Source organism: Carya illinoinensis, chromosome 4, assembly GCF_018687715.1.
Source record: "Carya illinoinensis cultivar Pawnee chromosome 4, C.illinoinensisPawnee_v1, whole genome shotgun sequence".
NCBI lineage: Eukaryota > Viridiplantae > Streptophyta > Magnoliopsida > Fagales > Juglandaceae > Carya > Carya illinoinensis.
Genome location: NC_056755.1, coordinates 20,318,851 through 20,390,939, shown reverse-complemented (window position 1 = coordinate 20,390,939; position 72,089 = coordinate 20,318,851). Strand labels below are relative to the sequence as shown.

The 72,089-nt window shown below is 37.2% G+C and overlaps 1 protein-coding gene, 2 long non-coding RNA genes and 1 other non-coding gene across 7 annotated transcripts; 2 read left to right on the top strand and 2 right to left on the bottom strand.

Moving 5' to 3' along the window:
- The first annotated feature begins 31,111 nt into the window (after positions 1–31,111).
- Positions 31,112–31,215, top strand: LOC122308633. Its single transcript, XR_006242152.1, has one exon. It is a non-coding gene; the product is annotated as a small nucleolar RNA R71 (small nucleolar RNA).
- Positions 31,216–47,960: 16,745 nt separating this feature from the next.
- LOC122306744 lies at positions 47,961–51,768 on the bottom strand. The gene is made up of 2 exons (XR_006241503.1): positions 51,406–51,768; positions 47,961–48,253 (listed from the first exon to the last, which is right to left on the bottom strand). It is a non-coding gene; the product is annotated as an uncharacterized LOC122306744 (long non-coding RNA).
- Positions 51,769–51,934: 166 nt separating this feature from the next.
- LOC122306745 lies at positions 51,935–65,665 on the top strand. Of its 4 annotated transcripts, none has more exons than XR_006241506.1 (3): positions 51,950–52,620; positions 55,578–55,733; positions 55,855–56,192. It is a non-coding gene; the product is annotated as an uncharacterized LOC122306745 (long non-coding RNA). The 4 variants fall into 4 exon arrangements; XR_006241507.1 differs by lacking the exon at positions 55,855–56,192 and adding an exon at positions 65,604–65,665 and having other exon boundaries at positions 51,953–52,620; XR_006241505.1 differs by having other exon boundaries at positions 51,954–52,620; positions 55,997–56,192.
- Positions 65,666–68,189: 2,524 nt separating this feature from the next.
- LOC122307145 (signaling peptide TAXIMIN 2-like) lies at positions 68,190–68,940 on the bottom strand. Its single transcript, XM_043119824.1, has 2 exons — positions 68,843–68,940; positions 68,190–68,414 (listed from the first exon to the last, which is right to left on the bottom strand). The coding sequence occupies exons 1-2, from the start codon at positions 68,938–68,940 to the stop codon at positions 68,291–68,293; spliced, it is 222 nt and encodes a 73-aa protein (XP_042975758.1). The 3' UTR covers positions 68,190–68,290.
- Positions 68,941–72,089: the final 3,149 nt, after the last annotated feature.

Sequence of the window (72,089 nt, the reverse complement as noted above, 5' to 3'; positions counted from 1 at the left end):
AGTAAACCCAAACGCTACCAGATAAAAACACATAGGACTCAAACAATATGCATGAAACATGCCCAATGCACAGAGCCCATAAAACATAATTTTTTCCACACACGCCAAAAATCCCATTTGGCCCAAAAACATATCCTTTCCGAAAAACACACCAAAAGTCACATTTGGCCGCCAAAAGTCCATTTGGCCCAATATCTCGCCAGAAGTCCATCTGGCCCACGCCAAAAGTCCCATTTGGCCTCACAAACCATTATCCAATTTTAACCGTATGCACCATGACCTCCCCTAGGGGTCATCCGCACACCCTGGCTCCAGTGCCACACCGCAGAGTACCACTACGCATGTGACACCTAACGAGCGATGCCCAGTTCCACGCTCCGCGCGTTCGTAGCCAAGCATCCTCTAGCCCTCGCCAGCAAAGGGCCACGGAGTCGGTGAGTAGGGCGATGCCCGGTTCCGCGCCCGGCGCGTTCGTAGCCAAGCATCCCCTAGCCCCGCTCCCGTCATCGCTCTCGACAACTCAGGGGACATCACTCAGTTTATTCCGCTCCCGAGTGACCAGAGGAGCTCCACCGAGATAATAACCCATCCCGGCTTGGGCTCGTGATACACACGCACCCGCAATACACTTACGCCAATACACAGGCTTTTCACATAAATCCACAAACACGCGTGCATGCACCATGTAATGCCATAACAATGCATAATAAAATAATCCAACAACATAAAACAAATAAACAGGCAACTCCGTCCTCCATCCATCCGACTCCCGAAACTCCTCAGACTCAGTCCGGAATCAACAACCAACAACAATAAATAAATTGAATGAGCGATATATATTTAAATCTGAAAATAGGGTTTGGAAAATACTTACAACGCTATATGGTATTTTTAGAAAGCTTGCGGCGTTGCAAACGGCGGAAGAAAAGCAACGTAACAGTGTATTTTACACTGTGTCCGTGGGTAATAAATTACCCACTTTTGAACGGGGACAAACTAGAGCTTAGGATTGATAGGGAATGGTCTAGGGATGATTGTGAAGCTATTGGAAGTGGTGGTTGGCCGTGGGTGGCGGCGAAAACGCCGGAAATAGGCTGGAAAACTCAAATCGGAAAGCAAGCTCGTAGGAGCTGTTCCGGTGGTCGTTGGAGGCCAGAAATAGGTGGGTTAGGACGGCAAGGAGTCGGTGATGAAGTGGTGAAGAAATGGTGGCCGGAGGTGGAGCGACGGCGGCGGATCCAGCCAAAAACCGTGGGGCTTCAAATGGCTTTTCCGGCCAAACGGCCGGCCGGATGGGGGAGATATTTGGTGGGAAGGTGCGCCGGAGGGAGGGGGTTCGAACAAGACCGGCGGCGAGCCAAACGGTGGCCGAACGGCGGCTGTCTGGGCTGAAGAAGATTCCGGCGACAGGGGTGAAAACAGAGCAGGTGCAGCAACTTCCGGCGGCTCTCGAAAGCTAACGGCTGGTCCGATGGCTCTGAAAATTGGTGGGGATGATCTATGGTGGAAGGGGAAGAGAATGGTGGTGACGGCGCACCAAACGGTGGCCGGACGGCGGAGAACCGGCCGGTCAAATTGGAGGCAACGGGAATGAGAAAAAGAGGGAGGACGCACGGGGAGAGGGAAACCGGAAAGGAAAAGAGAAAGAAAAAGAAGAAAAGAAGAAAAAGAAAAAGGAAAAAGGGAAAAGAAAAAGAGAAAAGAAAAGAAATGAGGTCCAGTCCTCACTCCGGAAACCAAAACTGATCCGCCGAAAACGATTTTAAAAACCGTAAAACGACTAAATAAAATAAACACCACATCAAATAAATTAAAAACCAATTTAAAACACATTAATTTAAAATAAATAAACTAATATATTAATTAAATTAAAAACAACCCTTCAGTGAAAATACACGCAAAAGCGGGTCATCACATCATATCTTGTAATTTTATATTTTGTAATGTAATGTAATATATAGTGGATTGTATGCATTTTAGTTTTTCATTTTTTATATATTTTATTATTCTGGACAATGTTATGCTTTTTAACATTACCTCTTAGAAAAATTTTCACAAAATATAGGCTTTTAAAAAAAAAAAAGTATGATTTTAAACATTTTTCTTAAAATTTCTATAATAAATATAGGTTTTTACATCAAAGAGAATTATGCATTTCAACATTGATTTTTCTTAAAGAAATCTTTAATATAATATAGGTTTTTATTTTTAAAAAAATTATGCTTTTAAATTCTTAGAGTGAAAAAAAAAAAAAAAACCCGGGTTTAATCCGGAACCTGGAATCTGGGTTTTGCAAAACCCAGGTTCATCCGGTTTCCGGCCCGGATGTGACCCGGGCTAACCCAGTCCGGGTTTCGGTTTGGGTATACCCGAAATTTCGGATCGGAACTCGGATGAACAGCCCTACATACATGTGAGAATTCTAGAATCCACATCCAATTTTGATTGAAATACTTTTCCGACGACATATATGTGTCCGGAATTAGAATTTGTTTGCACCAATTTTTAGTTTTTGCGATACCAAAACTTGGTCGGAAATAGTAAAATCTTCCTACCATATTCCACGTCATTTGCATTGATCCTATCCCTCTTCAGCGGTGACAAATGACGCCGCAAATGTCCAATTTTTTGTTGATGGTGTTTCATTTCGATGTGAATTTTTTTTTTTTTTTTTTTCGTCTTGAGATGCAATAGTACCGTCCAATTTGCGGCACTGTGAAAATCAGACTTTTTACGGCAATTCTAGGCGTTGCAAAAAGCAATTTCCGATTTTAGTGATATACCGAACAATAAAGATGTTGGGACTGTGACCCTCAATCACTTCTAGATTTTCAATCTCCGATTTCAGTTAGTTTTTTATCAACTCATTTTTTGACCATTTTATCCCCCGCCTTAATTTATAATTTACATGATCATTAACAAATGTTGCCATGCGTGCATTTAACTTTCTTATAATTTGGTGATATTTTTTTGTGAAGGTTTCAGTGTTCATAGTTATTGCAGCATGAAATCGCCGGGGGGGTTGTTTAATTTTAATAGAATACATTGGCTTTGCAACTTGATTGGGGCGTATTCTATATATAATTACAACGCGCGTGCATCATGACTTGAAATCCCACAGACAACTCGTGGAGCCCAGGTTATGTACTTTCAGGACTTTTTAAGTAGTCAGCTTTTCTTTTTCCCTTATAACATTAAAATTCATTAAATTCATCTTTAAAATTTAATAAAAATATAAATTTTTCATAAATTTAAAACTTTTATATCTATAATTTTATATTAAATTAACCATTAGATTCATCAAAATAATAATATAACATTATTTTTTAATAATAATATTTTTAATTTTTTTTTCATATTTTATAATTAACTAACTATATAGACATTAATAGTTTAATTTAGTATTTAAATAATTGATTTACAAATAATTTAGAATAAAATAAAATAAAAATATTTTCTATTAAAATTAAAATAAAATATTAATTTAAAAGTGGAATAGTAAATCTTCAAATTTGAAGAAAGAGTAACAAATATTGTGACTCAAAACTTCCTAAATATCTCTCTGATAAATCCAATACAAGTTTATTTTAAATAAATTTAAAGATGTATTGGTTTTTGATGAAATCAATATTAATATTCAAGTAAGAAGATTTCGTTCAAAATAACAAGAGAAGATTTAAATATACACACATAGACACGACAAGGTGGTAGGTATAATTACGCACATTGCGAAGCATGGGGATCTACATATATAGAAAGGAGGGATACAATGACACTGTTCGTAATACGTTGCTTTATATAATCATTTGTTAGGCCACGAATAGATGAAATTACGTACGTATATGTATATGTATTGGGAACATGGGTACTTCAACTGTATTTTAACATCAGGTGCATTGGATGTGGATCTCTGTTGTTCTATGTTGGGCCCTTGGACCTGTATTGTGGTCTTGGGCCTTCGCATTCTTTTAACTGTTACATGTTTGGTCGCACTTTTAAGTATTTTCCATCAGATTGGTACTTCCTTTTACGGTGTGTCAGTCTTCTGCTACCATTGTTTCGGGCCCGTGGGCCCATGTTTATTCATGTTGGAGTCAATTTATTTATCTATGGGCTTGATTCTTAACCTTGTACTAAGGTTTAATTTTTGGCTGTCTTACTTTATACCCAATATATGTACGTTATAGCAGCAAGCCTTTCTTTAGAAATGATGTTATTATCATTGTCCAGCTACCTATAATCCTTTTATTTTATATTTTTATAATTGCAAAAACTCTCATGCTAGTTTGGTTACACCAAATTACCTTATCTCATTTCATATAATTTTATAATTTTTTTAATCTATTACACAAAATATAATAAATAATTTAACTTTTTCAAATCTTAAGACAAAAATAATATTAAAAATTAGATTATAACAATATTTTATTTAATTTAAAAAAAAATCATTGCAAAAATACATTTGAAGTTGAGACAGATAAAAATAGGGGAAAAGATAATTGAAAAGAGTAATGTTGCATTGCCATTTTATGTGTACCATTTATTACTATTAGATGATAAATAATTATTTAATAAAAACTAATTAATAATAATAAATGTATGAAATATTATATAATAAATATATATAATTTCAAAATGCCTAGCAGTTGCTTGCTGCTGTAGACTGCAAAGGCATTGACTAGATCTGCACAACCTTTAGGTATGGTTTGGTTACCCAATACAAATGAGAAAATCTCATCTCATCTATATCATACGGTAGTTTTTCCTATCCAAACACACTATATTTCATCTTTAAATTTTAAAAAAATCCGCTTAAATAAACAGTATGAATACTTATCAAAAAATTAACAGTAATGAACAATAAACATTGACAGTGAATAGTACGTGAACATTGCAAAGCTGACATGAACAATGCGCAATTTGGCTTTCAATAAAATAGTAGAGCCTAAGGGGTGAAAACCGACCTCATCAGCGCAGTTTGGTAAAATCGATGCCGATCGACAAGATGAAATATGTCAGAGCAACTGATCGTAACCGGTCGATAGGAAGGAGGAAAACCATCTGTATCAACTATGGAGGTTCTTTGGCAATTCAAGTTCGGTTCTTGGTTCCCCTAGTGGTGCTGGTTCTTTGAGAGAGTAGAGAGAAAGAGTGAGTTATGGAGGAGAGAGAGGATGAGAAATGGATGTGAATCGCGGGGAAGAATAAGAGAATTAAGAAGAAAATATAATAGTCAAATGACACCGTTTGGTTTTAAATCCAACAACATCATTCTACTTTTTTTTTTTTTTTTTTCGTTTCTCATAGATAAAAAGACACTATTTGGTTTAATACCAAACATCGTCATTTAGATGTGTTTAAAACACAACTACAGTCATAAAACAATGCCGCTCCCCTTAAACTAAAAAATAAGTATAAATTAAATAGGTATAAATTAAAAAAAAATAAGAGTATATGTGGTCGGTCAATTCAGCGGTTTGAGCTAGCTCAAACCGCGACCAAACCGACACCTATCGGTTTTGTTAAAATTCTGCTACTCGCCGACTTGTTCCTTGGCAGTTCCAGCCTCCGGCGGTTGTTCTGTGTCGGTCACGACCGGTTTTTCGATTTCTTGTACACCTCTAGTGGAACCCACACCTTTTTCAAATTTCAAAAATTAAAAACTATCTCATCTTATTTCACTATCTAAATATACATTTTGCTTTACAAAATATTTCATGTCATATTAACTTAAAAATTTTACTATTATTCAAAATATCTCTCATCTCATCTGAACTATGTATCTAAACGAGCCCTGATTCACTTTGGTTAATGGTAATTTATAAGAGAGTAGTGCTAATTTACTACTTGAGTAGTACTGCTCATTGTTACTGATAGGTACTTTTAAACTTTTTTTTTTCATTTTTCATTTTATATTTTTTAATATATTTAAATAGTTTTAAAAAATAAAAATAAAAAATCTATACCAATACACTTAAAATCATAAAATAAAAAATAAAAAATAAAAAATAAAAAGGATTTACCGAACAATCAATAACATTAAGTCTTGACTCTTGAGCGGTAAAATAGGTTTTTTCTTTATAAGATGTCGAAAATGTGCCAATCTAATCAGTCAGCAGGCAACTGACCTGGAGTACCATCAAGACGTGCCAAATAAATCTTGTACTACTTGGATCACTCTTATTGGATTAGCTAAATATTAAATCTATCTCATATTTAGTCAATAGATCTTTAAATAACATCACATTAAATTAGTTAAAGTCTAAATATTTAGAATTTAACTACAGTAAATTTTAAAAATATTTCTAGAAAATGGTAAAATATGATAAAATAATAATTAAAATAAATAAAATTTTTTAATTATTAATTATTTTATTACTATATAATAAATAAATAGATAATTTATTATGAGAATTTGATGTGAATAGTAAAAGTCAAATCTATCCCATATTATTTTATTATTATATAATAAAAAAATAACTAATCTAATGTGAAAGTTAATTAAAAAAAATAGTTAAAAGTTAAACTTATTTCACATTTATTAAAAATGTCTTTTAACTTAAATAATCCAATGAGTGTTCTCAAGAAAGAGATTCCTTATGGACATCAACGTACGATGAGTTCATATCAACGTCCTTTAAAACCGAGCATGCCCTCGGCCCAATTATAAACTTCAACGTCGTTTAGTAGACTTGAATCCCGGGCTCGGAATGACCAACGATGCTGCTTGGCACTATTGTTCGAAAAAACCGAGCATGCGATTAGGGTGAGTTCTGTCAGGTTCGGTTTGGTTTGGAGAGGTTTTGTAGATCAGATCGGATCTATTCAGTCTAAGGTTTTTCCACCTTGGACCGGACCGAATTCCCTCAGGACCGGTTCAGTCCGGTCCTATTCGGTCTGGTCTGACCCGGTCGGTCCATTCGGTCTATGGTTGACTTTTTTTTTTTTACTACTTATGTAATTATATAGTGATATATTTAATATATATACATATAATATACTATTATATATATTAGTAATACGCTAATACTAGTAGTCTATTAGTAATAATACTATAACTAATAACTATATGTAATAATAATTATATTATAACTAATAACTATACTAGTACTAATACTATAACTAATAACTATATGTAATGATAGTAATACTATATGTAATACTATATTAAATAATAGTAATACTCTTATTACTAATACTCTATCTAGTTATATTGATTTAATACTAACATATTACATATTAAGCTAGCTATACTAATACTATTATAAATTTACAAAAATATGATATATTATAATTTATACTATAACTTTTATAATATGTTAATATATTAATATATATATTGTATTATATATATTTTTTTGATCGGTTATACTAATACTATATATTATAGTTAATAGTTATACATTAAAGATTATAGTAATACATTGATACTAAATATATATAGTTATAGACTTATAATGATTTAGTTATTATGAATTTATGATTAGTATAACTATATAATTGTATTAGTATTAAACTATTAGTAATTCAATTTGGCTATATTATATTAGTAATATTAGTTATGTTGAATCAATTAGTTAGTACAACTATATTCTACATTATTAGTATTAATATAAATATTAGTATTAGTTATAACTATATAGCCTATATTAGAATTGAGTCTTAGACTATATAATAAACTAATAGTATTAGTATAACTATATAAGTATATTGTATAGCTATATATTAGTTTTAATTATAGTGATTAGTATAACTATATAATAGTAGACTATTAGTATAACTATATATTAGTATTAGTTATACTGTTATGGTGATTTAGTATATTATAATTTATATATTATATTTATACTATAACTCTTATAATATATTAATATATATTAGTACTATATATTATAGTTATATATTAAATAATATAATAATACTTTTATACTAAATATATATAGTTATATTTCTAAAGATTTAGTTATTAACTTATTATGATTAATATAACTATATAAATTATAATAGTATTAGACCATTAATATAGCTATATATTAGTAATATTAGTTATGGTGAATCAATGCTTTAGTATAACTATAATGATTTATATATATTAATTAAATATAAGTATAGTGATAATTAAATTATATTAATTAAAGTGATAAATATACTATATAGCTATACATAGTATTAATTATAGTGATTAGTATAACTATATAAATTATATAATAGTATATTAATATTAATAGTAGACTATTAGTATAGGTCACTATAGCTATTGTTGAAGTATTAGTTATAGTGATTTAGTATAACTATATTAGTATAAGTATAACTATAATCTATATTAGACTATTAATATTTTTTATACCATATATAATTATATAATTAATTATATACAACTATTATATAAATAATATTTTTTTTTAATTTTCTATTTGGTTCGGTCCGGGGTGAAAAACCCCCGGACCGGGACCGGACCCAACCCTTTCGGTCCCTTAAAAATTGGACCGGATCGGACCAGTCCGGTCCGGTCCGGTCCAAACAGGATTGGTTCGGTCGGTTTATCCAGTCTGGACCGTCCGATTCTTAGCCCTACATGCGACTCGGCCCAATTGTTCGTTATACCCGAGCATGTGCTTGGCACAATTACTGGTTATTAAAGAGCATGCTGCTCGGAGTGGATGCTCGATGTATCACTTGGAATGTTGCTCAGAATGCGTGTATTGCTCGAAAAGCTTACTTGGCATATTGCTAGAAATTCTCGCTCGACATCTTTGCTCGAGATGGCTGAGCATAGTGCTCGGCACACTTGCACAGTAGTGCTGAGCGTATGAGCAACTTGATCGGAAAGGCCATCTGAGCGAGTTGCGTGAAAAGGGCCTTCCAGCAAATTCCTCAAAAAATGCCCTCCAAGCATAAGGTTGCAACTGACTGTGTGATGTCAGAATTACAGAGCTGAGATTCCATTCCAGGCTGTCATAATAGACCTAGGTATGGTAACATGGTTTTAAATTTAACCGAATTGAGCTTTTACTTTAGTCGTAAGACTTCATCATGGCTATAAGAGCATTAGTAGTAGGCTCAACAAATTTTAGCTAAAATTTAGTTAGAAAGTTCACTTTTATAAATTTTAACCAGCCACTTTTTACCATACTAAATAATATGCTCAACAAATCTTTCATTATTATATTAAAATATTGATTTTGAACTCCAATTTCTGTAATTTTATATGTTTGGTTTCAATATAATACACCACCAGAAATTCTCAACCTCCACAACAAAGAAACACACTCAAAGTGGTTCATCATCTTTGATTTTATCAAATTCTATACACCAAAATCACATCCAGAAATTCAATCAAAGGTTGAGAATTAAAAACAAAAAATGGAGTTCAAACAGAAATGAATCCAGAAAAATTCCGTCTGGTACCAAAACTGATTCCAAAAATCGCATAAAAAATAATATTTTACTGCAGCTGGGAAGTAATAAGAAAGCGCATAAGAAATCGCATCCAGAGAGACTCCGTCTGGTGTGTGGGAGTTGATCTCGTTCGGTACTGCAGGTGGGAAGTAAAATTTTACTCAAAAAATAATATTTAGCTAGTCTCTTTGCCTCAATAAATTTGGCCAGCCAAATGGTTGATGGCCAAATTTACTGTACATTTCTTGGGCCCATTGTAGCACTTTATTTTACATTTTAATTATTCTTTAATTATAATTTAACTTTGTTGAGCTCACTACTTGTGCTCGTAGGAGGAATGGTGTAATAACCCGTTTTTATATGTATTTTCACTGAATGAGTATTTTTAATTTAATTAATATATTAGTTATTTTATTTTAAATTATTGTATTTTAAATTGGTTTTTATTTTATTTGATGTAGTGTTTAATTTATTTTAGTCAGTTTATGGTTTTTAAAATCGTTTTCGGCGGATCAGTTTTTGAATTCCGAAAGTGAGGATTGGACCTCACTTTCTTTCTCCATCTTTTCTTTTCTTTTTCTTTTTTCTTTTCCTTTTTTTCTTTTCCTTTTCTTTTTCTTTTCCTTTGTTTCTTTTCTTCTTCTTTTCTTTCTTCTTCCTCCTTCCTCCCGCGCATGAGCTCTCTCTCCTCTCCCCTTCGCCGTTCAGCTCAGTCACCTAGTACCACCACCGCATGCCGGCGTGGCTGACACCAGCCCCACCAAAAAACTCTCCTCCGGTCGGTGAACACCCCCACCAATTTCAAGCTCCATCCATGCCGCCGATCACCTCCTACAGCCCCTTCTTTCTGCACAGTTTTGAGCCGTTTCCGACGCCATTGCTCCACCTCCAGCCACCATCTCTTCACAACTTCTTCCCCTACCTCTTGCCATCCTAACCCACCCAATTCTGGCCCTGATCCGTTGTTGGAGCAGCTCCCACGAGCTCAACTCCGATTTGGCATTTTTCCACTTCCACTGCCGTTTCCACCGCCACCCACGGACAAAGCTCACTTCCTTTAGCTTCATAAACATCTCTAGGCCATTCCCTATCAATTTCGTGTCTTGGTTTGCCCCCGTTTGAAAGTGGGTAATTTATTATCCAGGACCACATTGTAAAATACACTATTACGTTGTTTTTTATCCGCCGTTTGCAACACCGCGAGCTTTCAAAAAATACCTTATAGCGCTGTTGGTTGGTTGGTTGATTCCGAACTGAGTTCGAGGAGTTCGAGGGTTGGATGGATTGAGGACGAAATTGTTTGGTTTGTTGATTTGTGATTGGTTGGTTGTTTTGTACCTTGATGTTGCATTTACATGGTGCATGCACGTACATTTTATTTAATTGAGAAAAATCATGTTTTGTTGGCGTAATATGGATTTTCGGGTGCGTGTGTCTCACGACCCCAAGTTGAGATGGGTTATTATCTCGGTGGAGCTCCTCTGGTCACTCGAGAGTGGATAATACTGAGTGACATCCCTTAGGTTATCGCTGGGCGATGACCGGATCGCACGATACGGTAACGTTGTCGTGTCGACTCCGTGGTCCCTAGAGTGGCGGGGACTAGAAGATGGCCTAGTCCAAGGACGCACTGGGCGCAAGTATTGGGCATCGCTTGTTTACGTGTCGCATGCGTAGACGTTACCTGCGGTGTGGCACAGGAGCCAGAGTGTGCGGATGATCCCTAGGGGAGATCATGGTGCATTGGGTTGTCCTTTAAATTTTGATGGAAGGTTTTTGGATGCTGATTTGGTTGTGTTTAAGCTGCTGGGTTTTGATATCATTCTTGGGATGGATTAGCTATATCGATATTCTACGAGTATTAATTGCAGAAGTCAGGTAATTGGCTTTCAGTTTCCAGATGGGGATTATTTGGAATTTGCGGGGGGTAAGCTAAAAGAAAAGCCGTTAATTATATCGGCAATTCAAGCGAGAAGAGAGATTGCATGTGGAGCGGATGCCTTCTTAGTCCAGATGGTGTCTACGCCGCCTGAGAAGAAATCATTGGTAGATATTCCCGTTGTGGAAGAATTCCCTGACGTGTTTGTGTACGACTTGCCTAGGCTACCCCCTGTTCGTGATATGGAGTTTGTTATTGACTTGGAACCTGGAGCGGCCCCTGTACATAAAGCTCCTTACCAGATGGCACCGGCTGAATTAAAAGAGTTGAAGACTCAGTTGCAAGAGCTGGTAGATATGGGGTTTATTCACCCAAGTACTTTGCCGTGGGGTGTTCCAGTGCTATTTCTTAAAAAGAAAGATGGAACCCTTGATCAGCTTCAAGGGGCAACTGTGTTCTCGAAGATCGATTTGAGGTGAGGATATTACCAGTTGAGGATAAGAGACAAGGATGCACCCAAAACTGCTTTCAGGTCGAGATGTGGGCATTATGAATTTAAGGTTTGGGTTAGCCAGTTTGGGTTAGCCAATGCCCCTGTTGCTTTTATGAATTTAATGAATCGGGTATTTAGGCCTTATTTGGATTCCTTTATAGTAGTATTCATTGATGATATTCTGATTTATTACCGAGATGTTGAAGAGCATGTTTATCATCTTCGTCTAGTTCTTGGGAAATTAAGAGAACACCAGTTGTATGTCAAGCTCAGCGAGTGTGAATTCTGGTTGGAGGAAGTCAGATTTCTTGGGCATGTGATTTCCCAAGACGGAGTGGTTGTTGATCCTAGTAAGGTGGAAGCCATTTTGTCATGGCAGCTTCGACGACTATGCACGAGATTCAGAGTTTCTTGGGGCTTGTTGGGTATTACTGAAGATTTGTGGAGGGATTTTCTTGCCTATCCGGATCTCTCACAGCTTTGACCAGAAAGAATGCAAAATTTTTTTGATCAGATAAGTGTGAGAGAAGCTTCCAAGAATTGACGAACAGGTTGACAACTGCACCAGTGTTGGCACTTCCAGAATCGCACAAGCTATTCGTAGTTTTCAGTGATGCGTCTAAATTTGGATTGGGTTGTGTCCTTATGCAGGAAGGACGGGTTGTTGCTTATGCATCCCGTCAGCTAAAGGATCATGAGAAGAATTATCCAACGCATGATTTGGAATAGGCTGCGATTGTTCTTGCTCTCAAGATCGGGCACTTTTTGTATGGGGAAGCTTGCAAAGTACACACCGATCACAAGAGCTTGAAGCACTTGTTTTCCCAGAAGAATCTGAACATGAGGCAGAGGCGATGGCTAGAGTTAATTAGTGACTACCAGTGCAAGATCAAGTATCATCCGGAGAAGGCAAATATAGTTGCTGATGCTTTGAGTCAAAAATCGCACTTGGAAGATGAGGCCGATTCGTCAGGATTATTGGATTCTTTGCTTTGCGGGATGAGAAGACTCCTCATTGAAAGTTCACAGCAAGAGGAAATATTATCTTCGATTCTTGATATTCGAGTAGCTAATTTTGAGGAATTGACGACTCTTCAAAGGAAGGATCCGAAGCTGTTGGATATCAGAAAAAGTGTCAGAAAATCTCGAGTGCCATTGCATTATAGTATGGATAAAGATGGAATTCTTCGGTTCTGAGATCATAGAGTGGTCCCCAAAGATTTAGAATTCAAGGAGCGGATCATGGCAGAAGCTCATGCGGCCCCTTATTCAGTTCATCCTGGCAGTACGAAGATGTACCGGGACTTAAAGAAAAATTATTGGTGGGATGGAATGAAGAAGGATATTGCCTTGTATATTGAAAGATGCTACACATGCCATCAAGTCAAGGCCGAGCATCAAAGACCCACTGGTATGCTCCAACCCCTCTCTATTCCTGAGTGGAAGTGGGACAAATCACAATGGATTTTGTAGTGAGCTTACCGAGGATTCCTAGTGGGAAGAACTCGGTTTCGGTGATTATTGACCAGTTAACGAAGAGTGCTCATTTCTTGCCTGTTAATAACACTGATTCCTTGGGTAAGTTTACACGCTTGTACGTGAAAGAGATAGTGTGGCTGCACGGTATACCGAAGAGTATTGTGTCCTCTGGTCACTTTGGAGTAGATAATACTGAGTGACATCCCTTGGGTTGTCATTGGGCGACGACCGGATTGCACGATACAGTAACGCTGTCATGTCGACTCCATGGTCCCTAGATTGACGGGGACTAGAGGATGGCCTGGTCCAGGGACGCGCTGGGCGCGAGTACTGGGTTTCGCTCGTTTAGGTGTCACACACGTAGACGTTACCTGCGATGTGGCACATGAGCCAGAGTGTGCGGATGATCCCTAGGGGAGATCATGGTGCATGCATAATTGGATCGATTTTATGGTTTTGGTTATAGGCCATTTTTTGGGAAAATGACGAGGTTTGGTTTGAGGCTATGTGATCCATTTTCTGGGAAAATGGTGTTTATGTTTTTGGGCCAAATGGGTTTTTGGCGTGCGTGGAAAATGTGGTTTTTATGGGATATGTGCATTTGCATTCTTTCATGCATATTGTTGAGTTTAATATGTTTTTATCTTGTGGCGTTTGGATCTTACTTACCTGCGGCACCATTTTTAGTACTGTAGATTTTGGTGCAGAGATCGAGGAGGAGGAGGAGGCTGAGCCCGAGGAGGCGGCTCTGCCAGAGTATTGAGTTGGAGTTATGCTTTGTTGTTGGATTTGAAACTCTATTTGTGGTTTGTAATATTTTATTATGTATGTTTTGAACAGGTTTATATTAAACTAAGAAAAAATTCTGGTCCTTAGTTATGAGACTTTCGTTATCTGCTGCATGTTTCTTTTTACACATTTGTTACTTGTACACGCACTTGGCACTTGGCGATAGGGTGGTGACCCGTGATGTCACCATCCGAACGTCTCGATTTTCCCGTATCCGTACGTGGGGATTTGGGGGCATTACAAATGGGGAACCATAGTAGCAGGTGTAAAAGTGAAAAAGAAAGAAAAGACCAACGTGTGACGAGTAAAAAGTAAGGGAGAAAGAAAGTGAAACCATGAGGCAAGAATGAAGTGCACACACAAGGCAAAATTCAAAAGGCAAGAACGGCGTGAGTGCTAGGCGGGCTAGGCAAGGTTCATAAGGGAACCATGGGGGAGAAGGGTAAAAGGGAAGTCAAAACCACCCAAACTACTAAAATGTTTACCGATCAAGTGGTGGGAACTGTGTCAGTCCTAAGAACAAGTTGTGGATTATTTATTTATTATATGTTATATTATTGTAGTTCTAACTAGCCACTTGCTGCTGATTCTTTCTTTCTTTCTTTCTTTCTTTTTTATTATTATTCAGGACTAAATGTGGAAATTTTAATTTTTCTATGATATTAATTGTTTTTGACATTACTACTTATGTTTGCTAAAATCTTGAATGATTGAAAAATAGTTAAATTGACAAAGTTATGTCCCTTTGTACGTTACTGATTATTTCGCCTACCAAGACACTACTTCAAGCATACCTTTATTTCAAGTTATCTGCTCACCCAAAAGACATTGCTTTAAGCATGTCTCTATATCATGCTGATGGAATTATGGAAATGAGGATTGATCGATTTAATATAATTAAAAGACTCAACTATGAATGTTATGGCCCTGATATTAGTACTAAATCTCATTGTGGATATATAGTGCAATACATTCAATGGTTTGGATGTAATCCTGGGGGAGTGCATACCCATGGCAAGAGGCCACTCAAACCTGTGTGAGGATAGCCAATTGAAGGAGCCTAAAGAGTGCACAACCCACTTGGTGGGTAAAATCATGTGTGCAAATTACAGGATATATACTGTGAACAGTGGACAATGGACATCCATAAAGGCGGAAATTGGAAAAAGACAAATAAAATTAAAGAATGAATATGTTGAACATACTGAATTACATTATTGACATTCGTTACAATATGGTTCCGTTATTTTGTATGAATAAATGTTGCAATATTGGATGGCTCTTCGTTTGGACTAAATTATTTGCATATGATTCAATAATTATTTATTATTATCTATTCATGATAATGTGCTTATTTGTTCATACCACCAGCACTGACTTCACCTACTGAGCTGTTAAACTCCATTTTCATTTCATCATTTTTAAATGAAGTTGTACGGTAAGACGATCGTTAAGAACCTTACAACTACAACGATTAACATCCTCGTGGATAACTATATACAACTATCTGACAAAGGAATGCGAATTTACTCCTGGTGGCCACACATTTCAGATTACTAGATAGTAAATGGAAAAATGTGTGGGGAATCCCTTGGTTTCCCTCGAACCGACCAATTGTGGAATTATATTGTGATGCTTACAAATTTTGCTTGGAATCGGATGGACATTTGAATCATTGAGATATACAAAACAAAGTTACATGCCCCCGTTTATGACAAATAAGATGCAATATTTCTAACATGCATTTAGCATTATGCAATATTCGCAGCAAATATTTTTATTTTTTGAGCAATACTATGTACCAAACTGATAATGTCCAAAATACTTAAAACATAATCTATACATATTGAAATGCTAAACATCTATGATCACAGCATGAGTCCAAATGACTGTAATCATAAGAGTATTGGAGATCAAGCACCTTAATTAAGTACAAGTAGTAACTAAAGCAACTACCATGCTATCCATTGAGTAACTCACGCAACTCATTCAGGGATGCCATAACATTATTAATAAATCAGAGGATCGAGGCTATGAGCTCCGTGTCGTACTTTCGTCTCCTAATTGATCATCTCAAGTTGGTCAACCTTTGGTATGCATTATGATCCTAACACATGCTCTACCATTCAGGAGGAATAGTAGTTGGGACTACCACAGTGATATTTGATTATAAATCTCAGCAAATTAACAAAAAATTTTCACTTGGGTTAATGATGCATGCATGACAATAAAGGTATGAATGTATAATCAAAGTCATAAGTAAGTATAACATAACTTGATAGATAACATGACATAACTAACATAACTTGAACTGAAACGTGAACTGAACTTGAACTTGACATGACATGAACTTAAATGAGACTTGACTTGACATGACATGAACTTAAACTGAAACTGAACATGAACTTAACGTGAATTGAAAGATGAACTGAACATGAACTTGAAACATGACTGAACGTGAACTTGAAATATAATTGAACATGAAATACATGATACATGAATTGATCGTGAAATAAATTCTGACAATTAAAAAGATTTCGCCAGTGATTTCATCGGGAATAGTGAACAATCAAAATGATTCCATTCAACATATTTTGTCAGAAATACTCAGACAATCAAAATGATATTCTGATTGCACTATGAGTATTTTAAATGAGATACCCTAACAACCAGAATGATTATATCAGGAGTACCTAGTGATGCTCTGACAATTCATTAGTATTTTAAATGAGATACCCTAATAATCAGAATGATTACATCAGAAGTACCTAGTGATATTCTAATAATCTAAATGATTATATCATGAGTATTTTAGTAGAGGTATTCTAACAATCAAAGTATTACGTCGGAAGTACCTCTCATGAATTACAATAGGAGATGCTTGGATAATCATAGTGATTACATCAAGAGCATTCTAGACATGACTGACTTGACATAACTTGAAAAGTTATTTCCACAATACACAAACTGTACTTGAGACAAAATGTGACATGAAACAAAAGGGCAGAAGTCTTGATATAGCGTAACATGACAAATGTAGGACGGAAGATATGACGTGCTTTGAGAAGGAAGACATTTCATAGTATGACATAACATGTAACACAATATTTCATGACATGACATAACATGTAAGACAACATTTCATAACATGACAGAACATGTAACAATGGATATTACGTGACATGACATAGTTGTAACAGATGACATACGTAACATGACGAACTTGCAATAGACAGCAATACGTGATAAAATATATTGTGTAACAAATAAGTATTTCTTGACAGAATAATTCATGTAATAGATAAACATGTAATGACATGGCATATATGATAATATACATACATAAACTATAATTTTCTTACCCATCACATAAATACAATATCCTGATAGTAAGTTAAAAGCTAACTTACCTCGATTGTTGTGTCCTACGAGAATAAAATGTGAAACATGAGGAACTGTAAGCGGTTGTTCTAAAAGATAAAAATTTAATCATTAACAATTAGAAACATAAAAAAAGACAACTTAGAGTAAAATTACAATTTTACCCTCTACATGTGGAAAAATGATCATTTTATACCTAACTTAAGGATTTTGCATTCTAACTCCAAAGATTATCAAAATTTACATTTCTCGTGTAAATTTTGTCATAAACTTAAATATCAACTCAGAAAAATTTAAAACAAATCACAATTGTGACACATCGTATTCACGTGTGTTTTAATTAAATAATTATTTTATTTATTAAAATTATGGACTTTCTTGGTTTAAATTTTATATGATTTATGTGGTATTATTTTAAGATTTCTAATTGTGAAATTGAATTCAATGTGTTTTATTGTTATTAATTATTGTTCATTATTTAAAATGCTCTTTATTTTAAATTAGTTTATTTAAATTGTTGTTTTGAAATCATTTTCATTGGATCAGTTTTGATACCTCGAGTTGAAAAGACTAGATCTCATTTTCTTTCCCTCCCTTTTTCTTCTTCCCCTTTTTCTTTTTCTCTTTTCTCTTTTTCTTCTTTCTTTTCTTTCTTTTCTTTCCTCCCCTACTTCCTTCCCACGTGTGACACCCCCTCCCCTTTCTTTCCCCGTATTTTCAGTTTTCCTCTCCTAGCCCCCATCATGCGCTACTGTCCTTCCTCACTACCTAGCCCATTCTCTTCCCCTCATGCCGGCAACCAACCCCCTCCATTTCTAGCCCTAACCACACCGCCACCTTCCCCTACGCCCATCTTTAAGCCACAGCTCCCTTAAGATCCAGCGCCGCCGTGGCACCTCCATTTTCTGCCAGCTCTTCACCCCACCACCGGTGACCCCCCAGCCACCTAATCCAACCTTCCTCAGCCCTAATCCACCCCTCTCGAGGCCTCCTTATCTCCCACTCCAATTTACTCCATTTAGCCTCCAACTGCCACACACGGCCACCAGCCACCACCTTTAGCTTCTCCAACCTCCCTTAGCCCATCCATGGCCACCCCAAGCTCTCTTTAGTTTCCATTTTGACACCCATGACCTTAATTTAAAAATATTGTTCCATTGTTGCGCTGCCACTGTTAGTACCACCTTTGATCGTCCAAAATTTTATTTCATCACTGTAAGTAATTTTTTAAAGAATTTCTTGAGATTTAAATATATTTTTACACTAACATGTTTGCTGTAGTCTGTTTGGTTGTGCCAAGCCTTGGGTCCGAGGAGTTTGGATTTTTGGATTAGATTGGAGGATGGGAATATTTGTGGGGTTAAGATGTGATTGAGTATTTTTATCTGTTGTGCATTGTGTCATGACAATCATTACACAGTTGCATGCATTTTTTTGTGTTATGAATGAAAACTAGGTGTTCGTGTTAATAAAGGATTTTGGATACATGTGTATTGAATGGATTGAAAATAATGGAATAAAGGAAAATGAACTGCAGATATGATGGTAAGTAGGAATAGTGGTAGAGTCCCACATTTGATTTCCACCTACAGTGCTAGCTGTAGGGATGGTGGTAAGTAAAGATGGTGGTAGAATTTCGCTTGTGATTCCTACCTACCGTGCACACAGTAGGGATGGTGGTAAGCAAGGATGGTAGTAGAGTCCCACTTGTGCTTCCCTTCTATGGTATACACAGTAGGGATGGTGGTAAGTCCCTTGCCTATGATTCGTATCTATAGTGCTAGCAGTATGAATGGTGGTAAGTCTCATCTGTAATTCCCGCCTATAGTGATGAAATGAATGGAAATATTGGACCATTTTCTGAGAAAATTGCAATTTATGATTAAATGGATACGAGGACTATTTAGTGGGAAAGTGGTGGATTTGTGTTTGGGCCATTTTATGAAAAAATAGTGTGTTTGGGTCAAATGAGATTTTTGGCGTGCGTTGGACTAATGGTCATTTTCATGAAAAATGATAGTTTTTGGTCTCATGCATGTTTTAGCATGTACATGCATTCATGTTGGTTGTTTAAATATATTTTTTTCCTCTTGGGTTGTTTGGTTAGTTACATGCTAAGACTCATAATCTCACATGGTGTTCTACCTAACAATTCCGTTTTATGAAATCACAGATTTTGATGCAGATGAGGATGTCAAGCCTAAGGCTTCATCAGCTCTGCTGGAAGAGTGACCTGGGGTCACTTTTCATGTCTTGGGATTTTTTCCCAATTTTGATCATGTATTTTGGTTCTATTATATTTTTACTGGGTAACTGTATAATCTTTTGAAACAGTTTTATTTTGGTGAATCTGTATTTGAAGTTCTGGTACTTAGATGACTATCCTTTAATTATCTACTGTGACTTTTGTTGTACATTTTTTACATGTACACAAACTTAGCACTTGTCATTTGGGGTGTGCAACCTATGTTGTCATCATCCCGATATCACGATTCTCACGTTTCTATACTTGGGAGTTGGGGGCGTCACAACAACTATGGAAAACGCACAATAACCAAAACATCCATAGGACATTTCTTTTTATTTTTGTTGCAATTTCTCCAACTTCAAAACTCATGATTGAACCAAAATTTTGTAACAAAGATCTTCTTATCCTAATTTTAACATCATACTTAAATTATCCATTAAAAAATGCTAATCATCACCACCAAACTTTTTAGTAAAAATATCCAAACTTGTTAACTATAAACAAATCCTTGAGTCACAAATTTTGACTTTAGTAAAAACATCTCCAAGAATTTCAAAAAAACCAAATTTTACTTCCAACGTATTCATAACATCATTTTAAGAAGAACCATACTTTGAATCATTAACCAAAAATCACAAAATACCACTTGGAGTAGTCAGCTCCACACTTAGTCAAAAAACAAAAACTTTTTTTTTATCTAGTTTTGATCATTCACTTGATCCATAACTTAAAAAGATCATATCTTCCAATCAAAACATTACATATTTTAAAAATGTGTCATAAAGAGGATCCAACCATCAAAATTAAAATCACATTGCTAAAAATCAACAAAACATGGATCTAACCCAAAAACATCAAACCATTGCCTAACTGAAATCCTCTTACATAGAAAAATCATCTCTTTCAAACTAATACTAAATATCTTCAAACTGACATACTAACATGCATATAAGAGGCTTAGGAGTATCACATAAAAATATCAAAACCTTTGAAGTAAGATTAAACCACGAAATATTCAAACCATTTTTTCAGTTTTATGAAAAAGTCATTGTGAGAAAATACTTACGAATGGTCGAAAATCGCCATGCAAAACGACTCAGATATCTGCCTAAGAGAACTCTTTTGGGTTTCTCTCTAAGAATGGGGTGGAGAAGTGATGAAATGAGTGAACGGTGTCTTGCACGACTTTAGACTTACGGATCGGAGAGATATGGGCTTAAATGACCCTTGATTGGTGGGGCTTATGTCACATAAAGTGAAAAGCAGTGAAGGCCAAAGATTGTTGCTATTACCATAAGGTATAGAGGGCGATGAGGTAGATTTCCCTCTCACATTAAGGCACTATTGGGTGTAATCAAGGGTAGTGGTTGTCCTGCCATATGGGAAGACAAAACTTCCTCAAGAAGCTTTACCAAGGTGGCCAAATTCATGGGCCTTGGTGGGTCCCAACCAAGTACACTTCAATTTGAGACTTAAAGAGGGTTTGGTTAAGGTTTGTGATGCCATCAAGTCAAAATCTAATTTTTCTTGGCCTAATCAAATTTTCAAGGTTTAAAAAGTTGGATAATGATGTCTTAACAATGATTTGATGAATTAATAGCATGTGAAAGTAATTTAATTAAGTGATTAAACACAATGCTAAAAACAGGATCAAAAAGGGTTTAGAGGCCAACTTTAGGATTTGGGGAAATCATCTAGGATTTCAATTTCAACCAAAATTTTAGAATTTCAATTGAATTCCAAGCATTTAGAGCTTCACTAGGGTTGAAACCCTTTTTTTTTTTGACACAATTTTGTTGATCAGATAAAATAATAGGGTTTCATGTAGGTGACATGATCTCACGCCTTGATTCATTTGCAATCCATCTCATAGCTCCACTTTGTGACAACTGTCCAAAAAGATTCACCACATGTAGCTATGATCTTAACAAGTGTCCAAGTAAAACGTCCCTAACCTAATTTGGGCATTCCACACTTTGATTTTGAAAACACTGTACTAGGTGCTACTATTTAGGTTACAATTTATTCTGGGAAAGTATAAAATAAACTTCGTATTTTATAATTTTAAATATTTATATAAACCTAGCCGTGCAACTCGTTTTTCAAAATTCAACTATGAAGTGCCTCAAAAAAAGCAAAATGAGTTTTCAAATAAATGTTTCGTCTGAAAATTGAAAATGAGATTATTGCTCCATAAAATCCTAAATAATTAATTGATTCTAATGGCGCAGGTCATATCGTATTTTGACACTTCTAACTATCTCAAATAAATAAAATCGTACTTCTAGCACCATAGTGAGTAATAATACTAATTATGTTGATAATTTAAATCCTACGCGATTGGTCGATTCGTGAAAACTTACAAGATTCTAATGAAGTTCTCAAAGTCTATAAAAATTTTACTATTGAATTTCTAGCAGGTTATTACATCCTCCCCTCCTAGAAAAAAGATTTCATCCTCAAAATCAACACAAGTACTAAGAATGAACCAAGCTAAGGAGGAGATGTTGCTCACCAAATTTACTGTCTGTCATTGGACATATCGTCATTAGTCAGCTCCAATAGCGACGTATCGATGTCCATCGGCATGGCATGCTGTGGTAAATAGTAGAATTGTGATACCCCATATGATAAGGATAGTGGTAGGTAGTAAATAGGATCTCACATTGCTTGGGAATTAGAAGTTCTTGCTCTTTATAAGGTTCTAATGGGGATTCAATTGTATCATTAACTAGTTCTTTTGAAGTATAGGCTATATAGTTTGGGCCTTCTATTGGAGTGTTACAAATGGTATCAGAGCCTATCCCAACCATAAATGTGGGACTTGAGCCATGCCACTTACAACAGATAGGCCCGACGAGAACGTCGATAATTTAAAGGGGAAGATTTTGATACCCATATGATAAGGATAAGGGTAGGTAGTGAATGAGATCCTACATTGTTTAGGAATGAGAAGTTCTTACTCTTTATAAGGTTCTAATAGGGCTTCAATTGTATCATTGACTCGTATTTTTGGAGTAGAGGTCATATGATTTGGGCCTTCCATTGGTGTGTTACAAGAACTCGTCGTCCTTTGAATCATACTCCATGTTGCTGAAATGACCAGGGCTGGGGTGTTTCACAACCTTTTCATCACCACTATCTAGCTCCTGACTCTCAACCAACAAACGTCCATGGTGAGTTGATGACATGGATGAGCCTGACATCATGGCTCTATGTTGGCATCACGTTCCTCTTCTACTCCACCAGACTTTGCTCGGTACCATTGTTGCGCCTAAACTTTGACTCAAATTAATGAACAAAAAATTTAGTGCAGTTTTACCTGCAAGTATACAGGTGTTGTAGTATCTTACAGGATCGAATCCACAGGGATTGACTTTTGTGATAAAGAAAATAAATTCAGACAATGAAACGAAATTACTAAAAGAAACGTATAATCGAATATAAAGATGATAAAATAACTGAATCAAACTAAAATGATAAAATGAATTGATATGGAGAAAGACTAAGGTTTCGAGGATCCGTCTAATAATTTATGATATTGTTTCCGATTGATTTACTTCAATTAAACTAGAATAATGATTCCGTTTAATTGGAAGATTTAGCAATTAAGATCAAGAAAAACAGACGCTTATGATCGAGCGTGAACGATTGATGATTAAAACATTTACAAATCTATTTGAATACCACAGGAATTCCTCAAGCATTCACTGTATTCAGAAATCACAATGAATCAAGACGAGTATATAGATAATCAAAATATCTAATAATAAAATCTTTCAATCGATCAAGCTAGTAAAATAGGTTTTACGTGGATTCGAAAACAATATTTAAATCATTAAACTTCACCTCTAACCTTAGTATGAAAATTTAGCCAACCATATTCATCACAAGTGCTATAGAAATTAAATAAATATGGTCCATGACAATATTAAAATAAAATACACGAAAACAACACAAGAACATAAAAGTGATGAAAAAATAATGAAAAAAAATAAGAGTTAAAAACTCCCTCTCCGTTCCGTGAATGACTAGAGTTCCATTCGGCTTCCACCAAAACTGCAAACCAGCTCCTCCGTTCCGCTGCTCTAGGTCTCACTCTCTCAGCCCAGAAAAATCAGTTCTTGCCTTTGCTAGCCACTTCACTTAGTCACGTTCCCAGCCTTGCTTTCCTTCTGTTTTTACATAAAACTCCAATAGCTCCTCTTCCGTCCAAGTCAGAGAAAAACCAGGCGAAGAGTGTCCAGCAACCTCTTGGTGTTCAAACGTTCTTTTCTTTTCTTTTCTTTTCTTTTTTTTTTCTGCTCCACTTTCCGTAAAACACTCCCAGAACCACTCCTACGTACTGAACGGGAACCCCCACTCCCAGCTCTTCTTCTGTTTTTTTATTCTCCTCACAGCACCTCCGTCCAGCAACATATATATATATATATATATATAAATATAAAGTTGCTTCTAGTCGTCCAAAGTCCAAACCCCCTCCTCCAATCACCACCGATTTTCCACTCTTCACTCCCCTTTAATCATGGCACCTCTCTTTCTTTACACACCAACCTCTACATTACTCTGCTGCCCGAATGTAAAACCAAAAGAAAACCTTGAAAATCTGCTGCTAGCTGAATCAAAAAGAAAGAAGAAAAACTCAAACTCTCCAGCTCTTGCTGCCAAACCGAAAGCAAGCAGAAAAAATGAACGATAAAAGTCAAGAAAAACAGCTGCCAACCGAAGACTACTCCTCCTGCTGCTTTCGGTCCATGTTTTTTGCATATTGATTGCTGTCTGTTGTAACTTTTCTGCATGTGTGTTGCATGTTTGACCGAAGGATCTTCTGCTGATGCTGTCCAAGTGCTTTTTCCAGCGTGATTGTCTGCTGCTTTGAAGGATTTTTCTGCTGCTGTACATGTGCTTTTCCTTCAGCGTGTTCATTGCATGTGTGAGTTTTTCTGCATGTGCTGTGTTGCATCGTGTGTGAGTCCAAATACTCTTCTGCTGATCATGTGATTTTTCTGTTCTGCATATTTGCTGTCATGTGGTCCGAATGCTTTTTGCATCGCATGTGCATGTGCTGGTTTGTAGGTCCACGTTTTCTGCATCTTTTTTTCTGCATGTGTTTTTCTGCATGTTGGCTGTTCGAATGATCTGCATGTGTTGAAGATTTTTCTGCAAGTGCTGTGAGTGTTCTGCTGGTGCTGTCCGAATGTTTGGTCTGCATGTGTGCATTCACACTTGAATGATGTTGTGTATTGCCCAAACTATCCCTGTTATGAGAGGAATAAAAATGAAACATTTATTTTCATGTGAAACAATTACATTATAAATCTTTTTAAGCACCAAAATACTAGAATTTATCAATTGACTCAAGTAATGTGATCTATTGTATAATTAAGTACTTAAATCATTTTTTATTAAACAATTTGTTCGCTTAAGTAACTTAATCATGCAATTTTAGCGTTTCATCACACCCCCCAACTAGCTTTTTGCTAGACTCTAGCAAACAAAGCGAATGAATTCATGCAAAGGTGAGATTACCAACTACAATTTCAGAAAATCCAAAAATCACATGCTATGAAATAGACTTGTTGAGTTTAAGAACACTGGAGATAGATTAATCTGAATTTTGTATCAACTGAGAGATTTATACACAATTTAGTTAATCAACCAAGGGAATTATATGTAACAAAGCTTGCTTTCTTTCAAGTGCATGGAAATGGGGTTAGAATTCCAAGATCGACTACCAAGAGACATTAACAGTTTCAATCACAACAACCAATCTGAGAAAACCACATGGTCTTACTCTAATTCAAAACCATTGTAGTGGCGGCTTTCACGCTATTACACTTTGAAAGGCGCCTACTTTTTTTTGTAAGGACCCCGGTAATAGGCAGCCTTTTCCACAACACAAACTTAATTTTTGTTTTTTTATGTTTTTAGATTTCCTAGTGGGGGAATCGGACCTATGAATGTGCGCCTATCTACACTTTCACAAGTCAGCCCTTACGACTAGTCTACCTAAAGGATTTTTTTTTTTATTATTTTATTTTTTTATTATTATTATTTTTTTATTTTTTTGATCCCTGGCTTGTCCTTTTTTTTCATTTAATTCATTTCAGATCTCTTCCTAAGCCATTAGGATATGGTTCATTAGAGTCTCAAACAATTGAAGTGTAAATCAACCAACAATGACTCGATGTAGTCTTTCTAGGCCTTTCGGGTATGTGTTGTGTGTGTTTTAGCAAAACTTTTAACATCTTTCCCTTGGTTTAACAACTAAATAAAATGGATAAGTCCCTCTTTTGACATATACTCATATTTGCACTACATTCCACATGTTTCATGACCTCAACAAATCTTTTTTTTTTTAACACATTTTTAACAAAATTTTAACACATTTTTAACAGAAAACCCTCCCCCCAACTAAATGTGACATTGTCCTCAATGTTCAGCAATTGAATGTTTGATGATGTATGCTATACAGACATGAATTGGAGCAAGATAAACACTGCAGAACATATATTGAGACGAAAATGATTAAACAGAGAGGAAAGAATTCACCTGAGATACTCGAGTGCACACAAGGAGTAGATTTTTGTCAAAGTTAAAACACAAAAGAAAACAAAAGAAGGAAAAACAAAACAAACACATACGGTATATACAATGAGGAATCAGAAATTAATTCTGATATGCAGGATCCTCCAGAGTAGTGGACTCAACCTCTGGAGTAAAATCATCCAAAAATGGTTTCAACCTTTGTCCATTAACCTTAAAAACATTACCATTCTCTGGATTTTCTATCTCAATGGCCCCAAAAGGATAAACAGTTTTTACAACAAATGGACCAATCCATCGGGATCGAAGTTTGCCAGGAAACAAATGGAGCCTTGAATTATACAACAAAACTTTTTGTGAAGGCTCAAAAGATTTTCGAAAAATATTTTTGTCATGAAAAATTTTCATTCTCTCCTTGGCAATACGAGAATTTTCGTAAGCTTCATTCTTGATTTCCTCTAACTCATTAAGCTGAAACTTACAAAGAGAGCAAGCTTTATCCAAATCAAAATTAAATTTCTTGATTGCCCAATAAGCTTTGTGTTCCAATTCCACAGGTAAGTGACATGCCTTTCCAAAAATGAGTCGATATGGGGACATACCAATCGGGGTTTTAAAAGCAGTACGGTATGCCCAAAGTGCGTCAGTTAGTTGTAAAGACCAATCTTTGCGGCTTGGGTTAACCGTCTTTTCCAAAATTTTTTTGATCTCCCGATTAGATACCTCAACTTGGCCACTTGTCTGTGGATGATAAGGGGTAGCAACCTTATGGATAATACCATATTTTCGCATTAAGGCCTCGAAAGGCTTATTACAAAAATGTTTGACCCCATCACTGATAATGGCTCGAGGTGTTCCAAATCTTGATAACATATTTTCTTTCAGAAATTTCAGTACCACTTTGTGGTCATTGTTTTTGCATTGAATAGCCTCAATCCATTTGGACACATAATCCACAGCTACCAAAATGTAGAGATTGCCAAAAGAAACTGGGAATGGTCCCATGAAATCAATGCCCCAACAATCAAATATTTCAACAACCAAGATTGGATTTAATGGCATCATATTCCGGCAGGTAATCCCTCCCAATTTTTGACAGCGCTCACAAGTTTTACAAAATTCGTGGGTGTCTTTGAAAATGGTAGGCCAATAGAAGCCACATTGCAAAATTTTAAAAGCAGTTTTCTTTCAAGAAAAGTGGCCACCACATGCCCCAGAGTGACAAAAAGATATCACACTTTGAAATTCGTTATTGGGAACACATCGTCTAATTATCTGATCTGGGCAATATTTAAACAGATATGGATCATCCCAAAAGAATTTTCTTACCTCCACAAAAAATTTCCTCTTATCTTGTTGAGTCCAAATGTGAGGAATTTTACCTGTAGCAAGAAAATTAGCAATGTCAGCGTACCATGGCACTTGAGATATACCAAAGAGTTGCTCATCTGGAAATGTGTCTTTAATAGGAACTGTCTCTACGGAATCTGAAAGAACAAGTCTAGACAGATGATCAGCAACAACATTCTCAACTCCTTTTTTATCTTTGATTATCATATCAAATTCTTGCAGCAAAAGGATCCATCTAAGCAACCTGGGCTTTGCATCTTTCTTCGCTAAAAGGTACTTTAACGCAGCATGATCAGTAAAGATGACAATTTGAGATCCAATCAAATAAGAGCGAAATTTGTCAAGTGCAAAAATTACTGCAAGTAGCTCTTTTTCAGTTGTTGAATAATTCATTTGAGCACTGTTTAAAGTTCTACTTGCATAATAAATAACACAAGGCTTTTTGTCCCTACGTTGGCCCAACACAGCTCCAACAGTATAATCACTAGCATCACACATAATCTCAAATGGTAAATTCTAATCAGGTGATTGCATAATTGGGGCTGAAATCAACATACCTTTTAGCTTTGTAAAAGCTAACTCACAATCATCAGTCCACACAAAAGAATTTTCCTTTGACAATAAATTGCACAAAGGTCTAGAAATTGTGCTGAAGCCTTTAATGAACCTCCTGTAAAAACCTGCATGACCTAGAAAAGATCTGATATCCCTGATGTTCTTTGGGGTGGGCAATTTAGAAATCAATTCAATTTTGGCCTTGTCCACTTCAAAACCTTGAGAAGAAAAAATGTGACCAAGAACAATCCCTTGAGTGACCATAAAATGACACTTCTCCCAGTTTAAAATCAAATTCTTTTCTTTGCATCTAATCAGCACTTTTTCCAAGTGAGTCAAACATTCATCAAATGAATCACCAAAAATAGAAAAATCATCCATGAATATTTCAACAAAACGCTCTACCATGTCACTGAATATGCTCATCATGCATCGTTGAAATGTAGCAGGAGCATTACAAAGTTCGAATGGCATCCTTCGATATGCAAAGGTACCAAATGGACATGTAAAAGTGGTCTTTTCTTGATCTTCAGGAGCAATCTCAATTTGGTTATATCCAGAATAACCATCTAGGAAGCAATAGAACTTATGGCCCGCTACACGTTCAATGATTTGATCCATGAATGGTAGGGGAAAATGATCCTTTCTGGTGACAGAATTTAGTTTTCTGTAGTCAATGCACATACGCCAACCAGTAGTAACTCTAGTTGGGATCAATTCATTGTTAGCATTCTTAACTACAGTCACACCAGATTTCTTGGGTACCACCTGCGTGGGACTAACCCATTTGCTGTCAGAAATAGGGTAAATGATCCCTACATCCAGAAGTTTTAACACCTCTGCTTTGACAACTTCTTTCATGTTGGGGTTCAGTCTACGCTACATTTCTCTAGAGGGTTTAAAATTGTCCTCTAGATAAATCCTGTGGGTACAAATCAAAGGACTGATACCTTTGATATCAGCTATGGTCCATCCTATTGCCTCTTTGTGTTCAATGAGAACACCAATTAATTTTTTCTCCTGAATTTCATCCAGTCTTGATGAAATGACCACTGGTAATGTCTCTGCTTGGCCTAAAAATGCATATTTGAGATTAGCAGGTAGAGGTTTCAAGTCGAGTTTTGGTGTTTGCACACTTGAGGGGAGAGACACGACATCATGAGGTGGTAATTCCTCAAAACGTGTTCTCCATTTATCAGTGTCCATTATAGGAGTAGATTCTAGCAAAAAATTCATAGATGCAAGCACAGAATCATCGTCAAAGTTTATACCATGAACCAAACAAGCCTCAAGAGGGTCAGAAAAACTTGACAAATCAAATTTATTTTGAACAAGAGTTTGGATCAGATTCACTTCCTGCACATCATCATCATCACCAGGTTGTTTGCAAATATTGAAAATATTCAACTCCAAAGTCATGTTGCCAAAAGAAATTACCATCACACCACTCCTACAATTTATTAAAGCATTTGAGGTCGCAAGAAATGGCCTTCCCAAAATTATAGGAATTTGAGTGCAAACATCAAAGACAGGTTCCATGTCCAAAACAATGAAATCCACTGGAAAATAAAATTTTCCTACTTGAACTAGCACATCCTCAACTATCCCTCTCGGTATTTTAATTGAACGGTCAGCAAGTTGGAGTGTTACCTTGGTGGGTTTAAGCTCACCAAGACCCAACTGCTCATATACTGAATAGGGTAGGAGGTTAACACTAGCTCCGAGGTCAAGTAAAGCTTTTTCAATTTTAAAATTTCCAATCACGCAGGAAATTGTTGGACAACCCGGGTCTTTGTACTTTGGTGGAGAATTGTTCTGGAGGATGGCGCTTACCTGCTCAGTGAGAAAAGCTTTCTTCTGCACCTTCATCGTACGCTTTACTGTGCACAAATCTTTCAAAAATTTAGCATACGAAGGAATCTGTTTGATTGCATCCAACAAAGGAATGTTGATTTTTACTTGTTTAAAAATTTCAAGAATATCAGCATTTTGAATCAACTTGTGAGAATGTTGCAATCTTTGGGGAAATGGTGCAGGTATTGGGGCTTTCACAGGCACATCTAATTCAACCTTCTCAAGTTCACCATCACTCTTGGAATTTAAAGAGTTGTTGGTCTCATCAACTTTTGTTGTTGAAATACTCTTATCAATTATTTTTCCACTGCGTAGAGTGGTGATGGACTTGGCATGTTCAAATTTTGAATCAAAGGGATTTGAATTTCTTACCTCAAATTTACCTTTTGGATTTGGCTGAGGTTGAGCAGGAAACTTACCCTTTTCTTGAGCATGTAATGCAGAGGTCAAGTCGCTGATAGAACTTCTCATCTCAGTAATGGCCTGCATTGTCTGAGTGTTGATATTGGCTTGCCCCTGCATAAAAGTTTGTAATGTCTCTTCAAGGGTTTTCTTATGTGGAGGCACATAAGGAGTAGAAGAAGATGGCCCTTGAGGATTTTGATTTATATTGGACTCATTCCTCCAACTAAAATTGGGATGATTTCTCCATCCAGGATTATATGTTTCCGAATATGGGGAAGAAAATGGTCTTCTATAAGAATTCATGACATTTGCTTGTTCGTGCAACACCTCTTTAAAAGCAGGGATTGTTGGACAATCCTGAGTTAGGTGTCCATTAATCTCACAAATGCCACAATTTTCTTCTTCTTTTTCACTGGCCTTAACCGGATTTACCTTCCTAAGTTCCATGGCTTCGACTTTTCTTGTCAGACTTGCTATCCTAGCATTCACATCATCATTTCCTTTAAGAACATACATACCTTCTTGAGACATGGCACTGAGTTTGGGCTTATTTGATGGATCAGAACGATCTGTGTTATCCCAAGATTGGGCATTTTCAGCTAACTGGTCAAAATAGTCCCAAGCGTCATCAGGATCTTTATTTAGAAAATCACCATTACACATCATTTCTACAAACTGACGCATTTGAGATGTTAAACCTTCATAGAAGAAACTAATGGTGCGCCAAGTTTCATAGCCATGATGTGGGCAAGTTAGCAACAATTCTTTAAAACGTTCCCAACACTGAAAAAATATTTCATTTTCCTTGTGAGAAAAATTCATAATATTTCTGCGAAGAGTGTTGGTACTATGAGTAGGAAAAAACTTTTTTAGAAATTCCCTTTGCATTTCTTGCCATGTGCCAATAGATCTTGGTCTGAAGGAGTTCAACCAATTCTTAGCTTTTTCTTTCAAAGAGAATGGAAACAACTTTAATCTAACAACATCATCATTGATAGTTTGGTTTTGTAAAGTTGCACAAACTTCTTCAAATTCTTTTAGATGCAAATAAGGACTTTCTGAATCCAAGCCATGAAACTTGGGAAGTAATTGGATTACTCCCGATTTTAAATCAAAATTTCCCATATTCGTAGGAAAAATCATACAAGATGGAGTACTTGTCCTTGTAGGCTGCAAATATTCACGCAAAGTTCTCATTTGCAGATTATTTTATGCCTCTTCATTTTCTAGTTCGTCATGAACACTATGATTGTCAGCCATGGTATGAGAATTTTCAGAATCACCTGACAAAGTATTAATCAATTCTTTTAAAATAATTTCCTCTCTTCTCAATCTACCCGTTTGATCACGTTGCCACGAGATCATTCATCATAGAGGATCAAGCACATTCAAATATTAAAAATAAACAAAATACACAAAATGCAAAACAAGCAAGAAAGTAATTTTTTTTTTAATCTATTTATTTATATATATATATTTTTTTTGAATGAGATTACCAAATGGTATGAAGATGGAAGCAATGTTACATGCTCTCTTTTCTGGAAAACAAGTCGTACCTGCAAAAAGGATATGAAAAACAATTAGCAAAAGATTACTAAATTTTTTTTTTTTTTTCTAAAAAAACAATTATCACACGTTGCAATCCCCGGCAACGGCGCCAAAAACTTGTTGCGCCTAAACTTTGACTCAAATTAATGAACCAAAAATTTAGTGCAGTTTTACCTGCAAGTATACAGGTGTTGTAGTATCTTACAGGATCGAATCCACAAGGATTGACTTTTGCGATAAAGAAAATAAATTCAGACAATGAAACGAAATTGCTAAAAGAAACGTATAATCGAATATAAAGATGATAAAATAACTGAATCAACTAAAATGATAAAATGAATTGATATGGAGAAAGACTAAGGTTTCGAGGACCCGTCTAATAATTTATGATATTGTTTCCGATTGATTTACTTCAATTAAACTAGAATAATGATTCCGTTTAATTGGAAGATTTAGCAATTAAGATCAAGAAAAACAGACGCTTATGATCGAGCGTGAACGATTGATGATTAAAACATTTACAAATCTATTTGAATACCACAGGGATTCCTCAAGCATTCATTGTATTCGGAAATCACAATGAATCAAGATGAGTATATAGATAATCAAAATATCTAATAATAAGATCTTTCAATCGATCAAGCTAGTAAAATAGATTTTACGTGGATTCGAAAACAATATTTAAATCATTAAACTTCACCTCTAACCTTAGTATGAAAATTTAGCCAACCATATTCATCACAAGTGCTATAGAAATTAAATAAATATGATCCATGACAATATTAAAATAAAATACACGAAAACAACACAAGAACATAAAAGTGATGAAAAAATAATGAAAAAAAAATAAGAGTTAAAAACTCCCTCTCCGTTCCGTGAATGACTAGAGTTCCATTCGACTTCCACCAAAACTGTAAACCAGCTCCTCCGTTCCGCTGCTCTAGGTCTCACTCTCTCAGCCCAGAAAAATCAGTTCTTGCCTTTGCTAGCCACTTCACTTAGTCACGTTCCCAGCCTTGCTTTCCTTCTGTTTTTACGTAAAACTCCAACAGCTCCTCTTCCGTCCAAGTCAGAGAAAAACCAGGCGAAGAGTGTCCAGCAACCTCTTGGTGTTCAAACGTTCTTTTTTTTTTTTTTTTTTTCTGCTCCACTTTCCGTAAAACACTCCCAGAACCACTCCTACGTACTGAACGGGAACCCCCACTCCCAGCTCTTCTTCTGTTTTTTTATTCTCCTCACAGCACCTCCGTCCAGCAACATATATATATATATATATATATAAATATAAAGCTGCTTCTAGTCGTCCAAAGTCCAAACCCCCTCCTCCAATCACCACCGATTTTCCACTCTTCACTCCCCTTTAATCACGACACCTCTCTTTCTTTACACACCAACCTCTACATTACTCTGCTGCCCGAATGTAAAACCAAAAGAAAACCTTGAAAATCTGCTGCTAGCCGAATCAAAAAGAAAGAAGAAAAACTCAAACTCTCCAGCTCTTGCTGCCAAACCGAAAGCAAGCAGAAAAAATGAACGATAAAAGTCAAGAAAAACAGCTGCCAACCGAAGACTACTCCTCCTGCTGCTTTCGGTCCATGTTTTCTGCATATTGATTGCTGTCTGTTGTAACTTTTCTGCATGTGTGTTGCATGTTTGACCGAAGGATCTTCTGCTGATGCTGTCCAAGTGCTTTTTCCAGCGTGATTGTCTGCTGCTTTGAAGGATTTTTCTGCTGCTGTACATGTGCTTTTCCTTCAGCGTGTTCATTGCATGTGTGTGTTTTCTGCATGTGCTGTGTTGCATCTTGTGTGAGTCCAAATACTCTTCTGCTGATCATGTGATTTTTCTGTTTTGCATATTTGCTGTCATGTGGTCCGAATGCATGTGCATGTGCTGGTTTTGTAGGTCCACGTTTTCTGCATCTTTTTTTCTGCATGTGTTTTTCTGCATGTTGGCTGTCCGAATGATCTGCATGTGTTGAAGATTTTTCTGCAAGTGCTGTGAGTGTTCTGCTGGTGCTGTCCGAATGTTTGGTCTGCATGTGTGCATTCACACTTGAATGATGTTGTGTATTGCCCAAACTATCCCTGTTATGAGAGGAATAAAAATGAAACATTTATTTTCATGTGAAACAATTGCATTATAAATCTTTTTAAGCACCAAAATACTAGAATTTATCAATTGACTCAAGTAATGTGATCTATTGCATAATTAAGTACTTAAATCATTTTTTATTAAACAATTTGTTCGCTTAAGTAACTTAATCATGCAATTTTAGCGCTTCATCAACCGTGTCTTCCTAGCCTTAAACTATCCGAGTTTAACCATGTAATTGGGTGAAACGAAGGGTAACGTTCTTCATGAGGTAATGCCTTCCTCTCGTAGTCCATAGTAATCTTATCTATAACCATCACATGGTATAAAAGAAGAAGATAATGCTCATAAAGGTTACTGCCTAAACTTAACAAGCTCTAGACTAACCTTCTAGGATACTGAATCCATGCTTAAGTGAAATAACTACTTTCCTTATTGCTCATAGAGTTATTCACCATATATATATATATACACCATTGAATTTTAGCATTCCTTAACTGTCTCTCTCTCTCAAATCATCAATTTGTACTAGAATCCTTCCACAAAGTAGGTCAAGTTGTACCGGCAAACTCTTTAAATCTAAAACTTCAAGTATTCACCTAGTTCAATTTGGAACAATTTAATCCATACATAATTGAATTCACTTTCTCTATTTCCTCCAAGAAACATGTCCACCTAGGTGACACCTTCATAATCAAAATGAATCGTTCCTCTTCCTTGGTGACACTTTGATAAGCAATCAGATATTAACCTAAACTCAAGGTTTTCTCTCTTATGATTGGCATAGCTCTTCTATCCATCATGAGCTACCTCTTGTTCTGACTCCAAATAGAAGGATATGTTTATAATGTTCACGTAAATCCTCAAGACCAATATTTTATTCCCCATGTAATTGTCTCCAATATAAGGGTGATCTACGTTTTCCACAAACATAAATTCCATTGCATTCTCAAAATCAAAACAAACTCCAAACACGAGAAATACAATTCAATGACCTTTCATATTCTTCCTCGTACTACTAAAAGGTATTCTATACTTACATTGGTAGGAAAAATAATACTTCTAATGAAAATTGTTTCTCTTACCACCTAGGTAACAATTAGGCTCCTGAACTGAGTTCTAGTGTAATACCACAATCACTAAAAATAGAGACTTGCTTGAATCAACAACGTACAAGTTACAAACCTCAATGACATGACAATCCCCAAAATAACAATAATGAAATAATACAATCAATTGCAATCAAATCAACCTTAACTAAGCTTAACAATAAATAAGTCTTAGAAAATACTAGAAATAGTGTTTGCTCTATATGTTCATGGGACATCAGTATCTATCTCTCTAGGAGTGGCTGCATACACTTGAGCTGGCACTGGAGGCCATGGCTTTGGTTTGGAATCTCCATTGGGAATTTTCCCCTTTCTCCGAGTTCTCTTGGGACAATTTTTGATCAATTGGTCAGGTTGGCCACATCCGAAACAAAATTCTAAGGTAAGCTTACACTTGCCTTCATGGTTCTTTTTGCGCATCCCACATATTGGATATGTGGTTAGCATTGAGTTTCCAGTCTCGATGCCTTTTCCTTTATCTGATCTAGTAGTCATCTTCTTCAATTCCAGACTTTCTTCAGTAGCATACCATGAAGTCCTCTTTCTTTCCAAAATTATCTGGGCGGTCAAATGCTTCTGCTCTACCTCTACTATGGCAGCGATGTTTACCAACTATTGGTAGGTTTCTATACTAAGACAACCCACTTGGCTACAAATCCTAGGTTGAAATCCTCCTTGGAATTTCTACACCTGCATTCTCTCTATAGATATCAAGTGAAGTGCAAACCTTCCTAATGCCATAAACTTTGCAGCGTACTCTTGCACAATTAGACTGCCCTGAGTCAAAGATGCGAACTCCTGTGCCTTCAGTTGTTTGATATATTATGGGAAGAATCTATTTTCAAACTCTTCTTTGACACCTTTCTCATGTCAAAGCAGTGAGGGTTCTTAGTTCCCTTATCAAAAGCTGTCTTCGGGTATCCCACCACATTTCAGCTTCTCCTTAGAATAGGTATCCAGTGTACAGTACCTTCTGGTCCTCAATGCACCCACAGATCTCATATGTTCTTTCAAGACCTATAATCCACTTTTCTACCCTCAAAGGTCCTTCATTACCAGAAAAGTTCAGGTATTTGTGGATCAGAACCTTCTCAAAAGAACAACCCTGAACTTCAAGTCTAGGTGCGTGCACTTGCTATTGTTGCTGATGTCTAAGCACGTCAGTGAGTAGACGTATAGCCTCAGTAAACCCTTGCCCTTCATCAATCTGGTGATTCTGATTCTCCTGATTGATGTCTCTCGCAGGGTTCTGGGGTATCCTACTTCAAGTCATGTGTCACTTTCTGAAACACATGAGTACATGTATCACGATCACGTACTATCTCTTAGACTTCAAGAAATTCAAGTCTAACAAAGACTAAAATTTGGTGAAGCATTGGGATCCATAACCTTATCCTAGAGAGTGATTATTTGTTTTTTATGGAGGAAGTCAATAAAGAAACTGAGTCTCATGCAGCAATAAGAACACTAGTTTTTTATATTAAGAGATTGATGCAATGTTTTGTCAAGTGTAGTTTACAACATAGCAATAGATTGAAAAATGTTGTAGCACATCAATTTGCAATGCATGCATGGTCCATTAATGATATGCATATTTGGTGGCATAGTATCCCTATTTTAATTGATCAACAGTACTATAACCTAATTTGAGGTTTTATGCCTCCACAAAATGAAGTATTTTCCTATATATATATATATATATATATAAAACATAATCTATACATATTGAAATGTTAAACATCCATGATCACAACATGAGTCCAAAATGACTGTAATTATAATAGTATTGGAGATCGAGCTCCATAAATACAAGTAGTAATTAAAGCAACTACTAGGCTATCCATCGTGTAGCTCACACAACTCATCCAGGGATGCCATAATACTATCTATAAATCGGAGCATCGAGGCTATGAGCATTGCGTCGTACTCTAGTATCCTAATCGACTGTTTCCAGTTGATTGACCTTTGGTACACATTCTGATCCTAACACATGCTCTACCATTTGGGGGGAATGGTAGTTGAGGCTACCAAACGATATTTGATTATAAATCTCAGTAAATTAATAGAAAACTTCTACACAGGTTAATGATCTATGTATGGCAGTAAAGACATGAATTTATAATCAAAGTCAGAAATAAGTATAATATAACTTGACATATAACATGACATAACTGATATAACTTGAACTTGACATGACATGAACTTAACTGTGACTTGATTTGATATGACATGAACATAAACTGAAATTGTACATGAACTTAATGTGAATTGAAACATGAACTAAACGTGAACTTGAAACATGAATGAATATGAACTTGATACATGATTGAACGTGAGCTTGAAACATGATTGAATGTGAAATATATGAGACATGAATTGAACGTGAAATGAATTTTGACGATAAAAAAGATTTCGCCAGTTGTTTCGTCGAAAATAATGAACAATCAGAATGATTTCACCCAACATATTCCGTTAGAGATACTCAGACAATCAGAATGATTACACTATGAGTATTTTAAATGGAATATCTTAACAATCATGATGATTATATCAGGAGTATCTAGTAGTACTCATACAATTAGAATGATTACATCATGAGTATTTGAGTAGAGGTATTCTAACAATCAAAATAATTACGCCAAAAGTACCTCGCATGAATAACAAAAGGAAAACTCAGACAAGCATAGTGATTACATCAGGAGCACTCTAGATATGACTGACTTGACATAACTTGAAAGGTTATTCCCGAAATACACAAACTATACTCGAGACAAAATGCGAAATGAAACAAAAGGACAAAAATCTTGACGTAGCGTAACATGACATGAACGTAAGACGGAAGGTATGACGTACTTTGAGAAAGAAGATTTCAAAGCATAACATATAACAAACAATATTTCATAATATGGCGTAATATGTAACAGACAATATTTCAGAACATGACATGACATATAATAATGAATATTATGTGACATGACATATATATAACAGATGACATATGTAATATGACATATTGCAATAGAAAGTAATACATGACAGAATATATTATGTAACAAATAAGTATTTCATGACAAAATAATTCATGTAACAGATAAATATGTAATGGCATGGCATTGAATGACATATATGATAACATACATGCATAAACTATAGTTCCTTTACCCATCACACATTCATAGTAAATTGATAGCAAGTTAAGAGCTAACTTATTTCGATTGTTGTGTCCTATGAGAATAAAGTACGAAATACGAGAAACTGGAAGCGGGTATTCTAAAAGTTAGAAATTTATTTACTAGCAATTAGAAATATGAAAAAAAAAGACAACTTGGAATAAATTACCATTTTACCCTCTACATGTGAAAAAATGACTATTTTACCCCTTACTTAAGAATTTTGCATATTAACTCTAAAAGTTACCAAAATTTACATTTCAAATGTAAATTTTATCCTAAACTCAAATATCAATTCAGGAAAATGTAAAACAAATCCCAAATATAGAAAACTCACTATGGCCAAAATATCCATAGGCTATTTCCCTTAATTTATGTTGCAATTCTTCCAACTTCAAAACTCATGATTAAACCAAAATTTTGCAACAAAGATCTTCCTATCTTAATTTTGAAAAAATACTTGAAATATTCATTAAAAAAATGTTAATTATCACCACCAAACTTTTTAACAAAAAACAAATCCTTGAATCACAAGTTTTGCTCTTATTCATAACATCTCCAAGAATTTATTAAAAACAATTACTTCTAACATATTCATAACCTTATTCTAAGATCAACCATGCTTTAAATCATTGCAAAAAATATCAAAAATCACAAAACACCACTTGGAGTAACCGGCTCCACACTTAGTCCAAAAACAAAAACTTTTTCTTAACTAGTTTTGATCAATCACTTGATCCAAAACTTAAAAAGATAAGATCTTCCAACCAAAACATCACATGGTTTAAAAATGTGTCCTAAAGAAGATCCAACTATCAAATTTAAAATCTCATTGCTAAAAATCAACAGAACTTAGATCTAACCCAAAAACATCAAACCTATGGCCTAATTGAAATCCCCTTGCATTGAAAAATCATATCTTTGAAACTAAACTTAAGTATTTTCAAATTAATATCCTAACATGCATATAAGAAATTTAGGATCATCACATAAAAATATCAAAGCCTTTGGAGTAAGATTAAACTACAAAATATTCAAACTTTCTCAAAACAAAAACTGTTTTTCCACTTTTATAAATGAGTCATCACGAGAAAATACTTACAAAGAGTTGAAAATCGCTATGCAAAATGACTCAAAAACCTACTCGAGAGAGCTTTTTTGGGTTTCTCTCTAAGAACGGGTGGAGAAGTGATGAAATGAAGTAAATGATGTCTTGCACAACTTTAAACTTCTGGATGAGAGAGGTATGGGCTTGAATGACCCTTGATTGGAGGTGTCTAGGCTTGAATGACCCTTGATTGGAGGTGCCTATATCACATAAAGTGAAGAATAGTGAGGGGCAATGACTATTGCTGCCAATGTATTTAATTTCGTACCGTACGGGCCGGTACATATCAGTCCAAATACCGGCCGCACGGGTTGATATTTCGGCCTGTATCGGCCCGTATCGACCGGTATTTCGACCTTTATTTTTTTTCAATTTCTTCAAACTACAAACTTATTTTTTGACCCCCAATTAAGAACAGGCTATTTATAATTTTTATATATATGTATTTATGTATAATTTATTCATATATAGACTAATATTTTAGAATATAATTAATATATATTTATATATATAATTTATTCATATATCGACTATCCCGAAATGGTACACGAAACAGTATTCGGTACCTTGATTAGTACGGCATCTGGTACAATATTCAAAACATTGGTTGCTGCTGCCATGAGGTATGGAGGGTGATAAGGTGGACTTCCCTCTCACATCAAGGCACTATTGGGTGCAATTGTGACGCCCCCAAATCCCCCTGCTCGGACACGGGAAAATCGAGACATCCGGATGATGACATCACGGGTCACCACCCTATCGACGAGTGCTAAGTGTGTGCATAAGCAATAAATGTACACGAAGAAACACGCAACGAAAGGCAAAGTCATAAAGTAAGTACTAGAATCTTTCTTAGTTTAATACAAAACTGTTCAAAAACATATATGATAAAATATTACAAAGCACAAATATAATTCAAAGCAACAACAAGATATTAATTTCAACTTAGAACTCCGACGGAGCCGCATCCTCGGGCTCAGCCTCCTCCTACTCTTCGATCTCTGCACCAAAATCTACGGTACCAAAAATAGTGCTGCAGGTAAGTAAAATCCAAACACCACTAGATAAAAACATATAAAACTCAAACAATATGCATGAAAGGATGCCAATGCTCAAAACCTATAAAATCATATTTTTCCACACACGTCAAAAATTCCATTTGGCCCAAAAACATAACCTTTCCAAATATCACGCCAAAAGTCACATTTGGCCCATATCAAACTCAAACCATTAACCCATTAATCCGTATGCACCATGACCTCCCCTAGGAGACATCCGCACACCCTGGCTCCTGTGCTACACCGCAGGTAACGACCACGCGTGTGACACTTAAAGGAGCGATGCCCAGTTCCGTGCCCCGCGCGTTCGTAGCCAAGCATCCTCTAGCTCTCGCCAGCAAAGGGCCACGGAGTCGGTGAGTAGAGTGATGTCCAGTTCCACACCCGGCGCGTTCATAGCCAAGCATCCTCTAGCCCCCGCTCCCGTCGTCGCCCAGCGACAACTCAGGGGACGTCACTCAGTATATTAGGCTCCCGAGTGACCAGAGGAGTTCCACCGAGATAATAACCCATCCCGGCTTGGGCTCGTGAGACACATGCACCCGAAAATCCATTTATGCCAATAAAACAGGATTTTCTCAAATTAAATAAAATGCACATGTATGCAATATGTAATGCATGCCTCAAGGCACAAATAACCAAGCAATCACAAACAACCAAAACCAAGCACTCCATCCTCAATCCACCCGACCCCTGAACTCATCGGACTCAGTCCGGAATCAGCCAACCAACAGATAAATATTTATTGAATGAGCAAGACATATTTAAATCTAAAAGTAGAGTTTGGAAAATACTTACAGCGCTATACGGTATTTTTTGAAAGCTCGTGGCATTGCAAACGGAGGAAGAAAAGTAACGTAACAGTGAAATTTCATTGTGGCCGTGGGTTGTAAAATACCCACTTTTGAACGGGGACAAACCAAAGCTCAGGATTGATAGGGAATGGTCTAAGAATGTTTATGAAGTTAAAGGAAATGAGTTTTGGCCGTGGGTGGGGGTGAAAATGGCGGTCGAAGGCCGGGGCTGAACGGAGTTGAGCTCGTGGGAGCTGCTCCGGCAACGGATCGAGGCCGGAAATGGGTGGTTTAGGTCGGCAAGAGGTAGGGAGAGAAGCTATGAAGAGATGGTGACCGGAGGTGGTGCAACAGTGCCGAAATCGGTGAAAAACTGTATGGTTTGGAGGAGCTCGTGGTGGCTAACGGTGGCTCCGATGGAGGTGAAACTTGGTGGGGATGTTCACCGATGAGAGGGGAAGAAAACTGGGTGGGTGGTGTAGACCACACTGCCGGCGAGCGGCGGTTCTGGTCTGCGAAAGCAACCGGCAACAGGGGAGAAAAACAGGCAGGTGCCGTGACTTCCAGGGGCTCGTGGTGGCTAACGGCTGGTCCGATAGCTCTGAAAATTGGTGGGGATGAACTCTGGTGGGAGGGGAAGAGAATGGTGGGGGTGGTGTACAACACAAGTGGCGCAATGGGCGGCCGAAGTGGCAGCGACGGTAAGTGGAAAAAGAAGGGGCAGCGCACAGGAGAGAGGAAAACAGGGAAGAAAGAAGAAGAAAAAGAAAGAAAAGAAGAAAAAGAAAAGGAAAAAGGGAAAAAGAAAAAGAGAAAAGAAAAGAAATGAGGTCCAATCCTCACTCCGGAAATCAAAAACAGATTCACCGAAAACGATTTTAAAACCGTAAAATGATTAAAATAAATTAAACGCAACATCAAATAAATTAAAAACCAATTAAAATACATTAATTTAAAACAAATAAACTAATATATTAATTAAATTAAAAACATTCATTCAGTGAAAACACACGTAAAAAAGGCTTATCACAGCAATTAAGGATAGTGGCTAGCCTACCATATGGGAGGAGAAAACTTCCTCAAGAAACTTTTCAAAGATAGCCAAATTTGTGGGCCTTGGTGTTGACCATAACCAAGTGGGCTTCAATTTAGGGTTTAAATGTGGTTTGGTTAGAATTTGGGATGCTATCAAATCTAAATCCAATTGTTTTGGCCTAATCAAATTTCTAAAGTTTAAAAGTATGATAATGATGTCTTAAGGATTTGATGAATTAATAGTATGTGAAAGTGATTTAATAAAGTGATTAAACACGATGCTAGAAATTGGATAAAAAATGGTTTGGAGGCCAATTTAGGGTTTCGGAAAACTGTTAGGGGTTTCAGTTTCAACAAAGTGTTTGGGGTTTCAATTAGATTCCAACCATTTAGAATTTCATTAGGGTTGACATCATCTTTGGTCTTGCACAATTTTGTTGATCAGATGAAAAAATAGAGTTTTGCTTAGGTGGCATGATCTCACATCTTGATTCATTCACAATCTATCTCATGGTTCATCTTTGTGCTAAGTATCCAAAACTATTCCCCAAGTATGGGTAAAGTTTTGTCAAGTGTCCAAATAAAACTTTCTTAAACTAATTTGGACATTCCACATTGTAATTTTGAAAACACTACACTAAGTGCTACTATTGAGGTTACTACTCACTCCGGAAAAGTGAAAAATAAATTTTAAACTGTAAAATTCCAAATATCCATACGAATTTAACTGTGCAATTTGTTTATCAAAATGCAATTCAAAATGCCTCAAAAAAATCAACACGTGTTTTCAAACAAGTGTATTGTCTAAAAATTGAAAATAGTGCTTATGACACCATAGTGTGAGTGATAACACTGATTATGTTGACAAACTAAATCCTAAGTAGTTGGTTGATTCATGAAAATTTAAAGGGTTTTCATGAAGTTCTTAAAATTTGTAAAAATTTCACCATTAAATTTCTAATAAGTTGTTACATATATCATCCACATGTTGCATCGGTGTTAACTATACACAGTGCTCCACCCAAGTATAAAAAATGAAGTGGTGTGGAGCAGAGTGATTGTGCATGTGGTTTAGTGGCCTTCACTGGTCACAACATCGATACCAGCAAAAGGGACAAAAAGAGGGTTAGAGAGAGAGAGTTTGAGAGAGAGAAACCAACGAACGAACATTGATGGAGAGTGACTTATCAGCGATGGCATGCTTGTGGTGTAAAGCTTGGGCAATGATGGTGACCCAATTGAGGGAGATGAGAGTAGGCCTGTGCAAAATAGGTTATGACCTAGCCCGCCCGTGGGACCCGATCCAATCCGATCTGAAAAAACAGGTTGAAGTAACGTGCGGGTCGAACCCGCTGAAATCAACTACACATTTTAAGAATCTAAAATCTAGCTGTCATCCCTTCCAATCTCTTGTGATCATCGTCATCGAAGGTGTTCTGGTTGAAGGTGGTGTTGCAGAAATGACAAGCAAGTCCATCTTCGTCATGGAGGACCTCGATTAGTCTCTTTTTCGAAGTCGAATCCCGCTCAGGTAACTTCCCCAGATGCCCCCCAACCCCCTCTCTCTATTTCTCTTCTTCGTTTCCCTCCTGCATTCTTCACACCTGTACCGAACGTCTCAACAAGCTAGAGCCTTTGTGGATTTTTATTATTGACTTGGAATATACTATATACAGATCCTTTCCCAAATTTTGATAGTGCTAACATCCTTCAAAGCCTAGTTAAAACCTTGCCTCAGAGTCCGCCATGGCCAACAAAATTCAAGCTTCCACCTCTTCGAGCACTTTCTCCTTCAAATCCAAGGGCTTGAGAGAGGTGCGGGACTTGGCAGATGCCGATCTCCAAATGATGAGTGACCAAGCCAAATCATCGATTTCATCTCTCTCAAGGTCTTCTCCTCTCTTTTATCTCTTCGATCTTCGTCTTCTAGTGAAGCAAAATATAGATTATTTATTTATTTTCTTTTTTGCCAGATTCTAATTGATGACTTGCAAAATTTCATATTGCAGATTTTACAAGTTCGCTCGAGCAGAGGCTTTTGGCCGCTCGAGCGAATTTAGGCAGATTCAAACGCTCGACTGCCTCTCGACAGGGAGCTCGAGCGGGTTGCTGAAAAACGAAGATCGCTCGAGCAGAGACATTGGCCGCTCGAGCGAAATCAGGCAGAGTCGAACGCTCGATGTGCGCTCGATAGGACGCTCGAGCGAAATCAGGCAGAGTCGAACGCTCGACGCGCGCTCGACACCCCGCTCGAGCGAACATCGTATTTTGACAGATTTTAGGTTTTCCGCCGTGGGACCATATAAAAGCCATTTTTCACTCTAGAGCCGAGAGTTTTGACTGGAGAACACTCTTTGGGACAGAAAAACACAGCTAGAAGGATTCAATTCATTTGTTTGGAGACGGGATTCCAATTATTGCACGTACGTTGGAATCATACACGAGCACGGACGAGAGAAAAGCGTTGAATCGTTCCCCTGAGCTTTTGACGACGAGTTGAGGCTGCAAGGAGGATTTTTCAGTGTTTATTTTCTTCTTCCCATCTTCTCAGAACAATTATGGTGAATTCGTTTATGTTGAATTCCATTTCTAGCATGAGCTAAATTTTCTTCATTCTAGGAAAACGATGTAACCTATTTCTGAACTATGCTTGATTGTCTATGCTAATTTAATGCAATTCTCTCTTTGTTTATCTGATTTATTCTGAATTTATTGCTTCTAATTAACTGGCCATTGATTAGATGATAAGTAATCTTGTGATTTGCTATTGAAAGAGGGAATCATAGGGTAGATCTTGGATATTTCAGCATAGGTAAGTATAGAGATCGAAAGACTTGTATGAACCTATGTAGTCATTAAATCATTGATCTTATTGCGTTCTTGATTATTGAATTTGCATATTCTTGTGTGAATTGATAACCAAGAGTCAATTCCAATTGACTATCGAAAGAGGCTTTTGGATGAATTAGAGATTTGCTAATAGACAAAAGAGGTTTAAGTTAAATTAGCTGGATGAGAAAAGCATAGTGAAGAATTAGGTGAAATCGATTTCCTAGAAGTTTTCTTCCCCATTGAATTTGATCTTTGAAAGTCAGTTTTATTTTCTTTGCTTATTTCTCTTTGAGTTGATCTAAGTTTATTTGCAGCTACAAAAACCTTAGCGATTCCTCTAGATAAAATTGAGATTAGTATAATTTTGGTATTTGGCAAGAGTAAGGTACCGATCCCTGAGGACGATACTCTACTTATTACTTTACTATAAAACTACGATACTGTGCACTTGCAGTTTTGCACCGGTCACTAATAAAGATGATTTGGGTTTGTTTTGGTCTGGATTCGATTTGCAATTTTGCCTCCTTGTGCAGCTGTGCTTCCAATCTTGAGTTTGGTCGGTTCAGATCAGTTTGGTTTGCTCCGGAGCCGAGTCGAGTCGAGTCGGGTCAGGCCCAAACAGGAATCAAATTGGTCGGGTTGCAGGCCTAGATGAGAGATAAACCAAGAGAGAGCAAAAGAGACACAGACAAAGAGTGAAAAAGATGGACAATGAGAGATGACTTATCGATGGTGAAGGTGGTGTAAGGTGGAGACATCTAGTGCGACGCTATGGCTTAGTAAGAGAGACAGAGAATAGTCGGAGTGAGGGAGTTAGAGAACAACCAGAGTAAAGGAGAGAGAGAACAACCAAAGTGAGAGAGACTTACTGGTCAACAAGGTAGAGTTGAACGACATGGGGAGGGGTAACGAAAAAAATTAAATTTATAGAGAAGAGAGAGAGAGGGAGGGATGGATGGAGGGAGAGCAACTGATTGAAAGAGTGGGAGATGAGGGGAGAGAGAGTAAGAGGGGCGAAATGGAGAGAGGGAGAGTGAAGTAGACGAAGAGAGAGATGGAGAGAGAGACATCAGGTGAGCAATTGTGGCAAGGGGCAAGGGAGAAGAGAGAAAAGAGGGTTTAGGGCATAGCATAAGCCAGTGTCATTTTGGGTCAAATTTTTTAACCAACTGAGCTTGGTGGGTTTTTCAAGGGATTGGATTGGGCCAAGCTACTTAGTTTTTTGGTTTGCTAGTTGTGTTTTGACAGGTTTATATTATATTTATTAATGTTTATTTTGTCACTTATCTACTAAAGGGGAAGATTGTAGATGCAATTGTTTGTTACCAATCTGCCAAAATGATTGATTGTAAATGCACAATTTTAGCTATGACCAAGTGACTAAAATGATAGAGTTTATCCTCTCATTAAATTTATAATTTTGGATGAATATAAATTATTTATTAACTTTATCTATAACAATATTAAGTTTATATGGGAGATATTAGAGATTGTTTAGATAAGTCATAAGTTTGAAAATCAAGTCCCAAAGACCCTGCACTTATTCAGAGAAAAGGTTGAACTTAAATATGTTACTGTAGAAAATATTTAGCACAGATGCCAACATTCTTTCAGGTGACGTCTTCACGACAGATTCGATCAGTCAGGAGTCCTATGGAAACTAAAACTACTTTCATATTGTTTATTAAAGAGGCCCTACTGGTGAGGATCCGTAAAGATTCAAATCTATATATTGTCTAGATTTCCAATGCATATTTTGGTGAGAAAAAATCTTTAGAGAATTTTCAAATTGTTTATCTCAAAGAGTTTAATCGTACTCCATGTTGGAGAATTGATTGGTCAAGTTTTAGCCACTGAAATTCCAAGAGAAAAGCTAATATTTGAAGATTATTAGAAGTTCTGATTGCTACTGTGGTATAGACAAATAGGTTGTTTGTCTGGTCAAGTAAAAGAGTCAATTGATAAAAATTTTGTAATTGAGAACTTACTTGTAACTTTATTTTCAAATAATAACATTGATTTTTTTTTAATTTGGTTGTCTCATAAGGTTTTACCTTTAAAGGACTTTGTCTGGTCAAGTAAAAGAGTCAATTGATAAAGATTTTGTAATTGAGAACTTACTTGTAACTTTATTTTCAAATAAGAACATTGATTTTTTTGAATTTGGTTGCCTCATAAAGTTTTACTTGTAAAGAGTTCTTTAAAAGGTTTCCCTTCGTCATCTATTGTTGTGTCATGCAATTTATTTATTTACTTTCTATGTTCTTTTGATTAAATAAATGTATGCTTGACGACTAATTAATTTGTTCAAGTGAATTGATAGTTATTTTCATGAATATACAAGGAAACGTAGGTAATTTCAATTTGGTATCAAAGATAAGTTCACTCATCTGAATGTGATCCGTACCTTCGAAGGGAAAAATTATACTTATTAAAAAGTTCGTATGCAAAGATTTTCTCAAGTCTTTGAATGACCATGTGTGGTATGCAATTGAACGAAGATGGACTAAACTCCAGACATCTCTTGATACTTGTACTAGATATGAGATCACCAATTGCAACTAGAATAGCAAAAAACTTAACACTATTTCATGGTTGTATATGTAACAACCCCACCCTAAGCATGAACAAGTCAAAGGTGTTACCTTTGACTTGTTCTTTCCCTATTATATAAATATATATTTCTAGAAATATGTGATAAGCATGAACATATTACACATACTCAAATTTCTAATTTAATAAAGAGAAACACCTTATAAATATTCTAATCAATCATTCATCCATAAAAACTCAAAATCCATCATACGCTCATAAAATAATAATAATAATAATAATAATAATAATAATAATAATAAAACTTGAATAATTCTAAATAGGAAGGGGCTCTGTCCTTACAATACATACAAAAAGGTACTAAGTCAATGTATAAGAGATTACCATCGCCCCACCATAATAGTTATACTATACCAAAAGATACATTATTTAAAAGTTAAAACAACAAGGGACCCATCCTAAACATAAAACCAACCATCATCATCATAAGGTCGAACCAAGAGGAAAAATACTAAGCATCTGCCTCTCTCTCTCTCTGCAGTAATGCCCTACTTCCCAGCCTCTTTGTCATTACCTGGATGTTTAAAATATAAATACAAAGTGAGTCTAGTACTCAGTAAGTAGAACATCATGTTATTAACATAATAATCATCTAATCTTTTTTCTTGGAAACATGCATACACAAACATTTGCTACTTTGACAATGCTTTCATGAATAAATAGTTTAAGGAATAAGCAATGAGTAAATCTTAAAATAGGTCAAACTGCTTTACTCCAATCAGCAGCCCTCCAATGGGTGACCTCTGCGTAGGCCTAACATTTTATCTATCATGTGACCCACTACAGGAGAAAGAAACACATGCAAACCCCTCCATTCTAATTTCTCTCCCATTACAGGACAAACGAAAATACTTGAACTAGAGATCTGAGAAATTGTCTGTGAAATTAAAACTAGGATAATCCATCAATCAATAAAAATGGAGAAACTGAAAAACGAGATTGGCAAGAAGGTATTTCCAGTTCTCTAAAAGAAGGTTGATCTCTATCGACATCTCCTCGCAAACTCTTTTCCATGCCCTCGCATCCCCAAACAGTAAGGAATCAAACCAATAAAAAAAGAAAACAATCCAAAAAACTACAAAATTTCACAAAAGACACTACCAAGTAAAGGGAGGGTAAGTGGGTAACCATTAACCAACCTTGGAAGCCTCACAACCAATGTAAAGCATCAAAGTGAGTTTCCTTTGAAGGGATGATGCATTCCTTTGAAGGGATGGATCTTGTGAGTTTTTTTATTAAGCCTTAGGTTGGATTTTATTTTCGTTGCATTGTAGGGTTTGGTTAGTTCTCTTACATGAATAGGGGAAAATGGGAAAATGGATGAAACACTAGGAAGTGGCTCCTAAATATTACTCCCGCGATTCCGATCTTTTTCATTATTATTTTTTTCTCGCGAACCAAACAAAGAGATAACAACTATTTTATTTGTTGGGCTAATGATTATTGGCATTATGAGAGTTAACTAGAAAAAATAGCGATATTCCAAGGATCAAACAATGATATGGAGATTGCAATCCGATTAGGAAAAAATAAAACGATGCAATGAAAGGGCATTAAAACTTCAAATTGGTGGCTTTACACCTAGCAAGTTTATTTGATTGAATATAAAATCAAAGAAAGATAAAAGAAAAAGGGATCCTCTCTGATTCTCTCTCTGGTTGACTGCTTGGGCTTAGTGGTGATGTAGATAATAATCCAGTGTGATGTATTTTTTTACTTAATATGAAATAATCCATGTGTCAAAATATAATTAGTATCTGTTATTGGCTGAAAAACAGCCTGACCACTCTAAAGCAACTCTGATAAACAATATTTTCATGTATAAACATTTTAAGAAATAACTATGCTTTCATGTTTCACTTTCCTTTGGCTGGTACACACTATTATGCCACGTGTGTTGGGGTTAGCAGTCTTTTGGACCTGGACTCCACCCATGGCCACAGGTTAGGAATCACTTTCAGTCAGGGAGCAGCATTGGATTCACCACCAATATTACTTATTACCCAGTATTGCAATCTATCCATTCATTTGGTACTCTTTTGTTTATATGGCCGTTAAATATTTTCATACATTAAAACTTTCATTTCATCTCTTTCCTTTCTTTGTAGTCAAAATGTTTTCATCATCTTATCTTGGTCTGATGCATATGCATTTCTTTAAAAGACATTTCATGTCATACTACATATAAGGAAAGGTGTTAGTTATTTAAGAAAGTGTGTATGAAAATCTCATAATCTAGAACTTAACGTGCATGCATTACATTATGCATATACACACAATTATAATTAATAGGGTGTTTAACATGGGTTACTAAAAAAGGCTTGTACATAATATATACATATACTCTTTTCTTTAGAAGAATATTTACAATAAGAGAGATTTTTTCATAAGCAAAACTTGGTGTAAGAAGCATGGTCATAACTACTGACCTCTATGCACCTTCATACTTCCAATTTCACAATAGGTCTTATTACAATAAATAGCATAAACACATTAATACTCATTCAATAATCTTTAGCCCTCCCTTTAAAAGAGAGAGTCACGATACTACAATCTAGCGTCCCTTCTATGCTTAGCATTAACCCAATTAACTAACTTCTCGCTTCAATTTACAAGAATAGCAAATAAATATTAAAGCATGTTTTTTGTGGGCCGTTGTTTTAGAGTTTAATGGTCTCAGTTTTCATAATTTCCTTGTAATAATTTCTAGCTCTTAAAGGGGTGAATTCACATGTATACTTCTAGTGTACCTAGCTTTTGCCTTTCTTTACATCAATATATTTTAATATTACTTATAAAAAAAAAATTATTAAAGCATGTTAAATGTATTTTGAAGGCCATTTATATAGCTTACAAGGAAAAGGTAGTTGAGAACTCATAGGTTCAACAAAATTCATTTGATTCAAGTTCATTTTGGGGTTATGGAAATTAAGAGCTCAAATCTGAAAAATGATTAGTAAAGGGTTTAAAATAGATTTAAGCATTTCAAATAGGCTAAATAAATTTTAGAAATCATGCCCCTTTAAAATAGCTAATTCTGTCCCTTATTAGAAAATGCTATCTTGCAAACAAATGGGCTTTTGACTGGAAATAAATTTAGAAAGGGGCAAAACCAAGGACTGCTTTAGGCATCAAACATAGGCACATGGGGCACATATAAATTTTCTACTTGTTGGACAGCTTGCATACTATAGTACCCTTTTTACACCTTTAATCACCTCCTCTTAATACCAACTCAAAATCATGTTAAAGTCATTTATGGTTAAACCAAGTTCTCCAGCAAGATACCAATTTCGAAACATAGGAAATCATATAGTAAAACAGCTCCATCATCATTCGGCTAGGAGCAAAACAAAGCATCTAAAATATTTTGTAACAGAGAAACAAACACAACCCAAGACACAAGCTTTCCATCACAAAGGAATTCGATTGGTCTCCAAAATAATACCCAAATCAGAGAAAGTCAAGTTAGGGTTCTTATCTTAATTCTTAACTCCTTTTAAGAAGCAAGATAGAGAACCAATTAGTAGTATGATCGTGTGGATGAAGAGCAAAACGATGACATTGTTTTAACCCCCAAAATCGAGACATACATGAGTAAGCTTATTGAAGAATTTCAAAACCCATATGGAAATCATAGCAAAAAGTGAATCAAGAGTTTATTACCTTCAAGATTCTACCACTTGAAAGATGAAACAAGTTTTAGATTCTAAACTTTGAACAAAACTCAAAAATTGGTAGGAAGAGGTTGAATCCGTGTGGCTTGAAGAAGGTGAAAGGGAAAATATTTGCTTCCCTTACTATAGAATCGCACGGCTTCAAAATGGAAAAGAGGAAGCCATGATCCCTTGAAGATGTAAAGAGAAGAGGATGGAAGGGGTGAGAGCATCGGCTAGGAGTTGGAGAAGAAGAAAAATTTTCTTTCTTTCTTTCTTGGAGAGATAGACGGGTAGGAGAGACAAAAAGATGGGAACGGTGAGATCTATCCACCTTAAAGATATTTTCCCCACCTACTGCTCCAAGGAGGATGATTGGGGCATTTCTTGAATAAATAAAATTAATATATGAGTCCTACTAAATAGACTTGTACGTCATTTTATTAATTATTTTAAATAAAATATTCTTTTATGTATGTTAAAATAAAGATTTTAATTATTTTATTTATTATTTTAAGATGTGTACGCTTTTATTTTCATATGATTTATTAAAATAAATTAAGAGCATGATTTTAAGACCTTGTAATAATTTTTCTTAAGTTCTCTAATTTTTATTTATTCAAGAATGACCCCAATCATTCCTCACCATTTGATTGGTAAGTGAGAAAATATCATGAGATAAGATAGATCCCCACCGTTTATTCCTTAGCTTATGAAGTAAGATTGACCAAAACACAACTTAAGTCCTTACCCCCTTTGAACCTGTCTGTATCTTCAAACAGGAAGAAAAAGTTTTCTTCTCTTCCAAGCCTAGTCGACACATTCATCTCCTTTTTTCCTCATCTCTTTTCACCTTCAAGAGACTAAAACTGCCTCTACTCATCATCAAGCCATGCGATTCCATAGCAAGAGAAGGGAAACATTTTCCTTTCTCCATCTCCAAACTGCACGGATTCAACCCCTCCCTACCAATTTTTGAGTTTTGTTCAAAATTTAGAATCCAAAACTTGTTTCATCTTTTTAAGGGATAGAATATTGAAAGTAATAAATTCTTGATTCACTTTTTACTATAATTTCCATATGGGTTTCGAGTTTCACTATTTATTTCACCTATTGATGTTCGGTTTTGGAGGTTTAAAATAGTGCCATCGTTGCCCTTCATCCACACGACCATACTACTAATTGGCTCTCTATCTTACCTCTTGAAATGAATTAAGAGCTTAAGGTAAAAACCCTAACTTGACTCTATTTGATTTGGATATTATTTTGAAGCCAACCGAATTCTTTGTGATGGAAAGTTGTGTCTTGGGTGTGTTTATTTCTCTATGTTGATAAAATATTATATATGCTCTGTTTTGAAGCCAACGAATTATGAATGAACTGTTTTATTGTATGATTTTCCATATTTCGAAAATTTGGGATTTTCTAATGAGCTTGGTTTAACCATAGGTGACTTTATTATGATTTTTGGATATGTATGTTGGTACCATTTCTTCTGTCTTAGGATGCTAGAAGTGTTTGGTTATCACATTTATCATTGGTTGTATGTAATCCTATAAACTTGCTTTTAAAATGTATTAAATGATTAAACTATAAACTTTGATGTTTAAAGATTTTTAAGTTTAATTAATCTTGCTATCCTCTATGCTACGCTTAATTAAAGAGTGTTTGTTAACTAAGCTAACTACTATATTTGTGTCACTAGATTTATAGCATAAGTTGGTATTAGAAGTAGATGATTAATTATTGTGCATGTCATACTATTGTATGTAAGCTGTCCAGGAAGCCTAATCCCATGTGTACGTCCTGTTTTGATGACTAGTGAGCTTTTTCTAATAACGGACAACTAGCTATTCTAAAGGGCCTGTTTTTCTAAATTGATTAGCTTGTCCAAGATGCCAAATCTGTCCTAAGCCCCTTTATTAAGCAAATTTTCAGATTTGAGCTTTTATTTCCATTAATTCCAAAGTAAGCTTAAATCAAATCAACTTTGTTAAGCCCATAAGTTCTCAACTACATTTCCATGTAAAATAGCCAATTGGCCTTTCATGGACAGCTCGCATGCTTTAGTATTCATTATGTTATTCTTGTAAAGATTAGACGAGAAGTTACTTAACTGATTTAACGCTAAGTAAGGGGCGTTAGGTTACTTAGCGCGTTAGGTTAATGTCATAACTTTCTTGTTTAAAGGAAAGCCTAAAGAATATTAAATGAGTATTAACACGCTAATTATTTATTGGAATAGGACCTATTGTGAAGTTGGAAGTGCCGAGGTGCATTGAGATAAGTAGCTAGGATCATACTTCTTACACCAAGTTCTCTTTATGAAAGAATGTCTCTCTCTCTCTCTCTCTCACTCTCTCTCTCTCTCATTACAAATGTTCTTCTAAAGAAAGAGTAAATGTATACATTATATACAAGCCTTTCTTGGTAACCCCTGTTAAACATCCTATTAATTATAACTGTGTGTACATGTATAATGTAATGCATGCACGTTAAGTTCTAGATCATGAGATTTCTATACATGTTTTCTTAAATAACTAACGCCTTTACTTATACGTAGTTTGACATGAAATTCTTTTTAAAGAAATGCATATGCATCGGACTAAGAAAAGATAATGAAAACATTTGACCGCAAAAAAAGAAAAGAGAAGAAATGAAAGTTATAAGATTTGAAAATACGTAACGATCATATGAACAAAAAGAGTACAAAAAGACTTGGAAAATTGCAATGCCAGGTAAGTAGTACTGGCAGTGCACCAAGTGCTGCCCCCTAACTGAAAAGGATTCCCAACATGTGGCCATAAGTGGAGTCTAGGTCTAAAAAATCACTAACCCCAACACACGAGAAGTAATAGTGTGTATTTACCAATGGAAAATAAAACATGAAAGCACAATATTTCTTAAACGATTTGTGCATGAAAGTATTGTTTATTTCTTAAATGTTTATGCATGAAAGTATGCCTTATTCCTTAAAATGTTTATGCATGGAAGCATTGTCAAATTAGCAAATGTTGATGTATGCATGTTTCCAAAGAAAAAGATTAAATGATTAGTAAGTTAACAACATGTGTAATTGGGGGTTGGCTTCATATGTTCATAGGTCTGATTGGTATTTGGTGTTTCCTTGATTTTAGACCTTTTCTATTTGATGGTTTTCTTGAAATATTTTCTTGGGTATGATGGTTTGATTGGTAGTAGTTATTGAACTACTTTGTTTTCTTGCTTCAATGCTTATACTTATTATTTGGTTTGTTGGTAGTATCCGTTTGGAGTAGTAGTTTTTTTTCTTTTTTTTTGAAAAATTGACTTCATTCATTCATCAGAAAAAAGTTACATCCATGACCGGATACATACAGGAAAATTCCCATATCACAATTCAGCTACTGCATTCGGAGTTCTACCAATACACAAATTTCTTTGTGACTAGTATAGTATTAACTACTGTTGTAGCTCTCTATAGATAAACCGTATAAGAAATAGCACTCTACCTAAAAGAGAGACTCATACCCCACCTTCTATAGGAGGAGATGATTTAATGTCCAAGAAAAGATCCTTTTCTTTAATTAAAAAAAATGAAAGCAGAAAGATAAATGTGAAAATGATGAATTACAATTTAGATATACTCCAATAGACTTCAAAATCAGCCATAACAATCAGATCTGAACGATCTGATCCGGTGATCTGCCACTATCTTCTCAATGATCGGCTTAGGAAGCATCTTGTGCAGCTCATGCCTCACAAGAGATGCCAGAGAACTATAGATCCGTCTATTTGGCCTTGAAGGAAACAAAATAAATTAAGAAAATAAGATAAAAGAGGGAAAGAGAGGAAGAAGACGAGGAATGAGGAGTGGAGAGAGGAGGGAAGGAGAGGGGAAAAGGAAGAGAAACGAGGAAAGGAGAAATGAGGGAAGTTGAGGGAGAAGGAGAAAGGAGAAAGAGGAGAACGTCCTCCAGTGATTTGGAGGATTTCTCAGAGTAGTAGTTATTGGTTTGTTGCTTATTAATTGATTTGCTGGTTTGCTTATGCTTATTATTTATTTCTTTGTCTTTTTCTGATCCATTAATTGTATTAATTTGCTCTCTATTATGAAAGATTATATATTTCCTTTGTGTATCAAACACAGACATTTTAGTACTTGCTAATATTCAACCAACATTTTTTTTGATAATTGCGTAGAAAACTCCTTGACTTGAGTTGGCATGGATTCCGGATAACGAAATATAAAAAATTGTGATATCTTGGTGCTGATGAAATGCTTACGGGATCAAGAAAGTCATGTTTGGACACGTGCCAAATTATTTTTCTATGCTTGCTGATGCTCCTCCATTACAGGTAAGTTTAACACATCATTGGTTCTTAAAATCACTTTTTTTAGGAAAACACTAATTGTAAGTTAAAGTCAGTTTCTTACTATGTTCATCTCTTGTAAGTACAATTGCATCTCTCGTACCAGGGTGATGATCAAGTTGTATATAAATGGTGCCAGCCATGATGGTAGTCAGGTTTTAGAGATTTTGGTATAACTGCTAAAATGATTTAGAATATGGTCAGAAACAACTTGTAAATTTGTTTCCTAAATTAATGTTGTGTTTCAGTGTGCATAAATGAAGCAGTTGGGATAGCATCTGAAGCTTGTTGGTAGTTTGGAGCATCTAAAGCATGTGCAATTTTGCTAGTTTTATTGAGTTGGCTAAGTGATACTCTAATATCAACTAACTATTCTGGGAAAAAATCTGAGATTTATTAAATTGTATTGGGTTTAGTTGTATTATGTTGGGATGTGCTACTGTTTTGCTTTGTGTGGGCAGTTCTTTGACATGCCTTAATGCCACAACATAACGGGTCAGAAACTCTTGAGTTTTTTGAGCTTTACTATTGCTACTAAGCAACTCAGACATTGATATTCATAAACAAAGGGAACAATTAACGGATTGAAAGCAAACAAAGAAAATAATAATATGAATTAACAGTCAATTGCTGAAAATAATATTCATACAAGCACATCTATTCATAAAAGCACCTGCTGAAAATATCAATATGCATATTCATATGTGTTAATTGGTTAGCAATATGCATACCATGTCACCTTACAGTGGAGATGTGACGACCTGCTGTTACATGTTTTTTCACTGAATGGTTGTTTTTAATTTAATTAATATATTGGTTTATTTATTTTAAATTGTTGTGTTTTAAATTGGTTTTTAATTTATTTGATGCAGTGTTTAATTTATTTAGTCGTTTTACGGTTTTTAATCTCGTTTTCGACGGATCTGTTTTGTTTTCCGGAGTGAGGATTGGACCTCATTTCTTCCCTCCATCTTTTCTTTTCCCTTTTTCCTTTTTCTCTTTTCTTTCTTTTTTCTTTTTCTTTTTTTTTTCTTCCTTTTCCCTCCCCTCCTACGCGACCCCCCTCCCCCGTCCGTCTCTCTCTCTCTCCTCTCCTTCACGCCGAAAGCTTCATCTGCCTAGACCCACCGCCGCCGACCACCGTGCGGCACACCACCCCCACCATTTTTCTCCCCTTCCTCCGGTGAACCACCCCACCAATTTTCATCACCAACGGAGCCGCCGTTTAGCCGGAAAAAGCCCATCAAGCCACACGGTTTTTGCTCCAATCTGCCACCGTCGCTCCACCTCTGGCCACCACCTCTTCACCACTTCATCACCGACTCCTTGCCATCCTAACCCACCCATTTCCGGCCTATAACAGTCACCGGAACAGCTCCTACGAGCTAGTTTCCATTTTGGGCATTCCGGCCCTTCCTGCGCCGTTTTCGCCGCCACCCACTGCCAAACTCCACTTCCCTTAGCTTCATAAACATCCTTAAATTATTCTCTATCAATCCCGAGCCTTGGTTTGTCCCCGTTCAAAAGTGGGTATTTTACAACCTACGGCTACAGTGAAATTTCACTGTTATGTTGCTTTCCTTCCGCCGTTTGCAACGCCGCGAGCTTTCTAAAAATACCATATAGCGCTGTAAGTATTTTCCAAACCCTACTTTTAGATTTAAATATATTTTGCTCATTCAATAAATTATTTGTTGTTGATTGGCTGATTCCGGACTGAGTCTAAGGAGTTCAGGGGTCGGATGGATTGAGGACGGAGTGCTTAGTTTTGGTTGTTTGTGATTGCTTGTTTTTTTGAGCCATGAGACTTGAGTTGCATATTGTGTATTTATGTATTTTATTTTAATCAAGAAAATCCCGTTTTATTGCCGTAAACGGTTTTTGGGTGCGTGTGTCTCACGAGCCCAAGCCGGGATGGATTATTATCTCGGTGGAGATCCTCTGGTCACTCGGGAGTGGATAATACTAAGTGACATCCCCTGGGTTGTAGCAGGGCGATGACCGGATTGCACGATACGGTAACGCTGTCGTGTCGACTCCGTGGTCCCTAGAGTGGCGGGGACTAGAGGATGGCCTGGCCAGGTACGTACGGGGCGCGAGTCTAGGCATCGCTCGTTTAGGTGTCACACGCGTAGTCGTTACCTGCGGTATGGCATAGAGCCAGGGTGTGCGGATGATCCCTAGGGGAGATCATGGTGCATGCATAATCGGATTGTTTTTATGGTTTTCAGATGCGGGCCATTTTCTGAAAAATGGCGAGGTTTGGTTTCGAGACTTATGATCTATTTTCTGGAAAAATTGTGGTTTGGGCCATTATCTGGGATAATGGCGAGGAGGTGTTGAGACTTTTGATCCATTATCTGGGAAAATGGTGGTAGCGATTTTGGGTCATTATCTGGGATAATGGCAAGACTTGGTTTTAAGGATATGTTTTTGTGGGCCAAATGGGTTTTTGGCATGCGTGGAAAAAAAATTATGGTTTTTATGGCACATGTGCATTGGTTTTTCTTTCATGCATATTATTTGAGTTTTATATGTTTTTATCTAGTGGTGTTTGGAGTTTACTTATCTACGGCACCATTTTTGGTTCCGTAGATTTTGGTGCAGAGTTCGAGGAGGAGGAGGAGGAGGCTGAGCCCGAGGATGCGGCTCCGCCAGAGTTCTGAGTGGAGTTTATGTTTTCCATTTGTCTTTGATATTATATTTGTGTTTTGTAATATTCTATTCTATATGTTTTGAGCAGCTTTGTATTAAACAAGAAAAATTCTGGTACTTAGTTATTGACTTTGCTTATCTGCTGCGTGTTTCTCGTGCATATTCGTTGCTTTTACACACACTCGGCACGTCGTTAGGGTGGTGACTCGTGATGTCATCATCCGGACGTCTCGATTTTTCCGTGTCCGTGCTTGGGGATTTGGGGGCGTCACAGGTGGTATCAGAGCGGTTTGGCTCTGGGTAAAACCACATGTCCCGTAGGTAGTACCAGGATGTTTTTAAAGTTGTGCTTTAAAAAAAAATTATGTTAAGTAAAGTTGTTATTTGATTTGTTTTGAATTGTTTTATTTTTTTGAGCTTGGTTGCTTGTTTTTATTTATTTAGTTATATTTTTGCAAGCTGGTTTCTTTTTGTTTCTTGTTATGTGGTATTGGTCTTTGGTTGTTGTTGGTTTTATTTGTTTTTGTTTTCTTAAAGGGGGTCAAAGGTTGTGGTGGCAGAAAAAAGTGGTGAGAGCAAGGAAATCTACTCAGGAGCCATGGGACAATGCATCAAGAGATGACTCCATAGCCCAAGCAATACGGTAGATGATGGAGTTTATGCAGTAGAATTTTAGACCACAGCAGACAGGGCCTTGGCCACAACAAGGAGGACCTTGGCCACAACAAAAGGGTCCCTGGCCGCCACAAGGAGGGCCTTGTCCACAACAAGGAGGGCTTTGGCCACAACCAAGACGTCCTTGGCCACATCAGGGAGGGCCTTGGCTATACCCAGGAGGATCTAGTAGCATGGTGCAAGCCGGATACACCTATGAGCGCTTTCTGGCACATAGGATTCCACACTTCACTGGAGAAGAGGATCTACTTCAAGCTGGAAAGTGGATCAAGGACATGGAAAGAACTTTTGAGGTGTGTGGTTGCACCGAGGCGCAACAAGTACTCTACGCCAGCTATCTGTTGGAAGGCACCGCTTCTGATTGGTGGGATACCAAGAGGGTGATGCTGGAATCAGAGTTGGGATCTTTTGCCGCTGTGACCTAGCAGCGCTTCAAGAAAGAGTTTAACGACCGCTTCTTTCCCGCTTCTGTAAGGAAGCAAAAGGCAAGAGAGTTCTCAAATTTAGTTCAAGGGAGCACGACGGTGGAACAGTACACCCGAAGATTTATAGAATTTGGGCGGTTTGCTCCCCACCTCATCGCCACAGAGGAGATGCGAGCTGAGCGTTTTCAAGAGGGACTACGCCTTGATATACGCCGTATGGTGGTCAGTCACCGGATATCCACTTTTCAGGACTTAGTGGATGTGGCCATCCTTATAGAGCGAGAGAATAATCTGAGTATGGGCCCCCCTCCAGAGCATAAGAGGCAGATTTTTTCTGGTGAAGGAATCAGCTCGGGTTCACCTCAGAAATTTGTTCAGCGGACCGGAACTCGACCGCAAGCATCCTCAGGTATTCGCATGGGAGGACGTGTGCCAGTTTGCGGAGTTTGTAATAGAGCCCATGTGGGTGAGTGCCCTTCTGGTGGGGCTCGATGTTATAATTGTGGCCAGCAGGGTCACTTTACCCGAGAGTGTCCAAGACCAGTTCAAGGAAGTCGTGGAGGTAGACGCGGTAGAAGAACAAATCCAAGGCAAGCAATGCAAGCCTGGGTTTATGCTGTCACACCCGGAGATGTGGATGATGAGGCACCAACGACCAATGATGGTGGAGTAATTACAGGTATGGATTAATTTAATTTAATTTTATGTTGGATTTAATTTTTGGTGTATTTGGTTTCACCTTTGTTTTTGGATTTCATGGGTTATGTGTTTGGTTCAGGGAGAGTTCGTTTGTATGAGTTTTATGCTTGCACTTTGTTTGATTCGGATGCTTCACAGTCATTTGTATCTTCGACGTTTGCGCGGATGTGTAATTTGGTCACGGAACCTTTGCCAAAGTCATTGGTAGTGGCTTTACCCGATGGTGAAATGGTGTGGTGTTCCAAGGTTGCTTTGGGATGCCTGTTAAATTTTGATGGAAGGTTCTTGGATGCTGATTTGGTAGTGTTTAAGCTGTTGGGTTTTGATATCATCCTCGGGATGGATTGACTATACCGATATTCTGCAAGTATTAATTGCAGAAGTTGGATAATTAGCTTTCAGCTTCCAGACGGTGATTGTCTGGAATTTGCGGGAAGTTAAAAGAAAAGCCGGTAATTATATCAGCAATTCAAGCAAGAAGAGAGATTGCATGGATAGCGGAAGCTTTCTTAGTCCAGATGGTGTCCATGCCGTCTGAGAAGAAGTCATTGGTAGACATTCCAGTTGTGGAAGAATTTCCCGATGTGTTTGTGGATGACTTGCCTGGACTAACCCCCGTCCGAGAAATGGAGTTTGTTATAGACTTGGAACCTGGAGCGGCTCCTGTACATAAAGCTCCTTACCGCATGGCACCGGCTGAATTAAAAGAGTTAAAGACTCAGTTGCAAGAGCTGGTAGATAAGGGGTTTATTCAGCCTAGTACTTCGCCATGGGGTGCACCAGTTCTATTTGTTAAAAAGAAAAATGGAATCCTCCATATGTGCATTGATTATCGGGAATTAAATAAGGTGACCATCAAAAATAAATATCCTCTCCCGCGGATAGATGATTTATTTGATCAGCTTCAAGAAGCAACCGTGTTCTCGAAGATGGATTTGAAGTAGGGATACTACCAACTGAGGATCAGAGACAAGGATGTGCCCAAAACTACTTTCAGGTCGAGATATGGGCATTATGAATTTAAGGTGATGCCGTTTGGGTTAGCTAATGCCCCTGCTGCTTTTATGGATTTAATGAATTGAGTATTTCGACCTTATATAGATTCCTTTGTGGTAGTATTCATTGGTGATATTCTAATTTATTCCCGAGATGTTGAAAAGCACGTGTATCATCTTCGTCTGGTACTTGGGAAATTGAGAGAACACCAGTTGTACGCCAAGCTCAGCAAGTGTGAATTCTGGTTGGAGGAAGTCAGATTTCTTAGGCATGTGATTTCCCGATACGGAGTGGCTGTTGATCCTAGTAAGGTGGAAGCCATTTTGTCATGGCAGCGTCCGACTACAGTGCGTGAGATTCGGAGTTTCTTGGGACTCGCCGGATATTACCGAAGATTTGTGGAGGGATTTGCTCGCCTATCCGGACCTCTCACAGCTTTGACTTGGAAGAATACAGAATTTGTTTGGTCAGATAAGTGTGAGAGAAGCTTCCAAGAATTGAAGCTCAGGTTGACGACGACTCCAGTGTTAGCGCTTCCAGAACCGCATAAGTCATTCGTAGTCTTCAATGATGCGTCTAAATTTGGATTGGGTTGTGTCCTTATGCAGGAAGGACGAGTTGTTGCCTATGCATCCCGTTAGCTAAAGGACCATGAGAAGAATTATCCGACGCACGATTTGGAATTGGCTACGATTGTTTTTGCTCTCAAGATCTGGCGACACTTTTTGTATGGAGAAGCTTGTGAAGTATACACTGATCATAAGAGCTTGAAGTATTTGTTTTCCCAGAAAAATCTGAACATGAGGCAGAGGCGATGGCTAGAGCTAATCAGTGACTACCAGTGCGAGATCAAGTACCATCCGGGGAAGGCTAAGATAGTTGCAGATGCTTTGAGCCGAAAATCGCACTTGGAAGATGAAGCCGAGCCGTCAGAATTGGATTCTTTGCTTTGTGGGATGAGAAGATTCCTTATTGAAAGTTCACAGCAAGAAGAGATTCTATCTTCAGTTCTTGACATTCGGGTAACTGATTTTGAGGAATTGAAGACTCTTCAAAAGAAGGATCCGAAGCTGCTGAATATCAGGAAAAGAGTCAGAAAATCTCGAGGGCCGTTGCACTATAGTATGGATAAAGATGGAATACTTCTGTTCCGAGATCGCAGAGTGGTCCCCAAAAATTCAGAATTCAAGGAGCGAATCATGGCAGAAGCTCATGTGGCCCCTTATTCAGTTCATCCCGGCAGTACGAAGATGTACCGGGACTTGAAGAAAAATTATTGATGGGATGGAATGAAGAGGGATATTGCCTTGTATGTTGAGAAATGCCACACATGCCGTCAAGTCAAGGTCGAGCATCAAAGACCCGCAGGTATGCTCCAACCCCTCCCTATTCCTGAGTGGAAATGGGATGACATCACGATGGACTTTGTAGTGGGTTTGCTGAGAACGCCTAGTGGGAAAAATTCTGTTTGGGTGATTGTTGACCGGTTAACGAAGAGTGCTCATTTCTTGCCTGTTAATAACACCGATTCCTTGGATAAGTTGACACGCTTGTATGTGAAAGAAATAGTGCGGCTGCATGGCATACCAAAGAGTATAGTGTCGGATCGAGACCCAAGGTTCACATCGCAGTTCTGGAAGAGTTTGCAGGCAACTTTGGGTACTAAGTTGAAGTTCAGTACTGCGTATCACCCACAGACAGACGGCTAATCAGAGCGCACCATTCAGACCCTTGAAGACATGTTGCGAGCGTGTGTCATGGAATTTCAAGGGAGTTGGGAAAACCATTTGCCGCTCATAGACTTTGCATATAATAATAGCTTCCATGCAACCATTTAAATGGCTCCCTATGAAGCTCTTTATGGGAGGAAGTGCAGATCGCCCTTGTGTTGGGATGAAGTCGGGGAGAGTAAGATTATTGAACTCAAAATAATTCAAGAGATGCAAAGCCAAGTTCGGATCATCAGGGATAAAATGGCGGCAGCTCAGAGTAGTCGGAAAAGCTACGCTGATATCAGGAGGAGAGAGTTATCTTTTGAAGAAGGTGATTGGGTTTATCTCAAAGTCTCTTCCATGAGAGGTGTTAAGCGTTTTGGTAAGAAGAGCAAACTGGATTCGAGCTATGTTGGCCCTTTTCAGATTCTGGAGAAGGTAGGGTCCGTCGCCTATAGAGTTGCTTTGCCAGAGTATTTTGGGGATATTCATGATGTCTTCCACGTATCGTCCTTGAAGAAGAGCTTTGGACAACAAGAGCCACGCTTTGTCGACCTAGAGAGTATTCAGTTGCAAACGGATCTCACTTATAAGGTTGTTCCCTTGCAGATCATGGATTGGAAGGAGCAACAGTTGAGGTCCAAGACGATACTTTTGGTTAAGGTGGCATGGGGAGATCCGTTAGCTCAAGACTTCTCTTGGGAGCGAATAGCGGACATGAGGGAGCAATACCCATACTTGTTTGAGTAAAGACGGTACGTTTCTTAATCTTGGTCACAAGTGGTTTATGTGATTTTATGTGGCTTGTTTTAAGTTAGTGGTTGATCTTGCAAATTTCGAGGACGAAATTTGTTTTTAAGGGGGAGAGGATGTGACGACCTGCTTTTACGTGTTTTTTCACTGAACGGTTGTTTTTAATTTAATTAATATATTGGTTTATTTATTTTAAATTATTGTGTTTTAAATTGGTTTTTAATTTATTTGATGCGGTGTTTAATTTATTTAGTCGTTTTACGGTTTTTAATCTCGTTTTCGGCAGATCTGTTTTGTTTTCCGGAGTGAGGATTGGACCTCATTTCTTCCCTCCATCTTTTCTTTTCCCTTTTTCCTTTTTCTCTTTTATTTCTTTTTTTTTTTTCTTTTTTTTTTCTACCTTTTCCCTCCCCTCCAGCGTGACCCCCCTCCCCCATCCCTCTCTCTCTCTCTCTCTCTCTCTCTCTCTCTCTCTCTCTCTCTCTCTCTCTCTCTCCCCTTCACGCTGAAAGCTTCATCTGTCCAGATCCACCGCTGCCGGCCACCGTGCGGCACACCACCCCCACCATTTTCTTCCCCTCCCTTTGGTGAACCACCCCACCAATTTTCACCGCCAATGGAGCCGTCGTTTAGTCGGAAAAAACCCATCAAGCCACACGGTTTTTGCTCCGATCTGTTGCCGTCACTCCACCTCTGGCCACCACCTCTTCACCACTTCATCACCGACTTCTTGCCGTCCTAACCCACCAATTTCCAGCCTCTAACAGTCACCAGAACAACTCCCACGAGCTAGTTTCTGTTTTGGGCATTTTGGCCCTTCCTCCGCCGTTTTTGCCGCCACCCACGACTAAACTCCACTTCCCTTAGCTTCATAAACATTCTTAGACCATTCCCTATCAATCCCGAGGCTCGGTTTGTCCCCGTTCAAAAGTGGGTATTTTACAACCCACGACCACAGTGAAATTTTACTGTTACGTTGCTTTCCTTCCGCCGTTTGTAACACCACGAGCTTTCTAAAAATACCATATAGCACTGTAAGTATTTTCCAAACCCTACTTTTAGATTTAAATATATTTTGCTCATTCAATAAATTATTTGTTGTTGGTTGGCTGATTCCGGACTGAATCCGAGGAGTTCGGGGGTTGGATGGATTGAGGACGGAGTGCTTGGTTCTGGTTGTTTGTGATTGATTGTTTTTTTGAGCCATGAGGCGTGAGTTGCATATTGTGTATTTATGCATTTTATTTTAATTGAGAAAATCCCGTTTTATTGGCGTAAATGGTTTTTGGGTACGTGTGTCTCACGAGCCCAAGCCGGGATGGGTTATTATCTCGGTGAAACTCCTCTGGTCACTCGGGAATGGATAATACTGAGTGACATCCCCTGACCGGATCGCACGATATGTTAACGCTGTTGTGTCGACTCCGTGGTCCCTAGAGTGGCGGGAACTAGAGGATGGCCTGGCCAGGTACGCGCGGGGCGCGAGTCTGGACATCGCTCGTTTAGGTGTCACACGAGCCAGGGTATGTGGATGATCTCTAGGGGAGATCATGGTGCATGCATAATCGGATTGTTTTTATGGTTTTCGGATGCGGGTCATTTTCTGGAAAATGGCGAGGTTTGGTTTTGAGACTTCTGATCCATTTTCTGGGAAAATGGTGGTTTGGGCCATTATCTGGGATAATGGCGAGGAGGTGTTGAGGCTTTTGATCCATTTTCTGGGAAAATGGTGGTAGCGGTTTTGGGCCATTATCTGGGATAATGGCGAGACTTGGTTTTAAGGATATGTTTTTGTGGGCCAAATGCGTGGAAAAAAAATTATGGTTTTTATGGCTCATGTGCGTTAGTTTTTCTTTCATGCATATTATTTAAGTTTTATATGTTTTTATCTAGTGGTGTTTGGAGTTTACTTACTTGTGACACCATTTTTGGTTCCGTAGAGTTTGGTGCAGAGTTCGAGGAGGAGGAGGAGGCTGAGCCCGAGGATGCGGCTCCGCCAGAGTTCTGAGTGGAGTTTATGTTTTCCATTTGGCTTTGATATTATATTTGTGTTTTGTAATATTCTATTCTATATGTTTTGAGCAGCTTTGTATTAAACAAGAAAAATTCTGGTACTTAGTTATTGACCTTACTTATCCGCTGTGTGTTTCTTGTGCACATTCGTTGGTTTTACACACACTCAGCACGTCGTTAGGGTGGTGACCCGTGATGTCATTATCCGGACGTCTCGATTTCCTCGTGTCCGTGCATGGGGATTTGGGGGCATCACAGGAGAAGTTGAATCTAAGAAGAAATTAAATGATAAGAACAAGTGATTTGAAATTAAATGACAAGAACGAGTGACTTGAGTGAAATTATAATACATCTTGCATGTTCTAAGAGAAAATTTTATTTTGAGTAAGTATAAAGTGTAATTAAAGGTTGCAAAATTATTCTCCATGTAATAAGACAATCATTTATCAACAGTAGCAGCGGCAAAATCATTCATTATCCAAAATCAAACATTGGTAGAATCAATGAGAGCATTTCAAGAAATACCAAAACTATATCTGCCTACTACCGAACTCACAACAAGATTATCCTTTTGAAACTCTCCAACTTCTAATTACATTCAAACCCTAACATTCAAGTTCAGCAAAAATTTAAAGTTTGAATACCACCATTTACGCAAAAGACCCAGCAATTCCATGATGAACCTAACATTATTTCAATGCCCATTTGCCAAAACAACAAACAAAGAAGCTATAGAAGCAAATGCAAAAGAGCTTACCTGCTCGCAAAATACCCAGGTTCCCGCGAGGGATGGTTGCTTCGTGTTGGACGGAGTGTTACCGGGAGGGATTGTTGCTTGGGTTTGGATTTTCATAAGCTCAGATGGGATGGGTATGGATGAATCACAGATTTGGAGATCTAGGGTTTCATGAGGGGATGATTTTTTGTTTTAGATTTGGGGTGATTTTTTATTCAGAATAGGGCATGGAAGAAGATGATGGGAAGAATGGATGGAATTTCTTCGATCGAAAGGGGCTAGTGGAGGGTTTCGGTTTCAGATGTTCGACTGAATGGCGATTTTTGGTTTCAAATTTGGGGGGATTTTGGTTTCAAAGGTAACGATTTTGGTTTCAGGGTTTCCAACACAAGGTTTCGGTTTGAAGATGGGAAAGGAAGCGGAGCTCGAGTTTCTGATGTTCGAGGAGCAGGGAGAAACTTGAGTTTCAGCTTGTTCTGACTTTTTTTTGTCGCTTATCCACGTGGCGGCGCCACGCGTCTTGCCAACTCAAGCGGTATGTTATAGCGGTAGGCTATATGGGGTCAGGTACCATTTTCCATTCAAATGAAAGGATAAAATTTACTTTAGACCTGAAAAAGGTTGTCCAAGCCTCGATAAGAGAGCTTTTGCGTTACATAAAAATCATTCTTGCTATCAAAGTTGGACTTATTTTTCAAATGAGAGGTAATGTATCCTATAACTAGTGCTTTGTTGAGGAACCTATTCAAAAGAAAAATTATAGGTTCATCTCTATGTTATGTGTGCCTCAGTGAGGAAGAAACTGTAACTCATGCCCTTTAATCCTGCATATCAGCACAAGATGTGTGGGGTGTGAGGCCTAGAAAACTATAGAAACTTCAAACTCTAGAGTCTCCTTTCTCTGAAATTGTGTCACTTGTTATTGAGGCCATGGATGAGGAAACCACAAATGAGTTTGCTGCTATTGCTTGTCAAGTATGGAAAAGGTGGAACCACCTGATCTTTGAGGACAGTTTTGCTAGCCCAGAATCAGTGATTAAGGGGGCAAGGCAGTCAGTAGCTAATTTTCTAGAAGCCAACCAGGTCAGACATGGAGGTTCCCTTAGAACCAACCAACCTGCAACCCAGTAGTCTGCCCCACCACTCCACACATACAAAGCCAATTGGGACGCGACAGTGGACAAGGTAAATTGCAAGATTGGTATAGTGGTAGTGGTTAGAGATTCACAGGGAAGGGTCTTTGCAAGCCTAAAGTCTCCTAAAGACTCTTTTCCTGATGCTCATTTGGCTGAATCCATGGCAGCACTAAAAGCAATCATTTTCTGTAAGAGGCTCGGTTTAGCAAGAGTAATACTGGAAGGGGATGCACAACAGGTGGTGAAAGCAATTCAAGATTGTAATGAAATTGGGAACAGCGCAGGAATAGTTATTAGAGACATCAAGCAGTTATTGACTATGCAGCAAAGCTGGTCTTTTAACTTTACCCCTAGAACTTGTAATTTTGCAGCTCATAATCTAGCTACGGATGCTTTAAAACTCTATGAGGAGAGCATTTGTATGGAGAATTCTCCTTCATATATTCATCATTCGTGATCATTAATGAAACCAGATGGTTTTCTTCAGGAAAGGAAAAAAAAAAAAACTAGTGCATTTGTTGGAAAGAAAAAGCAAATAGCAATGATTCTGTTTATTGGAATATTATAATGACATAATTGTTCATAAATTTTCAAATTAAATTTTTCTTTACTTTTCGGTGTAGTTTAGTAAATGCCTCAAAACTTACGTCCATAGATTGTAAAAATTAAGAAATGGTAAATCAACCATAGATCATCAGTATCGGGAGAATGTAAGCAAGCCCGCACATAGTGAATAAGTCTGCTAACAAGGGATTTGATAAATGAACCATCGAAGTATCTTCAAAGGAAGCTTTACATGACCCACTGCCACATTAGCAAGTGCAGTACAGCAGATGCAACATGGGCACAGGCAACTCAGCAGAGACCTGCCGTTCAAATTATAAACAAAAAAAAAAAAATGAAGAAATGTTTGAGTATATATGATTTTATAATACTCATTCACTTCCTTGATTTCCCTAAATTTGCTTGCAATAGATACTAGGAATTGCAAATGTACGTACAAGTAAAAAACAAACTGAGGAAAACAGATGGATTTCATTGAAGCTGACAGAAAGCATATACTATGTTAATTGCTCTAAAAGAAAGATCGATGGTGGAACGCCAGGAATGACAGAATAATGGGAAAGCGCTTTCGGATTATTAAGGGATTCAAGATCCCAAGAAAACTCCATTGAATAGGAAATATTTTGAGAAAGAAAACAAATAAATTAATGGGATATAACAGAAAGCATTAAGAAAACAATAGGGGAGCATCTGAGAAGAAGAGAACGAAAAAAATGGGATCGAAACTCACCCAAAAATCCAGACAACTGCACCTACAACAGACAAAATCAATGCCACCAGTGCAAAAGGCAGTCCCAGCAAGAAACCCAATGGCCTGCAATCTTCCATTCTCTCTCTGGACTTTCTTTGTTACAAAGAACACGTAGTGAGACGCAGACGCAGAACGTAATTACCGCTTTCTCGTATTGACAGTTGTGGAACTTCGGTCACCAATCAGAACTCAACTACGTGCGAACATTTCTACATGCTGAGCACTTGTTTTGAATAGAAAACTACTTTTGGTCTCTGAATTCAACATTGCCACTACCTCATGTGGCTTAAAAACGAGAGAGAATTCAAGTACTTACTCATACTTCTGCCCCTTTTTAACCGTAAAAAGGGTTTTTTTTTTTTCCTGGAATAATTATTTGATAAGTCTAATGACAATAGTATAGTATTCTGGTATGTCTTATAACAAGATTAAGCTATATTATTAAAAATTAATATTTATACAAACAATTTTAATAATATATCATCTATTTTATTTGCATAGCATGCAATAAAGCTCTTCCTACTTTATCCAATCTAGTGAAGAGGAAAGTTGTTGAGGATGGTGTTGTGGATACTTTGCCTTAGTCTAAAGCTTGCCATATATGTCACATAACTGACCCCAATTCTAGGATATTCTTTTGTATAGACTTTCCTTTTATTTGTACTCAATATTGATGATTATTGATGTGTAATTATTTTATACAAATTGTAATTCAATATATATGAAAAATACTCACCACTTTACAAGCGTGGTACATGGTTTCATCAAACCTTCTCATGGTATTACGAGCCATTTAGGATTAGCATCCCCCGATCCTTCCTCTACTCCTATGGCTACCGAATCCTCCCCCACTCTTCTCTCTTTCAACACCATGATCACCGTCAAGCTCTTCTCATCCAACTATCTCCTATGGAAGAGCCAACTCCTTCCCCTTCCTAAGAACCAAGACTTACTGGGCCATGTGGATGGAACCCTTGAAACCCCAACCCGTTTTGACCCTGTCAATTCTCAGACACCAAACACCACCTGACGTGGAAAAACACAGACCAATGCCTCCTCAGCCTTATGCTTTCATCACTCACCGAGGAGGCCATGGCTGAAGTCGTCAGTCTCTCCACCTCACGTGAGGTTTGGCTTGCCTTGGAGAACACCTTCAGCCACCATTCCTAGGCTAGGGAAATCCATCTCAAGGACAATCTCCAACTAATGAAGTGCAACACCAGATCCATTTCTAAGTATGCCCAAACCCTCTCTGTGACCAACTTCATGCAATTGGTCGGCTTGTCGATAGCACGAATAAGGTGCAAAGGTTCCTCTATGGCCTCGGTTTTGCCTTCTCTAGTTTCTCCACTATGCAGAGGGCCCTTACTCCTTTCCCCTGCTTGGTCGATTTGGTCTCCAAAGCTAGCTTTGAGCTACTTCAAAAATCCCTTGAGCCTTCTGCTCCACCTACTACAACATTTATCTACTTTATTGGAAACCACTCACGGTTGAACCAAAGTAACAATTCCTCTCGCACCCAACAAGGCTGAGCTGGTGGCCATGGAAACTCTTCTCGAGGATGTGGTCACTCTCACTCTGGTTAGGGGCGTCATCCCCTATGCTACCAAATTTGTTGTCAGGATGGGCACTATGTCGATTGATGCAACCAAAGGTATGCATGAAGTGAGATAGCTGCTCTCCTTGCCAAGGCCTTCACCAGTTCATGCTCCTTATTTGGACCCAAGACCTTTGATTGGTACTTGGGTACTAGGGCTTCGGCCAATATGACCATTGACCCATCCACTTTGGATCACTCAAGTAATTACAAGGGCAAGGATTGTGAAATTGTAGGGAATGATGCTTCCCTACCCATTAATCATATCGGTATCATTTCTCCTACTCCAAATCTTCATTTATTAGATGTCTTAGTTGTTTCTCATCTCACCAAAAATCTCTTGTCCATTAGTAAATTAACATCTGATTTTTCTTTATCTATTACATTTACTAATAATCTTTTCACTGTTCAGAATTGCCAAATGGGAAGGGTGGTGGCAATTGGTAAAAGAGATGACGGCCTATATGCGTTGGAGCATGGACAATCTACTTTTATTTATGTTCTTAAGAATAAATCTCTTCACGCCTCATATGATTTATGGCATTCTCGTCTTGGACATGTGAATCATTCTGTTATTTTTTTTCAAATAAAAAATGCTATCTTTATCTTACGTCTTTATTGCCTTCTCTAGCATTTTGTGGTACATGTCAACTTGAAAAAAAGCATCATTTGCCTTATTCACATAATGAAAATAGGTTGTCTAATGTGTTGGATCTTATTCATTATGACATATGGGGCCCTTTCCCCATCAAATCCACTTTGGGTTTTGCCTACTATGGTCTCTTCATTGATGACTATTTTTGTTTCACTTAGCTTTATCCTTTGAAATTAAAATTTGACTTTTATGAGATGTTCCTTCAATGTCAAAAATTGAAGGAAAATCAACATTCTGCTTGTATCAAAATTTTTCAAAGTGATGGTGATGCAGAATAGCAATTGCATCAAACCTCATCTTCGTACTTCTAGCATTCACCATCAACTCTCCTGCCCGTATACACCTGCTCAAAATGGTTGCGTTAAAAGAAAACATCGCCATGTAACCGAGACAGGCCTAGCCCTTCTTTTCCACTCCCACGTTTTTCCTTGTTTTTGGGTTGATGCCTTTTGCACTGCCCACACTGCTTCTTGGAGGTAAGTCCCCTCTTGAGAGCTTCTTTATAGTTCCTCTCCAAACTATGAAAATTTTCATCCCTTTGGTTTTCATGTCTATCCTTGCTTGCATGAATATATGCCAAACAATTTTTCCCCCCGTAGTATCCCTTACATTTTTTTAGGTTAAACCCCTCCTATAAAGGTTTTCGTTGTCTTGATCCCATTACCTCTAAGCTATATATCACCCGACATGCACAGTTTGATGAAGCTCACTTTCCTTCCCAAGATAGCTCTTAGGCCTAGCCCATATCCTCTCTCCATTTTTATAATTTTATGGAACCAAGTCTCCTTCATACCAACCTGCCTCCCTCTTTCCCTACGCACCATTCTCTGCACATTATTCCATCCAGATCTAACTCGTGTTCTATTTGTATTGACCTAGTGGATGCGTCTTTGTAGGCTACTGATTCTCTTGCAAGTCCCTCTTCATTGCACCCGGATTCGGGACCTTCTCCCGTTGATCCTAACATCAATCCT

What these genes read in the sequence shown, in the direction of transcription:
- LOC122307145 (XM_043119824.1), bottom strand. Translation starts at nt 68,940, where the DNA reads ATGGAAGATTGCAGGCCATTGGGTTTCTTGCTGGGACTGCCTTTTGCA. An exon ending in GCAGTTGTCTGGATTTTTGG is followed by an intron (nt 68,415 to 68,842) that starts GTGAGTTTCGAT and finishes TTTGAACGGCAG; the next exon opens with GTCTCTGCTGAGTTGCCTGT.